Source organism: Rutidosis leptorrhynchoides, chromosome 9 (assembly GCF_046630445.1).
Source record: "Rutidosis leptorrhynchoides isolate AG116_Rl617_1_P2 chromosome 9, CSIRO_AGI_Rlap_v1, whole genome shotgun sequence".
NCBI lineage: Eukaryota > Viridiplantae > Streptophyta > Magnoliopsida > Asterales > Asteraceae > Rutidosis > Rutidosis leptorrhynchoides.
Window position 1 is genome coordinate 55,142,120 of NC_092341.1, and position 72,089 is coordinate 55,214,208.

Below are 72,089 nucleotides of genomic sequence, written 5' to 3' on the forward strand. Positions count from 1 at the left end.
GGCAAGCACGTTCAGAGATTCTTGCTCGTTCGGCCGTTTTAGGGTGATCTTATGAATTTCAGCATAATCTGAATCTGAAGGTTATGCGCCGCCAAATGGTACACCATCTGGTGGCGCATACTAATGATTTAAAAAAACGTGTTTAATGAATGACATTTGATTCAAATTTATAACCATTATACATAATTACATTGCGAGTGAAATCATAGGCCTTAAAACGATATATACCATGCTAAGTCATTCATACACAAAACTAATTATAAGATATAAATTGAAAACATTCAAAGAGAACATTAAAAATGAGTAAAATGTCTTTTTTTGGCATCCTGATGACCTCGATGTCAAGACACTATCCAGGAGTCTTGATGTTAGGCTCGTTTTAGGGTGATCTCTAGAATTTCAGTACAATCTGAAACCGATGGTTATGCGCCGCCAAATGGTACTCCATCTGGCGGCGCATCTTAATGATTTAAAAAATCGTGTTTAATGAAGTGACATTAGATTCAAATTTATATGCGTTATACGTAATTACATTGCGAGTGAAATAATAGGCCTTAAAATAATAGGTACTATGCTAAGTCATGCATGCACAAAAGGAGTAATACGAATGAAATTCAAAACGGTCAAAATCGAAAAAAGACAAATTTGAAGGCTTTCGAGGTCTCGTTTCGAAAAATATTTGGGACAAACCGCCTACGGCAGTTTGCCAATGGATAGATCCCGAAAAATACACGATTTGAAAAAAAACGGTGACTAAATTGGAGTTACGAGTCAAAAGATACGATAGATCGAACATTTTGGCCAAAGACACAAAATACCAAGCACCACGAACCGTCGGTGGTGTTAGGTGCGTGGTGCGATTCTTTGAGAAAAGATGTCTTTTTCAGAATCTAGACAACTTCGAATGGCAAGCACGTTCATAGTGTCTTGCTCGTTCGGCCGTTTTAGGGTGATCTTATGAATTTCAGCACAATTTGAAACCGAAGGTTATGCGCCGCCAAATGGTACCAAATCTGGCGGCGTATACTAATGATTTAAAAAACGTGTTTAATGAAGTGACATTAGATTCAAATTTATACCCGTTATACATAATTACATTACGAGTGAAATAATAGGTCTTAAAACGATATATACCATGCTAAGTCATGCATACACAAAACTAATTATAAGATATAAATTGAAAACGTTCAAAGAGAACATTAAAAATGAGTAAAATGTCTTTTTTCGGCATCCTGACGACCTCGATGTCAAGACACTATCCAGGAGTCTTGATGTTAGGGTCGTTTTAAGGTGATCTCGAGAATTTCAGTACAATCTGAAACCGAAGGTTATGCGCCGCCAAATGGTACTCCATCTGGCGGCGCATCTTAATGATTTAAAAAATCGTGTTTAATGAAGTGACATTAGATTCAAATTTATATACGTTATATGTAATTACATTGCGAGTGAAATAATAGGCCTTAAAACAATGTGTACTATGCTAAGTCATGCATACACAAAGGAATAATATGAATGAAATTCAAAACGGTCAAAATCAAAAAAAGACAAATTTGAAGGCTTTCGAGGTCTCGTTTCGAAAAATATTTGGGACAAACCGCCTACAGCAGTTTGCCAATGGATAGATCCCGAAAAAATACACGATTTGAAAAAAAACGGTGACTAAATTGGAGTTACGAGTCAAAAGATACGATAGATCGAACATTTTGGCCAAAGACACAAAACACCAAGCACCACGAACTGTCAGTGGTGTTAGGTGCGTGGTGCGATTCTGTGAGAAAAGATGTCTTTTTCGGAATCTAGACAATTTCGAATGGCAAGCACGTTCAGGGTGTCTTGCTCGTTCGGCCGTTTTAGGGTGATCTTATGAATTTCAGCACAATTTGAAACCGAAGGTTATGCGCCGCCAAATGGACCCAATCTGGCGGCGCATACTAATGATTTGAAAAACGTGTTTAATGAAGTGACATTAGATTCAAATTTATACCCGTTATACATAATTACATTTCGAGTGAAATAACAGGCCTTAAAACGATATATACCATGCTAAGTCATGCATACACAAAACTAATTATAAGATATAAATTGAAAACGTTCAAAGAGAACATTAAAAATGAGTAAAATGTCTTTTTTCGGCATCCTGACGACCTCGATGTCAAGACACTATCCAGGAGTCTTGATTTTAGGGTCATTTTAGGGTGATCTCTAGAATTTCATTACAATCTGAAACCGATGCTTATGCGCCGCCAAATGGTACTCCATCTGGCGGCGCATCTTAATGATTTAAAAAATCGTGTTTAATGAAGTGACATTAGATTCAAATTCATATGCGTTATACGTAATTACATTGCGAGTGAAATAATAGGCCTTAAAACAATATGTACTATGCTAAGTCATGCATGCACAAAAGGAATAATACGAATGAAATTCAAAACGGTCAAAATCGAAAAAAGACAAATTTGAAGGCTTTCGAGGTCTCGTTTCGAAAAATATTTGGGACAAACCGCCTACGGTAGTTTGTCAATGGATAGATCCCGAAAAAATACACGATTTGAAAAAAAACGGTGACTAAATTCGAGTTACGAGTCAAAAGATACGATAGATCGAACATTTTGGCCAAAGACACAAAACACCAAGCACCACGAACCGTCAGTGGTGTTAGGTGCGTGGTGTAATTCTGTGAGAAAAGATGTCTTTTTCGGAATCTAGACAATTTCGAATGGAAAGCACGTTCAGGGTGTCTTGCTCGTTCGGCCGTTTTAGGGTGATCTTATGAATTTCAGCACAATTTGAAACCGAAGGTTATGCGCCGCCAAATGGTACCCAATCTGGCGGCGCATACTAATGATTTGAAAAACGTGTTTAATGAAGTGACATTAGATTCAAATTTATACCCGTTATACATAATTACATTTCGAGTGAAATAATAGGCCTTAAAACGATATATACCATGCTAAGTCATGCATACACAAAACTAATTATAAGATATAAATTGAAAACGTTCAAAGAGAACATTAAAAATGAGTAAAATGTCTTTTTTCGGCATCCTGACAACCTCGATGTCAAGACACTATCCAGGAGTCTTGATTTTAGGGTCGTTTTAGGGTGATCTCTAGAATTTCAGTACAATCTGAAACCGATGGTTATGCGCCGCCAAATGGTACTCCATCTGGCGGCGCATCTTAATGATTTAAAAAATCGTGTTTAATGAAGTGACATTAGATTCAAATTCATATGCGTTATATGTAATTACATTGCGAGTGAAATAATAGGCCTTAAAACAATATGTACTATGCTAAGTCATGCATGCACAAAAGGAATAATACGAATGAAATTCAAAACGGTCAAAATCGAAAAAAGACAAATTTGAAGGCTTTCGAGGTCTCGTTTCGAAAAATATTTGGGACAAACCGCCTATGGCAGTTTGCCAACGGATAGATCCAGAAAAAATACACGATTTGAAAAAAAACGGTGAATAAATTGGAGTTACGAGTCAAAAGATACGATAGATCGAACATTTTGGCCAAAGACACAAAATACCAAGCACCACGAACCGTCGGTGGTGTTAGGTGCGTGGTGCGATTCTTTGAGAAAAGATGTCTTTTTCAGAATCTAGACAACTTCGAATGGCAAGCACGTTCAGAGTGTCTTGCTCGTTCGGCCGTTTTAGGGTGATCTTATGAATTTCAGCACAATTTGAAACCGAAGGTTATGCGCCGCCAAATGGTACCCAATCTGGCGGCGCATACTAATGATTTAAAAAACGTGTTTAATGAAGTGACATTAGATTCAAATTTATACCCGTTATACATAATTACATTACGAGTGAAATAATAGGTCTTAAAACGATATATACCATGCTAAGTCATGCATACACAAAACTAATTATAAGATATAAATTGAAAACGTTCAAAGAGAACATTAAAAATGAGTAAAATGTCTTTTTTCGGCATCCTGACGACCTCGATGTCAAGACACTATCCAGGAGTCTTGATGTTAGGGTCGTTTTAAGGTGATCTCGAGAATTTTAGTACAATCTGAAACCGAAAGTTATGCGCCGCCAAATGGTACTCCATCTGGCGGCGCATCTTAATGATTTAAAAAATCGTGTTTAATGAAGTGACATTAGATTCAAATTTATATACGTTATATGTAATTACATTGCGAGTGAAATAATAGGCCTTAAAACAATGTGTACTATGCTAAGTCATGCATACACAAAGGAATAATATGAATGAAATTCAAAACGGTCAAAATCGAAAAATGGTAAAATTGAAGGCTTTCGAGGTCTCATTTCAAAAGATATTTGGGACAAACCGCCTACGGTAGTTTTTCAACGGATAGATCCCGAAAAAATACACGATTTGAAAAAAAACGGTGACTAAATCGGAGCTACGAGTCAAAAGATACGATAGATCGAACATTTTGGCCAAAGACACAAAACATCAAGCACCATGAACCGTCGGTGGTGTTAGGTGCGTGGTGCGATTCTGTGGGAAAAGATGACTTTTTAGGAATCTAGAAAACTTAGAATGGCAAGCACATTTAGAAAGTCTTGCTCGTTCGTCCGTTTTATGGTGATCTTATGAATTTCAGCACAATCTGAAACCGAAGGTTATGCGCCGCCAAATGGTACACCATCTGGCGGCGCATACTAATTATTTAAAAAAATGTGTTTAATGAAGTGACATTAGATTCAAATTTATACCCGTTATACATAATTACATTGCGAGTGAAATCATAGTCCTTAAAACAATACGTATCATGCTAAGTCAATCATACACAAAAAGAATTATATGAATGAAATTCAAAATGGTCAAAATCGAAAAAAGACAAAATTGAAGGCTTCCGAGGTCTCGTTTCAAAAAATATTTGGGAAAAACCGCCTACAGCAGTTTGCCAACGGATAGATCCCGAAAAAATACACGATTTGAAAAAAAACGGTGACTAAATTGGAATTACGAGTCAAAAGATACGATAGATCGAACATTTTGGCCAAAGACACAAAACACCAAGCACCACGAACCGTCAGTGGTGTTAGGTGCGTGGTGCGATTCTGTGAGAAAAGATGTCTTTTTCGGAATCTAGACAATTTCGAATGGCAAGCACGTTCAGGGTGTCTTGCTCGTTCGGCCGTTTTAGGGTGATCTTATGAATTTCAGCACAATTTGAAACCGAAGGTTATGCGCCGCCAAATGGACCCAATCTGGCGGCGCATACTAATGATTTGAAAAACGTGTTTAATGAAGTGACATTAGATTCAAATTTATACCCGTTATACATAATTACATTTCGAGTGAAATAATAGGCCTTAAAACGATATATACCATGCTAAGTCATGCATACACAAAACTAATTATAAGATATAAATTGAAAACGTTCAAAGAGAACATTAAAAATGAGTAAAATGTCTTTTTTCGGCATCCTGACGACCTCGATGTCAAGACACTATCCAGGAGTCTTGATGTTAGGGTCGTTTTAAGGTGATCTCGAGAATTTTAGTACAATCTGAAACCGAAGGTTATGCGCCGCCAAATGGTACTCCATCTGGCGGCGCATCTTAATGATTTAAAAAATCGTGTTTAATGAAGTGACATTAGATTCAAATTTATATACGTTATATGTAATTACATTGCGAGTGAAATAATAGGCCTTAAAACAATGTGTACTATGCTAAGTCATGCATACACAAAGGAATAATATGAATGAAATTCAAAACGGTCAAAATCGAAAAATGGTAAAATTGAAGGCTTTCGAGGTCTCATTTAAAAAGATATTTGGGACAAACCGCCTACGGTAGTTTTTCAACGGATAGATCCCGAAAAAATACACGATTTAAAAAAAAACGGTGACTAAATCGGAGCTACGAGTCAAAAGATACGATAGATCGAACATTTTGGCCAAAGACACAAAACATCAAGCACCATGAACCGTCGGTGGTGTTAGGTGCGTGGTGCGATTCTGTGGGAAAAGATGACTTTTTAGGAATCTAGAAAACTTAGAATGGCAAGCACATTTAGAAAGTCTTGCTCGTTCGTCCGTTTTATGGTGATCTTATGAATTTCAGCACAATCTGAAACCGAAGGTTATGCGCCGCCAAATGGTACACCATCTGGCGGCGCATACTAATTATTTAAAAAAATGTGTTTAATGAAGTGACATTAGATTTAAATTTATACCCGTTATACATAATTACATTGCGAGTGAAATCATAGGCCTTAAAACAATACGTATCATGCTAAGTCAATCATACACAAAAAGAATTATATGAATGAAATTCAAAATGGTCAAAATCGAAAAAAGACAAAATTGAAGGCTTTCGAGGTCTCGTTTCGAAAAATATTTCGGACAACCTACGGCAGTTTGCCAACGGATAGATCCCAAAAAAATGCACGATTTGAAAAAAAATGGTGACTAAATCGGAGCTACGAGTCAAAAGATACGATATATCGAACATTTTGGCCAAAGAGACAAAACACCAAGCACCACGAACCGTCGGTGATATTAGGTGCGTGGTGCGATTCTGTGAGAAAAGATGTCATTTTCGGAATCTAGACAACTTCGAATGGCAAGCACGTTAAGAGATTCTTGCTCGTTCAGCCGGTTTAGGGTGATCTTATGAATTTTAGCATAATCTGAAACCGAAGGTTATGCGCCGCCAAATGGTACACCATCTGGCGGCGCATATTAATGATTTAAAAAAACGTGTTTAATGAAGTGACATTAGATTCAAATTTATACCCGTTATACATAATTACATTGCGAGTGAAATCATAGGCCTTAAAACAATACGTATCATGCTAAGTCAATCATACACAAAAAGAATTATATGAATGAAATTCAAAATGGTCAAAACCGAAAAAAGACAAAATTGAAGGCTTTCGAGGTCTCGTTTCGAAAAATATTTCGGACAACCTACGGCAGTTTGCCAACGGATAGATCCCAAAAAATACACGATTTGAAAAAAAATGGTGACTAAATCGGAGCTACGAGTCAAAAGATACGATATATCGAACATTTTGGCCAAAGAGACAAAACACCAAGCACCACGAACCGTCGGTGATATTAGGTGCGTGGTGCGATTCTGTGAGAAAAGATGTCATTTTCGGAATCTAGACAACTTCGAATGGCAAGCACGTTCAGAGATTCTTGCTCGTTCAGCCGGTTTAGGGTGATCTTATGAATTTTAGCATAATCTGAAACCGAAGGTTATGCGCCGCCAAATGGTACACCATCTGGCGGCGCATATTAATGATTTAAAAAAACGTGTTTAATGAAGTGACATTAGATTCAAATTTATACCCGTTATACATAATTTCATTGCGAGTGAAATCATAGGCCTTAAAACAATACGTATCATGCTAAGTCAATCATACACAAAAAAATAATATGAATGAAATTCAAAACGGTCAAAATCGAAAAAAGATAAAATTGAAGGCTTTAGAGGTCTCGTTTCGAAAAATATTTCGGAAACACTGCCTACGGCGGTTTACCTACGGATAGATTCCAAAAAAATACACGATTTGAAAAAAAAAATGGTGACTAAATCGGAGCTACGAGTCAAAAGATACGATAAATCGAACATTTTAGCCAAAGAGACAAAACACCAAGCACCACGAACCGTCGGTGGTATTAGGTGCATGGTGAGATTCTATGAGAAAAGATGTCTTTTTCGGAATCTAGATAACTTCGAATGGCAAGCACGTTCAGAGATTCTTGCTCGTTCGGCCATTTTAGGGTGATCTTATGAATTTCAGCATAATCTGAATCTGAAGGTTATGCGCCGCCAAATGGTACACCATCTGGTGGCGCATACTAATGATTTAAAAAAACGTGTTTAATAAATGACATTTGATTCAAATTTATAACCATTATACATAATTACATTACGAGTGAAATAATAGGTCTTAAAACGATATATACCATGCTAAGTCATGCATACACAAAACTAATTATAAGATATAAATTGAAAACGTTCAAAGAGAACATTAAAAATGAGTAAAATGTCTTTTTTCGGCATCCTGACGACCTCGATGTCAAGACACTATCCAGGAGTCTTGATGTTAGGGTCGTTTTAAGGTGATCTCGAGAATTTCAGTACAATCTGAAACCGAAGGTTATGCGCCGCCAAATGGTACTCCATCTGGCGGCGCATCTTAATGATTTAAAAAATCGTGTTTAATGAAGTGACATTAGATTCAAATTTATATACGTTATATGTAATTACATTGCGAGTGAAATAATAGGCCTTAAAACAATGTGTACTATGCTAAGTCATGCATACACAAAGGAATAATATGAATGAAATTCAAAACGGTCAAAATCGAAAAATGGTAAAATTGAAGGCTTTCGAGGTCTCATTTCGAAAGATATTTAGGACAAATCGCCTACGGTAGTTTTTCAACGAATAGATCCCAAAAATATACACGATTTGAAAAAAAACAGTGACTAAATCGGAGCTACGAGTCAAAAGATACGATAGATCGAACATTTTGGCCAAACACACAAAACATCAAGCACCACGAACCGTCGGTGGTGTTAGGTGCGTGGTGCGATTCTGTGGGAAAAGATGACTTTTTAGAAATCTAGAAAACTTCGAATGGCAAGCACGTTTAGAAAGTCTTGCTCGTTCGTCCGTTTTATGGTGATCTTATGAATTTCAGCACAATCTGAAACCGAAGGTTATGCGCCGCCAAATGGTACACCATCTGGCGGCACATACTAATTATTTAAAAAAATGTGTTTAATGAAGTGACATTAGATTCAAATTTATACCCGTTATACATAATTACATTGCGAGTGAAATCATAGGCCTTAAAACAATACGTATCATGCTAAGTCAATCATACACAAAAAGAATTATATGAATGAAATTCAAAATGGTCAAAATCGAAAAAAGACAAAATTGAAGGCTTTCGAGGTCTCGTTTCGAAAAATATTTCGGACAACCTACGGCAGTTTTCCAACGGATAGATCCCAAAAAAATACACGATTTGAAAAAAAATGGTGACTAAATCGGAGCTACGAGTCAAAAGATACGATATATCGAACATTTTGGCCAAAGAGACAAAACACCAAGCACCACGAACCGTCGGTGATATTAGGTGCATGGTGCGATTCTGTGAGAAAAGATGTCATTTTCGGAATCTAGACAACTTCGAATGGCAAGCACGTTCAGAGATTCTTGCTCGTTCAGCCGGTTTAGGGTGATCTTATGAATTTCAGCATAATCTGAAACCGAAGGTTATGCGCCGCCAAATGGTACACCATCTGGCGGCGCATATTAATGATTTAAAAAAACGTGTTTAATGAAGTGACATTAGATTCAAATTTATACCCGTTATACGTAATTACATTGCGAGTGAAATCATAGGCCTTAAAACGACATATACCATGCTAAGTCATGCATACATACACTAATTATAAGATATAAATTGAAAACGTTCAAAGAGAACATTAAAAATGAGTTAAATGTCTTTTTTCGGCATCCTGACGACCTCGATGTCAACACACTATCCAGGAGTCTTGATGTTAGGGTCATTTTAGGGTGATCTCGAGAATTTCACTACAATCTGAAACCGAAGGTTATGCGCCGCCAAATGGTACTCCATCTGGCGATGCATATTAATGATTTAAAAAACCGTGTTTAATAAAGTGACATTAGATTCAAATTTATATGCGTTATACGTAATTACATTGCGAGTGAAATAATAGGCCTTAAAACAATATGTTCTATGCTAAGTCATGCATACACAAAGGAATAATATGAATGAAATTCAAAACGGTCAAAATCGAAAAATGGTAAAATTGAAGGCTTTTGAGGTCTCGTTTTGAAAGATATTTGGGACAAACTGCCTACAGTAGTTTTTCAACGGATAGATCCCGAAAAAATACACGATTTGAAAAAAAACGGTGACTAAATCGGAGCTACGAGTCAAAAGATACGATAGATCGAACATTTTGGCCAAAAACACAAAACATCAAGCACCACGAACCGTCGGTGGTGTTAGGTGCGTGGTGCGATTCTGTGGGAAAAGATGACTTTTTAGGAATCTAGAAAACTTCAAATGGCAAGCACGTTTAGAGAGTCTTGCTCGTTCGTCCGTTTTATGGTGATCTTATGAATTTCAGCACAATCTGAAACCGAAGGTTATGCGCCGCCAAATGGTCCACCATCTGGCGGCGCATACTAATTATTTAAAAAAATGTGTTTAATGAAGTGACATTAGATACAAATTTATACCGGTTATACATAATTTCATTGCGAGTGAAATCATAGGCCTTAAAACAATACGTATCATGCTAAGTCAATCATACACAAAAAAATAATATGAATGAAATTCAAAACGGTCAAAATCGAAAAAAGATAAAATTGAAGGCTTTCGAGGTCTTGTTTCGAAAAATATTTCGGACAAACTGCCTACGGCGGTTTACCTACGGATAGATTCCAAAAAAATACACGATTTGAAAAAAAAATGGTGACTAAATCGGAGCTACGAGTCAAAAGATACGATAAATCGAACATTTTGGCCAAAGAGATAAAACACCAAGCACCACGAACCGTTGGTGGTATTAGGTGCGTGGTGAGATTCTATGAGAAAAGATGTCTTTTTCGGAATCTAGATAACTTCGAATGGCAAGCACGTTCAGAGATTCTTGCTCGTTCGGCCGTTTTAGGGTGATCTTATGAATTTCAGCATAATCTGAATCTGAAGGTTATGCGCCGCCAAATGGTACACCATCTGGTGGCGCATACTAATGATTTAAAAAAACGTGTTTAATGAATGACATTTGATTCAAATTTATAACCATTATACATAATTACATTGCGAGTGAAATCATAGGCCTTAAAACGATATATACCATGCTAAGTCATTCATACACAAAACTAATTATAAGATATAAATTGAAAACATTCAAAGAGAACATTAAAAATGAGTAAAATGTCTTTTTTTGGCATCCTGATGACCTCGATGTCAAGACACTATCCAGGAGTCTTGATGTTAGGCTCGTTTTAGGGTGATCTCTAGAATTTCAGTACAATCTGAAACCGATGGTTTTGCGCCGCCAAATGGTACTCCATTTGGCGGCGCATCTTAATGATTTAAAAAATCGTGTTTAATGAAGTGACATTAGATTCAAATTTATATGCGTTATACGTAATTACATTGCGAGTGAAATAATAGGCCTTAAAACAATAGGTACTATGCTAAGTCATGCATGCACAAAAGGAGTAATACGAATGAAATTCAAAACGGTCAAAATCGAAAAAAGACAAATTTGAAGGCTTTCGAGGTCTCGTTTCGAAAAATATTTGGGACAAACCGCCTACGGCAGTTTGCCAATGGATAGATCCCGAAAAAATACACGATTTGAAAAAAAACGGTGACTAAATTGGAGTTACGAGTCAAAAGATACGATAGATCGAACATTTTGGCCAAAGACACAAAATACCAAGCACCACGAACCGTCGGTGGTGTTAGGTGCGTGGTGCGATTCTTTGAGAAAAGATGTCTTTTTCAGAATCTAGACAACTTCGAATGGCAAGCACGTTCATAGTGTCTTGCTCGTTCGGCCGTTTTAGGGTGATCTTATGAATTTCAGCACAATTTGAAACCGAAGGTTATGCGCCGCCAAATGGTACCAAATCTGGCGGCGCATACTAATGATTTAAAAAACGTGTTTAATGAAGTGACATTAGATTCAAATTTATACCCGTTATACATAATTACATTACGAGTGAAATAATAGGTCTTAAAACGATATATACCATGCTAAGTCATGCATACACAAAACTAATTATAAGATATAAATTGAAAACGTTCAAAGAGAACATTAAAAATGAGTAAAATGTCTTTTTTCGGCATCCTGACGACCTCGATGTCAAGACACTATCCAGGAGTCTTGATGTTAGGGTCGTTTTAAGGTGATCTCGAGAATTTCAGTACAATATGAAACCGAAGGTTATGCGCCGCCAAATGGTACTCCATCTGGCGGCGCATCTTAATGATTTAAAAAATCGTGTTTAATGAAGTGACATTAGATTCAAATTTATATACGTTATATGTAATTACATTGCGAGTGAAATAATAGGCCTTAAAACAATGTGTACTATGCTAAGTCATGCATACACAAAGTAATAATATGAATGAAATTCAAAACGGTCAAAATCAAAAAAAGACAAATTTGAAGGCTTTCGAGGTCTCGTTTCGAAAAATATTTGGGACAAACCGCCTACAGCAGTTTGCCAATGGATAGATCCCGAAAAAATACACGATTTAAAAAAAAAACGGTGACTAAATTGGAGTTACGAGTCAAAAGATACGATAGATCGAACATTTTGGCCAAAGACACAAAACACCAAGCACCACGAACCGTCAGTGGTGTTAGGTGCGTGGTGCGATTCTGTGAGAAAAGATGTCTTTTTCGGAATCTAGACAATTTCGAATGGCAAGCACGTTCAGGGTGTCTTGCTCGTTCGGCCGTTTTAGGGTGATCTTATGAATTTCAGCACAATTTGAAACCGAAGGTTATGCGCCGCCAAATGGACCCAATCTGGCGGCGCATACTAATGATTTGAAAAACGTGTTTAATGAAGTGACATTAGATTCAAATTTATACCCGTTATACATAATTACATTTCGAGTGAAATAACAGGCCTTAAAACGATATATACCATGCTAAGTCATGCATACACAAAACTAATTATAAGATATAAATTGAAAACGTTCAAAGAGAACATTAAAAATGAGTAAAATGTCTTTTTTCGGCATCCTGACGACCTCGATGTCAAGACACTATCCAGGAGTCTTGATTTTAGGGTCGTTTTAGGGTGATCTCTAGAATTTCATTACAATCTGAAACCGATGCTTATGCGCCGCCAAATGGTACTCCATCTGGCGGCGCATCTTAAAGATTTAAAAAATCGTGTTTAATGAAGTGACATTAGATTCAAATTCATATGCGTTATACGTAATTACATTGTGAGTGAAATAATAGGCCTTAAAACAATATGTACTATGCTAAGTCATGCATGCACAAAAGGAATAATACGAATGAAATTCAAAACGGTCAAAATCGAAAAAAGACAAATTTGAAGGCTTTCGAGGTCTCGTTTCGAAAAATATTTGGGACAAACCGCCTACGGCAGTTTGTCAATGGATAGATCCCGAAAAAATACACGATTTGAAAAAAAACGGTGACTAAATTCGAGTTACGAGTCAAAAGATACGCTAGATCGAATATTTTGGCCAAAGACAAAAAACACCAAGCACCACGAACCGTCGGTGGTGTTAGGTGCGTGGTGCGATTCTGTGAGAAAAGATGTCTTTTTCGGAATCTAGAGAACTTCGAATGGCAAGCACGTTCAGAGAGTCTTGCTCGTTTGGCCATTTAGGGTGATCTTATGAATTTCAGCACAATTTTAAACCGAATGTTATGCGCCGCCAAATGGTACACTATCTGGCGACGCATACTAATGATTTAAAAAAACGTGTTTAATGAAGTGACATTAGATTCAAATTTATACCCGTTATATATAATCACATTGCGAGTGAAATAATAGGCCTTAAAACGATATATACCATGCTAAGTGATGCATACACAAAACTAATTATACGATATAAATTGAAAACGTTCAAAGAGAACATTAAAAATGAGTAAAATGTGTTTTTTCGGCATCCTGACGACCTCGATGTCAAGACACTATCCAGGAGTCTTGATGTTAGGGTCATTTTAGGGTGATCTCGAGAATTTCTGTACAATCTGAAACAGAAGGTTATGCGCCGCCAAATGGTACTCCATCTGGCGGCGCATCTTAATGATTTAAAAAATTGTGTATGATGAAGTGACATTAGATTCAAATTTATATGCGTTATATGTAATTACATTGCGAGTGAAATAATAGGCCTTAAAACAATATGTACTATGCTAAGTCATGCATGCACAAAAGGAATAATACGAATGAAAATTAAAACGGTCAAAATCGAAAAAAGACAAAATTGAAGGTTTTGAAGGTCTCGTTTCGAGAAATATTTGGGACAAACAGCCTACAGTAGTTTGCCAACGGATAGATCCCAAAAAAATACACGATTTGAAAAAAAACGGTGACTAAATCGAAGCTACGAGTCAAATGATACGATAGATCGAACATTTTGGCCAAAGATACAAAACATCAAGCACCACGAACCGTCGGTGGTGTTAGGTGCGTGGTACGATTCTGTGAGAATAGATGACTTTTTCGGAATCTAGTCAACTTCGAATGGCAAGCACGTTTAGAGAGGCTTGCTCGTTCGGCCGTTTTATGGTGCTCTTATGAATTTCAGCACAATCTGAAACCGAAGGTTATGCGCCGCCAAATGGTATACCATCTGGCGGCGCATACTAATAATTTAAAAAAACGTGTTTAATGAAGTGACATTAGATTTAAATTTATACCCGTTATACGTAATTACATTGCGAGTGAAATAATAGGCCTTAAAACGATATATACCATGCTAAGTCATGCATACACAAAACTAATTATAAAATATAAATTGAAAACGTTCCAAGAGAACATTAAAAATGTGTAAAATGTCTTTTTTATGCATCCTGACGACCTCGATGTCAAGACACTATCCAGGAGTCTTGATGTTAGGGTCATTTGAGGGTGATCTCGAGAATTTCTGTACAATCTGAAACCGAAGGTTATGCGCCGCCAAATGGTACTCCATCTGGCGGCGCATCTTAATGATTTAAAAAATGTGTTTAATAAAGTGACATTAGATTCAAATTTATATGTGTTATACATAATTACATTGCGAGTGAAATCATAGGCCTTAAAACAATACGTATCATGCTAAGTCAATCATACACAAAAAGAATAATACGAATGAAATTCAAAACGGTCAAAATCGAAAAAAGCAAAATTGAATGCTTTCGAGGTCTTGTTTCAAAAAATATTTGGGACAAACCGCCTATGGCAGTTTGCCAACGGATAGATCCCAAAAAAATACACGATTTGAAAAAAAACGGTGACTAAATCGGAGCTACGAGTCAAAAGATACGATAGATCGAACATTTTGGCCAAAGACACAAAACACCAAGCACCACGAACCGTCGGTGTTATTAGGTATGTGGTGCGATTCTGTGAGAAAAGATGTCTTTTTTGGAATCTAGACAACTTCGAATGGCAAGCACTTTCAGAGATTCTTGCTCGTTCGGCCGTTTTAGGGTGATCTTATGAATTTCAGCATAATCTGAAACCGAAGGTTATGCGCCGCCAAATGGTACACCATTTGGCGGCGCATACATGATTTAAAAAAATATATTTAATGAAGTGACATTAGATTCAAATTTATACCCGTTATACATAATTACATTGCGAGTGAAATCATAGGCCTTAAAACGATATATACCATGCTAATTCATGCATACACAAAACTAATTATAAGATATAAATTGAAAACGTTCAAAGAGAACATTAAAAATGAGTAAAATGTCTTTTTCGGCATCCTGACGACCTCGATGTCAAGACACTATCCAGGAGTCTTGATGTTAGGGTCGTTTTACGGTGATCTCGAGAATTTCAGTACAATCTGAAACCGGAGGTTATGCGCCGCCAAATGGTACTCCATCTGGCGGTGCATATTAATGATTTAAAAAAATGTGTTTAATAAAGTGACATTAGATTCAAATTTATATGCGTTATATGTAATTACATTGCCAGTGAAATAATAGACCTTAAAATAATATGTACTATGCTAAGTCATGCATTCACAAAGGAATAATATGAATGAAATTCAAAACGGTCAAAATCGAAAAATGGTAAAATTGAAGGCTTTCGAGGTCTCGTTTCAAAAAATATTTGAGACAAACCGCCTACGGTAGTTTTCCAACGGATAGATCCCGAAAAAATACACGATTTGAAAAAAAACGATGACTAAATCGGAGCTACGAGTGAAAAGATACGATAGATCGAACATTTTGGCCAAAGACACAAAACATCAAGCATCACGAACCGTCGGTGGTGTTAGGTGCGTGGTGCGATTCTGTGGGAAAAGATGACTTTTTAGGAATCTAGACAACCTCGAATGGCAAGCACGTTTAGAGAGTCTTGCTCGTTCGGCCGTTTTATGGTGATCTTATGAATTTCAGCACAATCTGAAACCAAAGGTTATGCTCCGCCAAATGGTACACCATCTGGCGGCGCTTACTAATGATTTAAAAAAATGTATTTAATGAAGTGATGTTAGATTCAAATTTATACCCGTTATACATAATTACATTGCGAGTGAAATCATAGGCCTTAAAACAATACGTATCATGCTAAGTCAATCATACACAAAAAGAATAATACGAATGAAATTCAAAATGGTCAAAATCGAAAAAAAGCAAAATTGAATGCTTTCGAGGTCTCGTTTCAAAAAATATTTGGTACAAACCGCCTACGGCCGTTTGCCAACAGATAGATCCCAAAAAAATACATGATTTGAAAAAAACGGTGACTAAATCGGAGCTACAAGTCAAAAGATATGATAGATCGAACATTTTGGCCAAAGACACAAAACACCAAGCACCACGAACCGTCGGTGGTATTAGGTGTGTGGTGCGATTCTGTGAGAAAAGATGTCTTTTTCGGAATCTATACAACTTCGAATGGCAAGCACGTTCAGAGATTCTTGCTCGTTCGGCCGTTTTAGGGTGATCTTATGAATTTCAGCATAATCTGAAACCGAAGGTTATGCGCCTCCAAATGGTACACCATTTGGCGGCGCATACTAATGATTTAAAAAAATGTGTTTAATGAAGTGACATTAGATTCAAATTTATACCCGTTATACATAATTACATTGCGAGTGAAATCATAGGCCTTAAAACGATATATACCATGCTAAGTCATGCATACACAAAACTAATTATAAGATATAAATTGAAAAACGTTCAAAGAGAACATTAAAAATGAGTAAAATGTCTTTTTTCGGCATTCTGACGACCTCGATGTCAAGACACTATCCAGGAGTCTTGATGTTAGAGTCGTTTTAGGGTGATCTCGAGAATTTCAGTACAATCTGAAACCGAAAGTTATGCGCCGCCAAATGGTACTCCATTTGGCGGTGCATATTAATGATTTAAAAAACCGTGTTTAATAAAGTGACATTAGATTCAAATTTATATGCGTTATATGTAATTACATTTCGAGGGAAATAATAGGCCTTAAAATAATATGTACTATGCTAAGTCATGCATACACAAAGGAATAATATGAATGAAATTCAAAATGGTCAAAATCGAAAAATGGTAAAATTGAAGCTTTCGAGGTCTCGTTTCGAAAAATATTTGAGACAAACCGCCGACAGTAGTTTTCCAATGGATAGATCCCGAAAAATACACAATTTGAAAAAAAACGATGACTAAATCTGAGCTACGAGTCAAAAGATACAATAGATCGAACATTTTGGCCAAAGACACAAAACATCAAGCACCACGAACCGTCGGTGGTGTTAGGTGCGTGGTGCGATTCTGTGGGAAAATATGACTTTTTAGGAATCTAGACAACTTCGAATGGCAAGCACGTTTAGAGAGTCTTGCTCATTCGTTCGTTTTATGATGATCTTATGAATTTCAGCACAATCTGAAACCGTAGGTTATGCGCCGCCAAATGGTACACCATCTGGCGGCGCATACTAATGATTTAAAAAAATGTGTTTAATGAAGAGACATTAGATTCAAATTTATACCCGTTATATATAATTACATTGCGAGTGAAATCATAGGCCTTAAAACAATACGTATCATGCTAAGTCAATCATACACAAAAAGAATAATACGAATGAAATTCAAAACGGTCAAAATCGAAAAAAACCAAAATTGAATGCTTGCGAGGTCTCGTTTCGAAACATATTTTGGACAAATCGCCTACGGCAGTTTGCCAACGGATAGATCCCGAAAAAAATACACGATTTGAAAAAAACGGTGACTAAATCTGAGCTACGAGTCAAAAGATACGATAGATCGAACATTTTGGCCAAAGAGACAAAACACCAAGCACCACGAACCGTCGGTGGTATTAGGTGCGTGGTGAGATTCTGTGAGAAAAGATGTCTTTTTCGGAATCTAGATAACTTCGAATGGCAAGCACGTTCAGAGATTCTTGCTCGTTCGGCCGTTTTAGGGTGATCTTATGAATTTCAGCATAATCTGAATCTGAAGGTTATGCGCCGCCAAATGGTACACCATCTGGTGGCGCATACTAATGATTTAAAAAAACGTGTTTAATGAATGACATTTGATTCAAATTTATACCCATTATACATAATTACATTGCGAGTGAAATCATAGGCCTTAAAATGATATATACCATGCTAAGTCATTCATACACAAAACTAATTATAAGATATAAATTGAAAACGTTCAAAGAGAACATTAAAAATGAGTAAAATGTATTTTTTCGGCATCCTGATGACCTCGATGCCAAGGACTGCAAGTGGTTTTGATACTATTTGGGTAATAGTTGATCGTCTCACCAAATCAGCACATTTCCTGCCAATAAGAGAAGATGACAAGATGGAGAAGTTAGCATGACTGTATTTGAAGGAAGTCGTCTCCAGACATGGAATACCAATCTCTATTATCTCTGATAGGGATGGCAGATTTATTTCAAGATTCTGGCAGACATTACAGCAAGCATTAGGAACTCGTCTAGACATGAGTACTGCCTATCATCCACAAACTGATGGGCAGAGCGAAAGGACGATACAAACGCTTGAAGACATGCTACGAGCATGTGTTATTGATTTCGGAAACAGTTGGGATCGACATCTACCATTAGCAGAATTTTCCTACAACAACAGCTACCATTCAAGCATTGAGATGGCACCGTTTGAAGCACTTTATGGTAGAAAGTGCAGGTCTCCGATTTGTTGGAGTGAAGTGGGGGATAGACAGATTACGGGTCCAGAGATTATACAAGAAACTACCGAGAAGATCATCCAAATTCAACAACGGTTGAAAACCGCCCAAAGTCGACAAAAGAGCTACGCTGACATTAAAAGAAAAGATATAGAATTTGAAATTGGAGAGATGGTCATGCTTAAAGTTGCACCTTGGAAAGGCGTTGTTCGATTTGGTAAACGAGGGAAATTAAATCCAAGGTATATTGGACCATTCAAGATTATTGATCGTGTCGGACCAGTAGCTTACCGACTTGAGTTACCTCAACAACTCGCGGCTGTACATAACACTTTCCACGTCTCGAATTTGAAGAAATGTTTTGCTAAAGAAGATCTCACTATTCCGTTAGAAGAAATCCAAATCAACGAAAAACTTCAATTCATCGAAGAACCCGTCTAAATAATGGATCGTGAGGTTAAAAGACTTAAGCAAAACAAGATACCAATTGTTAAGGTTCGATGGAATGCTTGTAGAGGACCCGAGTTCACCTGGGAGCGTGAAGATCAGATAAAGAAGAAATACCCGCATCTATTTCCAGAAGATTCGTCAACACCTTCAACAGCTTAAAATTTCGGGACGAAATTTATTTAACGGGTAGGTACTGTAGTGACCCGAACTTTTTCATGTTTATATATATTAATTGAGATTGATATTTACATGAGTAAATGTTTCCAACATGTAAGCAATCAAACTTGTTAAGACTTGATTAATTGAAATATGTTTCATATAGACAATTGACCACCCAAGTTGACCGGCGATTCACGAACGTTAAAACTTGTAAAAACGACATGATGATATATATATGGATATACATATGGTTAACATGAGATTATGATAAGTAAGTATCTCCATAAATATATTAACAATGAGTTATATACATATAAACAAGACTACTAACTTAAGGATTTCGAAACGAGACATATATGTAACGATTATCGTTGTAACGACATTTAAATGTATATATATCATATTAAGATATATTAATATATCATAATATCATGATAATATAATAATTTAACATCTCATTAGATATAATAAACAAAGGGTTAACAACATTAATTGAGATCGTTAACTTAAAGGTTTCAAAACAACACTTACATGTAACGACTAACGATGACTTAACGACTTAGTTAAAATGTGTATACATGTAGTGTATTTAGATGTATTAAAATACTTTTGGAAGACTTCAAGACATATATCAAAACACTCATACTTAACGAAAATGGTTACAGTTACTTTTCCATTCTTTTCTTTCATCAAGAATTCTAGTCGTATTCTTACCCGTATTATACACAGCTTCAAAACGTACTTACTATGAGTATATACCAATAGGAACTAGCATGGGATTCCACTCTTGATTATGTCATGTATGACTAATCAATTTTAACTTCTACCATGAGCTAGTCAACTAACTAGAACTCCTTTTAACCCCACTCACCAATTACCACTCATCATTCACTCCATTTCACTTCCAATTCTCTTTCTAATTCTCTCTCAACACACACACACTATTATGAACGTATTTTTCCAGTAGTTAATCATCATCTTCATCAAAAATCACTTCAAGAATCAAGCTATAATCATCATAGGAAGAACACTTCAAGAACACTTCAAAAATCCCTTCAAGTTTACTAATTTACTTCCAAGCTTTCTAATCCATTCCAAGTAATCATATAAGATCAAGAAACCTTTGTTATATACAGTAGGTTATCTTTCTTATTCAAGGTAATATTCATATTCAAACTTTGATTCAATTTCTATAACTATAAACTATCTTAATTCGAGTAAAAATCTTACTTGAACTTGTTTTTGTGTCATGATCCTACTTCAAGAACTTTCAAGCCATCCAAGATCCTTTGAAGGTAGATCATTTCTTGTCACTTCCAGTAGGTTTACCTACTAAACTTGAGGTAGTAATGATGTTCGTAACATCATTCGATTCATATATATAAAACTATCTTATTCGAAGGTTTAAACTCGTAATCACTAGAACATAGTTTAGTTAATTCTAAACTTGTTCGCAAACAAAAGTTAATCCTTCTAACTTGACTTTTAAAATTAACTAAACACATATTCTATATCTATATGATATGCTAACTTAATGATTTAAAACCTGGAAACACGAAAAACACCGTAAAACCGGATTTACGCCGTCGTAGTAACACCGCGGGCTGTTTTGGGTTTGTTAATTAAAAACTATGATAAACTTTGATTTAAAAGTTGTTATTCTGAGAAAATGATTTTTATTATGAACATGAAACTATATCCAAAAATTATGGTTAAACTCAAAGTGGAAGTATGTTTTCTAAAATGGTCATCTAGACGTCGTTCTTTCGACTGAAATGACTACCTTTACAAAAACGACTTATAACTTATTTTTCCGACTATAAACCTATACTTTTCTGTTTAGATTCATAAAATAGAGTTCAATATGAAACCATAGCAATTTGATTCACTCAAAACGGATTTAAAATGAAGAAGTTATGGGTAAAACAAGATTGGATAATTTTTCTCATTTTAGCTACGTGAAAATTGGTAACAAATCTATTCCATCCATAACTTAATCAACTTGTATTGTATATTATGTAATCTTGAGATACCATAGACACGTATACAATGTTTCGGCCTATCATGTCGACACATCTATATATATTTCGGAACAACCATAGACACTCTATATGTGAATGTTGGAGTTAGCTATACAGGGTTGAGGTTGATTCCAAAATATATATAGCTTGAGTTGTGATCAATAATGAGATACATATACACTGGGTCGTGGATTGATTCAAGATAATATTTATCGATTTATTTCTGTACATCTAACTGTGGACAACTAGTTGTAGGTTACTAACGAGGACAGCTGACGTAATAAACTTAAAACATCAAAATATATTAAAAGTGTTGTAAATATATTTTAAACATACTTTGATATATATGTATATATTGTTATAGGTTCGTGAATCAGCCAGAGGCCAAGTCTTACTTCCCGACGAAGTAAAAATCTGTGAAAGTGAGTTATAGTCCCACTTTTAAAATCTAATATTTTTGGGATGAGAATACATGAAGGTTTTATAAATAATTTATAAAATAGACACAAGTACGTGAAACTATATTCTATGGTTGAATTATCGAAATATAATATGCCCCTTTTTATTAAGTCTGGTAATCTAAGAATTAGGGAACAGACACCCTAATTGACGCGAATCCTAAAGATAGATCTATTGGGCCTAACAAACCCCATCCAAAGTACCGGATGCTTTAGTACTTCGAAATTTATATCATATCCGAAGGGTGTCCTGGAATGATGGGGATATTCTTATATATATGCATCTTGTTAATGTCGGTTACCAGGTGTTCACCATATGAATGATTTTTATCTCTATGTATGGGATGTGTATTGAAATATGAAATCTTGTGGTCTATTGTTACGATTTGATATATATAGGTTAAACCTATAACTCACCAACATTTTTGTTGACGTTTAAAGCATGTTTATTCTCAGGTGAATATTAAGAGCTTCCGCTGTTGCATACTAAAATAAGGACAAGATTTGGAGTCCATGTTTGTATGATATTGTGTAAAAACTGCATTCAAGAAACTGATTTCGATGTAACATATTTGTATTGTAAACCATTATGTAATGGTCGTGTGTAAACAGGATATTTTAGATTATCATTATTTGATAATCTACGTAAAGCTTTTTAAACCTTTATTTATGAAATAAAGGTTATGGTTTGTTTTAAAAATGAATGCAGTCTTTGAAAAACATCTCATATAGAGGTCAAAACCTCGCAACGAAATCAATTAATATGGAACGTTTTTAATCAATAAGAACGGGACATTTCAGTTGGTATCCGAGCGTTGGTCTTAGAGAACCAGAATTTTGCATTAGTGTGTCTTATCGAGTTTGTTAGGATGCATTAGTGAGTCTGGACTTCGACCGTGTTTACTTGAAAAATGATTGCTTAACAAATTTTGTTGGAAACTATATATTTTTAACATGTGAATATTATGTGATATATTAATCTCTTAACGCGTTTGATATTATGTGATAGATGTCTACCTCTAGAACAAGTCCCATTGACTCACATAATAATAATGAAGAGTCAAATGTAAATTGGAATGATTCGTGGACTGATTCACAAGTTCCCGAAGAGGAACCGAAAGAAGAGTCGGAACCGGAAGAAGAATCGGAACCGGAAGAAGAAATAGAACCGGTGGGGGAAATAATAAAACGGTTAAGTAAAAGAGAATCCTCAACCAACCGACCAAGGTTAATTATGGTCAATGGTGTTTCCGCCAAGGAAGCAAAATATTGGGAGGATTACCAATTCTCCGATGAATCGGATTCCGACGAGAATTCCGATGATGTTATAGAAATTACCCCAACTGAATTTAAAAAGGCAAAAGAAAATAATAAGGGAAAGGGCATAAAAATAGAGAAATCTAATTCCAACCCCGATGAACTTTATATGTATCGTCAACCCCCGAAGTCCTTAAGTTGTAACAATGACCCGGGAACCTCTAAACCACCAGGTTTTTCTAAACCAATGTGGACAACGACGGCTCGTATTAGGGGAACATCATATATCCCTAGAAACTTGGCAAAACGAACCAAAACTGAACAAGAAGAAACGAGCGAGTCGGAATAAGATAGTTGTATTCGTGTGGTGTAATATATGTAATATAGTGTGCTTATGCTTTATGATATATGTAAAAATTGCTTGTATTAATAAGTATTTTTTTATGAATCTAACTCTTGTCTATTTTACAGTATAAAAACACAAAATGGATAGATAACCCAATATTTTAAGAGACCTACCTGGAGACATGATTGATGAAATCTTGTCTAGAGTCGGTCAGAATTCCTCGGCACAACTATTTAAGGCGAGATCAGTTTGTAAGACATTCGAAGAACGTTCCAAGAATGCCTTGGTTTATAAAAGGCTTTCGTTCGAAAGATGGGGGATATCACATTGGGAAATCCATAAGTTACGATGTGTTTACTTTGACGCATATATTGCGGGGAACCCAAATGCTATTTTACGCAATGGGTTAAGAAATTATTTTGACTCAGTATATCCGAATATAGGACTTCGTGATTTAGAAAAAACGGCTAACATACAACATAAAGAAGCATGTTATGCTTACGGGTTAGTAATGTTCGCTTCTCACCAAAGTGAGAACAAGAACATCGGGCTACAACTATTAAACAAAACGTTCCCACAAGTGACGGAGTCGGTAATTGGGGTAAGAAATGAGGTTTTTAGGTTATTACGAGACTGTTGGTCATTACGTAACCCTCGTTCCTTTGACGACGTTACAACACGCTGTCTTATCAACGGCCATAACGGTTATGTTCCACAAGACCAAGGATGGGATGTAGTCCTAGTAAAACCAGAATGCATGACTTGTTTCTGGACGTATGAATTACGTGTCTTTATTGCCTTTGCTGAACGACTTGTGTACTAGCTAGAATTATCTTCACAACTATCTTGTATCAAAGTTATTGTGTGCTATATTTCATGCTTTATGTAAAATAAGCGGTATTGTAAGTTTGTAAAATATTGTATAAAAGTTTGAACGCGAAATATTATTACAATCAGTTTTTCATATAGAATTGTAGTAGTTGAATTGTATATTAGCTACTAACTATGAACTTAACGGGTAGGTACTACCCGAATTTAAACTTATAAAACGCTAATATGAAGAAAAAGCTTTTATAAATGAGTTCATATTATGCTACGAAATACTATTAACTACTCTTAATATTCTGTATGATTAACTTGTTCCATTTGACTATTTTGAAGGAAATGGCACCGACTACTCGACACACCGTGAATATGGAGGAATTCAGTACTTTTCTAGCTTCAAACATAGCTGCAGTACAGGCTGCGCTACATACCAACAATAACCTTTGATCTGGCAGTACAGGAAATCGTATAGGATGCACCTACAAAGAATTCACTGCCTGCAAACCTTTAGAATTTGATGGAACCGAAGGACCGATCGGATTGAAACGGTGGACCGAGAAGGTCGAATCGGTGTTTGCCATAAGTAAGTGTACTGAAGAGGACAAAGTGAAGTACGCTACGCATACCTTCACAGGTTCTGCGTTAACATGGTGGAATACCTATCTAGAGCAAGTGGGACAAGATGATGCGTACGCACTACCGTGGTCAGCATTCAAGCACTTGATGAACGAGAAGTACCGTCCCAGAACCGAGGTCAATAAGCTCAAGACAGAACTTAGAGGGTTACGAACCCAAGGATTTGATATTACCACATACGAAAGACGATTCATAGAATTGTGCCTATTGTGTCCGGGAGCATTCGAAGATGAGGAAGAGAAGATCGACGCGTTTGTGAAAGGATTACCGGAAAGAATCCAAGAAGATATAAGTTCACACGAGCCCGCCTCCATACAACAGGCATGTAGAATGGCTCACAAACTAGTGAACCAGATTGAAGAAAGAATTAAAGAACAGACTGCTGAAGAGGCTAATGTGAAGCAAGTCAAAAGAAAGTGGGAGGAAAATGGTGATAAGAATCACCAATACAACAACAACAGCAATTACAACAATAATCGCAACAATTATCCCAACAATCGCAACATCAATCGCAACTACAACAAACGGCCCAACAACAACAACAACAACAACAACAACTACAACAATCATCCCAACAACAATAATAACCGCAACAACAACAACAATTAGAAGCAGCTATGCTAAAGGTGTGAAAAGTATCACTCGGGGTTCTGCACCAAATTTTGCAACAAGTGTAAAAGAAATGGTCATAGCGCGGCGAAGTGTGAGGTCTACGGACCAGGGGTTAATAGAACGAAAGGAACAAATGGTGTCAGAACGAGTAATGGCGGAGCAAGTAGTGTCGGAGCAAGTTATGCCAATGTAGTTTGTTATAAATGTGGAAAACCGGGCCACATTATTAGAAATTGCCCGAACCAGGAGAACACGAATGGACAAGGCCGCGGAAGAGTTTTCAATATTAATGCGGCAGAGGCACAGGAAGACCCGGAGCTTGTTACGGGTACGTTTCTTATTGACAATAAATCTGCTTACGTTTTATTTGATTCGGGTGCGGATAGAAGCTATATGAGTAGAGATTTTTGTGCTAAATTAAGTTGTCCATTGACGCCTTTGGATAGTAAATATTTACTCGAATTAGCAAATGGTAAATTAATTTCAGCAGATAATATATGTCGGAATCGAGAAATTAAACTGGTTAGCGAAACATTTAAGATTGATTTGATACCAGTAGAGTTAGGGAGTTTTGATGTGATAATCGGTATGGACTGGTTGAAAGAAGTGAAAGCAGAGATCGTTTGTTACAAAAATGCAATTCGCATTATACGAGAAAAAGGAAAACCCTTAATGGTGTACGGAGAAAAGGGCAACACGAAGCTACATATTATTAGTAATTTGAAGGCACAAAAACTAATAAGAAAAGGTTGCTATGCTGTTCTAGCACACGTCGAGAAAGTACAAACTGAAGAAAAGAGCATCAATGATGTTCCCATTGCAAAAGAATTTCCCGATGTATTTCCTAAAGAATTACCGGGATTACCCCCACAGCGATCCGTTGAATTTCAAATAGATCTTGTACCAGGAGCTGCACCAATAGCTCGTGCTCCTTACAGACTCGCACCCAGCGAGATGAAAGAACTGCAAAGCCAATTACAAGAACTTTTAGGGCGTGGTTTCATTCGACCAAGCACATCACCGTGGGGAGTTCCTGTTTTGTTTGTCAAGAAGAAAGTTGGTACATTCAGGTTGTGTATCGACTACCGAGAGTTGAACAAACTTACCATCAAGAACCGCTACCCACTACCGAGAATCGACGACTTATTTGATCAACTACAAGGCTCGTCTGTTTATTCAAAGATTGACTTACGTTTCGGGTATCATCAAATGCGGGTGAAAAAGATGATATTCCAAAGACTGCTTTCAGAACACGTTACGGTCATTACGAGTTTATGGTCATGCCGTTTGGTTTAACTAATGCACCAGCTGTGTTCATGGACCTTATGAACCGAGTGTGTGGACCATACCTTGACAAGTTTGTCATTGTTTTCATTGATGACATACTTATTTACTCAAAGAATGACCAAGAACACGGTGAACATTTAAGAAAGGTGTTAGAAGTATTGAGGAAGGAAGAATTGTACGCTAAGTTTTCAAAGTGTGCATTTTGGTTGGAAGAAGTTCAATTCCTCGGTCACATAGTGAACAAAGAAGGTATTAAGGTGGATCCGGCAAAGATAGAAACTGTTGAAAAGTGGGAAACCCCGAAAACTCCGAAACACATACGCCAGTTTTTAGGACTAGCTGGTTACTACAGAAGGTTCATCCAAAACTTTTCCAGAATAGCAAAACCCTTGATTGCATTAACGCATAAAGGGAAGAAATTTGAATGGAATGATGAACAAGAGAAAGCGTTTCAGTTATTGAAGAAAAAGCTAACTACGGCACCTATATTGTCATTGCCTGAAGGGAATGATGATTTTGTGATTTATTGTGACGCATCAAAGCAAGGTCTCGGTTGTGTATTAATGCAACGAACGAAGGTGATTGCTTATGCGTCTAGACAATTGAAAATTCACGAACAAAATTATACGACGCATGATTTGGAATTAGGCGCGGTTGGTTTTGCATTAAAGACTTGGAGGCACTACTTATATGGGGTCAAAAGTATTATATATACCGACCACAAAAGTCTTCAACACATATTTAATCAGAAACAACTGAATATGAGGCAGCGTAGGTGGATTGAATTATTGAATGATTACGACTTTGAGATTCGTTACCATCCGGGGAAGGCAAATGTGGTAGCCGATGCCTTGAGCAGGAAGGACAGAGAACCCATTCGAGTAAAATCTATGAATATAATGATTCATAATAACCTTACTACTCAAATAAAGGAGGCGCAACAAGGAGTTTTAAAAGAGAGAAATTTAAAGGATGAAATACCCAAAGGATCGGAGAAACATCTTAATATTCTGGAAGACGGAACCAGGTATAGGGCTGAAAGGATTTGGGTACCAAAATTTGGAGATATGAGAGAAATGGTACTTAGAGAAGCTCATAAAACCAGATACTCAATACATCCTGGAACGGGGAAGATGTACAAGGATCTCAGGAAATATTTTTGGTGGCCGGGTATGAAAGCCGATGTTGCTAAATACGTAGGAGAATGTTTGACGTGTTCTAAGGTCAAAGCTGAGCATCAGAAACCATCAGGTCTACTTCAACAACCCGAAATCCCGGAATGGAAATGGGAAAACATTACCATGGATTTCATCACTAAATTGCCAAGGACTGCAAGTGGTTTTGATACTATTTGGGTAATAGTTGATCGTCTCACCAAATCAGCACATTTCCTGCCAATAAGAGAAGATGACAAGATGGAGAAGTTAGCACGACTGTATTTGAAGGAAGTAGTCTCCAGACATGGAATACCAATCTCTATTATCTCTGATAGGGATGGCAGATTTATTTCAAGATTTTGGCAGACATTACAGCAAGCATTAGGAACTTGTCTAGACATGAGTACTGCCTATCATCCACAAACTGATGGATAGAGCGAAAGGACGATACAAATGCTTGAAGACATGCTACGAGCATGTGTTATTGATTTCGGAAACAGTTGGGATCGACATCTACCATTAGCAGAATTTTCCTACAACAACAGCTACCATTCAAGCATTGAGATGGCACCGTTTGAAGCACTTTATGGTAGAAAGTGCAGGTCTCCGATTTGTTGGAGTGAAGTGGGGGATAGACAGATTACGGGTCCGGAGATTATACAAGAAACTACCGAGAAGATCATCCAAATTCAACAACGGTTGAAAACCGCCCAAAGTCGACAAAAGAGCTACGCTGACATTAAAAGAAAAGATATAGAATTTGAAATTGGAGAGGTGGTCATGCTTAAAGTTGCACCTTGGAAAGGCGTTGTTCGATTTGGTAAACGAGGGAAATTAAATCCAAGGTATATTGGACCATTCAAGATTATTGATCGTGTCGGACCAGTAGCTTACCGACTTGAGTTACCTCAACAACTCGCGGCTGTACATAACACTTTCCACGTCTCGAATTTGAAGAAATGTTTTGCTAAAGAAGATCTCACTATTCCGTTAGATGAAATCCAAATCAACGAAAAACTTCAATTCATCGAAGAACCCGTCGAAATAATGGATCGTGAGGTTAAAAGACTTAAGCAAAACAAGATACCAATTGTTAAGGTTCGATGAAATGCTCGTAGAGGACCCGAGTTCACCTGGGAGCGTGAAGATCAGATGAAGAAGAAATACCCGCATATATTTCCAGAAGATTCGTCAACACCTTCAACAGCTTAAAATTTCGGGACGAAATTTATTTAACGGGTAGGTACTGTAGTGACCCGAACTTTTCCATGTTTATATATATTAATTGAGATTGATATTTACATGAGTAAATGTTTCCAACATGTTAAGCAATCAAACTTGTTAAGACTTGATTAATTGAAATATGTTTCATATAGACAATTGACCACCCAAGTTGACCGGCGATTCACGAACGTTAAAACTTGTAAAAATGACATGACAATATATATATGGATATGCATATGGTTAACATGAGATTATGATAAGTAAGTATCTCCATAAATATATTAACAATGAGTTATATACATATAAACAAGACTACTAACTTAAGGATTTCGAAACGAGACATATATGTAACGATTATCGTTGTAACGACATTTAAATATATATATATATCATATTAATATATATTAATATATCATAATATCATGATAATATAATAATTTAACATCTCATTAGATATAATAAACAATGGGTTAACAACATTAATTGAGATCGTTAACTTAAAGGTTTCAAAACAACACTTACATGTAACGACTAACGATGACTTAACGACTCAGTTAAAATGTATATACATGTAGTGTATTTAGATGTATTAAAATACTTTTGGAAGACTTCAAGACATATATCAAAACACTCATACTTAATGAAAATGGTTACAGTTACTTTTCCATTCTTTTCTTTCATCAAGAATTCTAGTCGTATTCTTACCCGTATTATACACAGCTTCAAAACGTACTTACTATGAGTATATACCAATAGGAACTAGCATGGGATTCCACTCTTGATTATGTCATGTATGACTAATCAATTTTAACTTCTACCATGAGCTAGTCAACTAACTAGAACTCCTTTTAACCCCACTCACCACTCACCAATTACCACTCATCATTCACTCCATTTCACTTCCAATTCTCTTTCTAATTCTCTCTCAATACACACACACTATTATGAACGTATTTTTCCAGTAGTTAATCATCATCTTCATCAAAAATCACTTCAAGAATCAAGCTATAATCATCATAGGAAGAACACTTCAAGAACACTTCAAAAATCCCTTCAAGTTTACTAATTTACTTCCAAGCTTTCTAATCCATTCCAAGTAATCATCTAAGATCAAGAAACCTTTGTTATATACAGTAGGTTATCTTTCTTATTCAAGGTAATATTCATATTCAAACTTTGATTCAATTTCTATAACTATAAACTATCTTAATTCGAGTAAAAATCTTACTTGAACTTGTTTTTGTGTCATGATCCTACTTCAAGAACTTTCAAGCCATCCAAGATCCTTTGAAGCTAGATCATTTCTTGTCACTTCTAGTAGGTTTACCTACTAAACTTGAGGTAGTAATGATGTTCGTAACATCATTCGATTCATATATATAAAACTATCTTATTCAAAGGTTTAAACTCGTAATCACTAGAACATAGTTTAGTTAATTCTAAACTTGTTCGCAAACAAAAGTTAATCCTTCTAACTTGACTTTTAAAATTAACTAAAAACATGTTCTATATCTATATGATATGCTAACTTAATGATTTAAAACCTGGAAACACGAAAAACACCGTAAAACCGGATTTACGCCGTCGTAGTAACACCGCGGGCTGTTTTGGGTTAGTTAATTAAAAACTATGATAAACTTTGATTTAAAAGTTGTTATTCTGAGAAAATTATTTTTATTATGACCATGAAACTATATCCAAAAATTATGGTTAAACTCAAAGTGGAAGTATGTTTTCTAAAATGGTCATCTAGACATCGTTCTTTCGACTGAAATGACTACCTTTACAAAAACGACTTGTAACTTATTTTTCCGACTATAAACCTATACTTTTCTATTTAGATTCATAAAATAGAGTTCAATATGAAACCATAGCAATTTGATTCACTCAAAACGGATTTAAAATGAAGAAGTTATGGGTAAAACAAGATTGGATAATTTTTCTCATTTTAGCTACGTGAAAATTGGTAACAAATCTATTCCAACCATAACTTAATCAACTTGTATTGTATATTATGTAATCTTGAGATACCATAGACACGTATACAATGTTTCGACCTATCATGTCGACACATCTATATATATTTCGGAACAACCATAGACACTCTATATGTGAATGTTGGAGTTAGCTATACAGGGTTGAGGTTGATTCAAAAATATATATAGTTTGAGTTGTGATCAATACTGAGATACGTATACACTGGGTCGTGGATTGATTCAAGATAATATTTATCGATTTATTTCTGTACATCTAACTGTGGACAACTAGTTATAGGTTACTAACGAGGACAGCTGACTTAATAAACTTAAAACATCAAAATATATTAAAAGTGTTGTAAATATATTTTAAACATACTTTGATATATATGTAAATATTGTTATAGGTTCGTGAATCAGCTAGTGGTCAAGTCTTACTTCCCGACGAAGTAAAAATCTGTGAAAGTGAGTTATAGTCCCACTTTTAAAATCTAATATTTTTGGGATGAGAATACATGAAGGTTTTATAAATGATTTACAAAATAGACACAAGTACGTGAAACTACATTCTATGGTTGAATTATCGAAATCGAATATGCCCCTTTTTATTAAGTCTGGTAATCTAAGAATTAGGGAACAGACACCCTAATTGACGTGAATCCTAAAGATAGATCTATTGGGCCTAACAAACCCCATCCAAAGTACCGGATGCTTTAGTACTTCGAAATTTATATCATATCCGAAGGGTGTCCCGGAATGATGGGGATATTCTTATATATATGCATCTTGTTAATGTCGGTTACCAGGTGTTCACCATATGAATGATTTTTATCTCTATGTATGGGATGTGTATTGAAATATGAAATCTTGTGGTCTATTGTTACGATTTGATATATATAGGTTAAACCTATAACTCACCAACATTTTTGTTGACGTTTAAAGCATGTTTATTCTCAGGTGAATATTAAGAGCTTTCGCTGTTGCATACTAAAATAAGGATAAGATTTGGAGTCCATGTTTGTATGATATTGTGTAAAAAGTGCATTCAAGAAACTGATTTCGATGTAACATATTTGTATTGTAAACCATTATGTAATGGTCGTGTGTAAACAGGATATTTTAGATTATCATTATTTGATAATCTACGTAAAACTTTTTAAACCTTTATTTATGAAATAAAGGTTATGGTTTGTTTTAAAAATGAATGCAGTCTTTGAAAAACGTCTCATATAGAGGTCAAAACCTCGCAACGAAATCAATTAATATGGAACGTTTTTAATCAATAAGAACGGGACATTTCACAAGCTGCCTACGGTAGTTTGCCAACGGATAGATCCCAAAAAATACATGATTTGAAAAAAAACGGTGACTAAATAGGAGCTACGAGTCAAAAGATACGCTAGATAGAATATTTTGGCCAAAGACAAAAAACACCAAGCACCACGAACCGTCGGTGATGTTAGGTGCGTGGTGCGATTCTGTTAGAAAAGATGTCTTTTTTGGAATCTAGAGAACTTCGAATGGCAAGCACGTTCAGAGAGTCTTGCTCGTTTGGCCATTTAGGGTGATCTTATGAATTTCAGCACAATTTTAAACCGAATGTTATGCGTCGCCAAATGGTACACTATCTGGCGACGCATACTAATGATTTAAAAAAACGTGTTTAATGAAGTGACATTAGATTCAAATTTATACCCGTTATACATAATCACATTGCGAGTGAAATAATAGGCCTTAAAACGATATATACCATGCTAAGTGATGCATACACAAAACTAATTATAAGATATAAATTGAAAACGTTCAAAGAGAACATTAAAAATGAGTAAAATGTGTTTTTTCGGCATCCTGACAACCTCGATGTCAAGACACTATCCAGGAGTCTTGATGTTAGGGTCATTTTAGGGTGATCTCGAGAATTTCTGTACAATCTGAAACCGAAGGTTATGCGCCGCCAAATGGTATGATGAAGTGACATTAGATTCAAATTTATATGCGTTATACGTAATTACATTGCGAATGAAATAATAGGCCTTAAAACAATATGTACTATGCTAAGTCATGCATGCACAAAAGGAATAATACGAATGAAAATTAAAACGGTCAAAATCGAAAAAAGACAAAATTGAAGGCTTTCGAGGTCTCGTTTCGAGAAATTTTTGGGACAAACCGCCTACAGTAGTTTGCCAACGGATAGATCCCAAAAAAATACACGATTTGAAAAAAAACGGTGACTAAATCGGAGCTACGAGTCAAATGATACGATAGATCGAACATTTTGGCCAAAGACACAAAACATCAAGCACCACGAACCGTCGGTGGTTTTACGTGCGTGGTACGATTCTGTGATAACAGATGACTTTTTCGGAATCTAGACAACTTCGAATGGCAAGCACGTTTAGAGAGGCTTGCTCGTTCGGCCGTTTTATGGTGCTCTTATGAATTTCAGCACAATCTGAAACCGAAGGTTATGCGCTGCCAAATGGTATACCATCTGGCGGCGCATACTAATAATTTAAAAAAACGTGTTTAATGAAGTGACATTAGATTTAAATTTATACCCGTTATACGTAATTACATTGCGAGTGAAATAATAGGCCTTAAAACGATATATACCATGCTAAGTCATGCATACACAAAACTAATTATAAAATATAAATTGAAAACGTTCCAAGAGAACATTAAAAATGAGTAAAATGTCTTTTTTATGCATCCTGACGACCTCGATGTCAAGACACTATCCAGGAGTCTTGATGTTAGGGTCATTTGAGGGTGATCTCGAGAATTTCTGTACAATCTGAAACCGAAGGTTATGCGCCGCCAAATGGTACTCCATCTGGCGGCGCATCTTAATGATTTAAAAAATGTGTTTAATAAAGTGACATTAGATTCAAATATATATGTGTTATACATAATTACATTGCAAGTGAAATCATAGGCCTTAAAACAATACGTATCATGCTAAGTCAATCATACACAAAAAGAATAATACGGATGAAATTCAAAACGGTCAAAATCGAAAAAAGCAAAATTGAATGCTTTTGAGGTCTCGTTTTGAAAAATATTTGGGACAAATCGCCTACAGCAGTTTGCCAATGGATAGATCCCAAAAAAATAAACGATTTGAAAAAAAAACGGTGACTAAATCGGAGCTACGAGTCAAAAGATACGATAGATCGAACATTTTGGCCAAAGACACAAAACACCAAGCACCACGAACCGTCGATGTTATTAGGTATGTGGTGCGATTCTGTGAGAAAAGATGTCTTTTTCGGAATCTAGACAACTTCGAATGGCAAGCACTTTCAGAGATTCTTGCTCGTTCGGCCGTTTTAGGGTGATCTTATGAATTTCAGCATAATCTGAAACCGAAGGTTATGCGCCGCCAAATGGTACACCATTTGGCGGCGCATACTAATGATTTAAAAAAATGTGTTTAATGAAGTGACATTAGATTCAAATTTATACCCGTTATACATAATTACATTGCGAGTGAAATCATAGGCCTTAAAACGATATATACCATGCTAATTCATGCATACACAAAACTAATTATAAGATATAAATTGAAAACGTTCAAAGAGAACATTAAAAATGAGTAAAATGTCTTTTTCGGCATCCTGACAACCTCGATGTCAAGACACTATCCAGGAGTCTTGATGTTAGGGTCGTTTTAGGGTGATCTCGAGAATTTCAGTACAATTTGAAACCGGAGGTTATGCGCCGCCAAATGGTACTCCATCTGGCGGTGCATATTAATGATTTAAAAAAATGTGTTTAATAAAGTGACATTAGATTCAAATTTATATGCGTTATATGTAATTACATTGCGAGTGAAATAATAGGCCTTAAAATAATATGTACTATGCTAAGTCATGCATTCACAAAGGAATAATATGAATGAAATTCAAAAAGGTCAAAATCGAAAAATGGTAAAATTGAAGGCTTTCGAGGTCTCATTTCGAAAAATATTTGGGACAAACTGCCTACGGTAGTTTTCCAACGGATAGATCCCGAAAAAATACACGATTTGAAAAAAAAACGATGACTAAATCGGAGCTACGAGTGAAAGATACGATAGATCGAACATTTTGGCCAAAGACACAAAACATCAAGCATCACGAACCGTCGGTGGTGTTAGGTGCGTGGTGCGATTCTGTGGGAAAAGATGACTTTTTAGGAATCTAGACAACTTCGAATGGCAAGCATGTTTAGAGAGTCTTGCTCGTTCGGCCGTTTTATGGTGATCTTATGAATTTCAGCACAATCTGAAACCAAAGGTTATGCGCCGCCAAATGGTACACCATCTGGCGGCGCATACTAATGATTTAAAAAAATGTATTTAATGAAGTGACGTTAGATTCAAATTTATACCTGTTATACATAATTACATTGCGAGTGAAATCATAGGCCTTAAAACAATACGTATCATGCTAAGTCAATCATACACAAAAAGAATAATACGAATGAAATTCAAAATGGTCAAAATCGAAAAAAAGCAAAATTGAATGCTTTCGAGGTCTCGTTTCAAAAAATATTTGGGACAAACCGCCTACGGCCGTTTGCCAACGGATAGATCCCAAAAAAATACACGATTTGAAAAAAACGGTGACTAAATCGGAGCTACAAGTCAAAAGATACGATAGATCGAACATTTTGGCCAAAGACACAAAACACCAAGCACCACGAACCGTCGGTGGTATTAGGTGTGTGGTGCGATTCTGTGAGAAAAGATGTCTTTTTCGGAATCTAGACAACTCGAATGGCAAGCACGTTCAGAGATTCTTGCTCGTTCGGCCGTTTTAGGGTGATCTTATGAATTTCAGCATAATCTGAAACCGAAGGTTATGCGCCTCCAAATGGTACACCATTTGGCGGTGCATACTAATGATTTAAAAAAATGTGTTTAATGAAGTGACATTAGATTCAACTTTATACCCGTTATACATAATTACATTGCTAGTGAAATCATAGGCCTTAAAACGATATATACCATGCTAAGTCATGCATACACAAAACTAATTATAAGATATAAATTGAAAAACGTTCAAAGAGAACATTAAAAATGAGTAAAATGTCTTTTTTCGGCATCCTGACGACCTCGATGTCAAGACACTATCCAAGATTCTTGATGTTAGGGTCGTTTTAGGGTGATCTCGAGAATTTCAGTACAATCTAAAACCGAAGGTTATGCGCCGCCAAATGGTACTCCATCTGGCGGTGCATATTAATGATTTAAAAAACCGTGTTTAATAAAGTGACATTAGATTCAAATTTATATGCGTTATATGTAATTACATTTCGAGTGAAATAATAGGCCTTAAAATAATATGTACTATGCTAAGTCATGCATACACAAAGGAATAATATGAATGAAATTCAAATTGGTCAAAATCGAAAAATGGTAAAATTGAAGGCTTTCGAGGTCTCGTTTCGAAAAATATTTGAGACAAACCGCCTACGGTAGTTTTCCAATGGATAGATCCCGAAAAATACACGATTTGAAAAAAAACGATGACTAAATCGGAGCTACGAGTCAAAAGATACGATAGATCGAACATTTTGGCCAAAGACACAAAACATCAAGCACCACGAACCGTCGGTGGTGTTAGGTGCGTGGTGCGATTCTGTGGGAAAAGATGACTTTTTAGGAATCTAGACAAATTCGAATGGCAAGCACGTTTAGAGAGTCTTGCTCGTTCGTTCGTTTTATGGTGATCTTATGAATTTCAGCACAATCTGAAACCGAAGGTTATGCGCCGCCAAATGGTACACCATCTGGCGGCGCATACTAATGATTTAAAAAAATGTGTTTAATGAAGTGACATTAGATTCAAATTTATACCCGTTATATATAATTACATCGCGAGTGAAATCATAGGCCTTAAAACAATACGTATCATGCTAAGTCAATCATACACAAAAAGAATAATACGAATGAAATTCAAAACGGTCAAAATCGAAAAAAGCAAAATTGAATGCTTGCGAGGTCTCGTTTCGAAACATATTTTGGACAAACCGCCTACAGCAGTTTGCCAATGGATAGATCCCGAAAAAAATACACGATTTGAAAAAAAACGGTGACTAAATCGGAGCTACGAGTCAAAAGATACGATAGATCGAACATTTTGGCCAAAGACACAAAACACCAAGCACCACGAACCGTCGGTGGTATTAGGTGCGTGGTGCGATTCTGTGAGAAAAGATGTCTTTTTCGGAATCTAGACAACTTCGAATGGCAAGCACGTTCAGAGATTCTTGCTCGTTCGGCAGTTTCAGGGTGATCTTATGAATTTCAGCATAATCTGAAACCGAAGGTTATGCGCCGCCAAATGGTACACCATTTGACGGCGCATACTAATGATTTAAAAAAATGTGTTTAATGAAGTGACATTAGATTCAAATTTATACGCATTATACATAATTATATTGCGAGTGAAATCATAGGCCTTAAAACGATATATACCATGCTAAGTCATGCATACACAAAACTAATTATAAGATATAAATTGAAAAACGTTCAAAGAGAACATTAAAAATGAGTAAAATGCCTTTTTTCGGCATCCTGACGACCTCGATGTCAAGACACTATCCAGGAGTCTTGATGTTAGGGTCGTTTTAGGGTGATCTCGAGAATTTCAGTACAATCTGAAACCGAAGGTTATGCGCCGCCAAATGGTACTCCATCTGGCGGTGCATATTAATGATTTAAAAAACCGTGTTTAATAAAGTGACATTAGATTCAAATTTATATGCGTTATATGTAATTACATTTCGAGTGAAATAATAGGCCTTAAAATAATATGTACTATGCTAAGTCATGCATACACAAAGGAATAATATGAATGAAATTCAAAATGGTCAAAATTGAAAAATGGTAAAATTGAAGGCTTTCGAGGTCTCGTTTCGAAAAATATTTGAGACAAACCGCCTACGGTAGTTTTTCAACGAATAGATCCCAAAAAAATACACGATTTGAAAAAAAAAACGATGACTAAATCGGAGCTACGAGTCAAAAGATACGATAGATCGAACATTTTGGCCAAAGACACAAAACACCAAGCACCACGAACCGTCGATGTTATTAGGTATGTGGTGCGATTCTGTGAGAAAAGATGTCTTTTTCGGAATCTAGACAACTTCGAATGGCAAGCACTTTCAGAGATTCTTGCTCGTTCGGCCGTTTTAGGGTGATCTTATGAATTTCAGCATAATCTGAAACCGAAGGTTATGCGCCGCCAAATGGTACACCATTTGGCGGCGCATACTAATGATTTAAAAAAATGTGTTTAATGAAGTGACATTAGATTCAAATTTATACCCGTTATACATAATTACATTGCGAGTGAAATCATAGGCCTTAAAACGATATATACCATGCTAATTCATGCATACACAAAACTAATTATAAGATATAAATTGAAAACGTTCAAAGAGAACATTAAAAATGAGTAAAATGTCTTTTTCGGCATCCTGACGACCTCGATGTCAAGACACTATCCAGGAGTCTTGATGTTAGGGTCGTTTTAGGGTGATCTCGAGAATTTAAGTACAATTTGAAACCGGAGGTTATGCGCCGCCAAATGGTACTCCATCTGGCGGTGCATATTAATGATTTAAAAAAATGTGTTTAATAAAGTGACATTAGATTCAAATTTATATGCGTTATATGTAATTACATTGCGAGTGAAATAATAGGCCTTAAAATAATATGTACTATGCTAAGTCATGCATTCACAAAGGAATAATATGAATGAAATTCAAAACGGTCAAAATCGAAAAATGGTAAAATTGAAGGCTTTCGAGGTCTCGTTTCGAAAAATATTTGGGACAAACTGCCTATGGTAGTTTTCCAAAGGATAGATCCCGAAAAAATACACGATTTGAAAAAAAAACGATGACTAAATCGGAGCTACGAGTGAAAAGATACGATAGATCGAACATTTTGGCCAAAGACACAAAACATCAAGCATCACGAACCGTCGGTGGTGTTAGGTGCGTGGTGCGATTCTGTGGGAAAAGATGACTTTTTAGGAATCTAGACAACTTCGAATGGCAAGCACGTTTAGAGAGTCTTGCTCGTTCGGCCGTTTTATGGTGATCTTATGAATTTCAGCACAATCTGAAACCAAAGGTTATGCTCCGCCAAATGGTACACCATCTGGCGGCGCATACTAATGATTTAAAAAAATGTATTTAATGAAGTGACGTTAGATTCAAATTTATACCCATTATACATAATTACATTGCGAGTGAAATCATAGGCCTTAAAACAATACGTATCATGCTAAGTCAATCATACACAAAAAGAATAATACGAATGAAATTCAAAACGGTCAAAATCGAAAAAAGCAAAATTGAATGCTTTCGAGGTCTCGTTTCAAAAAATATTTGGGACAAACCGCCTACGGCCGTTTGCCAACGGATAGATCCCAAAAATATACACGATTTGAAAAAAACGGTGACTAAATCGGAGCTACAAGTCAAAAGATACGATAGATCGAACATTTTGGCCAAAGACACAAAACACCAAGCACCATGAACCGTCGGTGGTATTAGGTGTGTGGTGCGATTCTGTGAGAAAAGATGTCTTTTTCGGAATCTAGACAACTTCGAATGGCAAGCACGTTCAGAGATTCTTGCTCGTTCGACCGTTTTAGGGTGATCTTATGAATTTCAGCATAATCTGAAACCAAAGGTTATGCGCCTCCAAATGGTACACCATTTGGCGGTGCATACTAATGATTTAAAAAAATGTGTTTAATGAAGTGACATTAGATTCAACTTTATACCCGTTATACATAATTACATTGCGAGTGAAATCATAGGCCTTAAAACGATATATACCATGCTAAGTCATGCATACACAAAACTAATTATAAGATATAAATTGAAAAACGTTCAAAGAGAACATTAAAAATGAGTAAAATGTCTTTTTTCGGCATCATGACGACCTCGATGTCAAGACACTATCCAGGAGTCTTGATGATAGGGTCGTTTTAGGGTGATCTCGATAATTTCAGTACAATCTGAAACCGAAGGTTATGCGCCGCCAAATGGTACTCCATCTGGCGGTGCATATTAATGATTTAAAAAACCGTGTCTAATAAAGTGACATTAGATTCAAATTTATATGCATTATATGTAATTACATTTCGAGTGAAATAATAGGCCTTAAAATAATATGTACTATGCTAAGTCATGCATACACAAAGGAATAATATGAATGAAATTCAAATTGGTCAAAATCGAAAAATGGTAAAATTGAAGGCTTTCGAGGTCTCGTTTCAAAAAATATTTGAGACAAACCGCCTACGGTAGTTTTCCAATGGATAGATCCCGAAAAATACACGATTTGAAAAAAAACGATGACTAAATCGGAGCTACGAGTCAAAAGATACGATAGATCGAACATTTTGGCCAAAGACACAAAACATCAAGCACCACGAACCGTCGGTGGTGTTAGGTGCGTGGTGCGATTCTGTGGGAAAAGATGACTTTTTAGGAATCTAGACAACTTCGAATGGCAAGCACGTTTAGAGAGTCTTGCTCGTTCGTTCGTTTTATGGTGATCTTATGAATTTTTGCACAATCTGAAACCGAAGGTTATGCGCCGCTAAATGGTACACCATCTGGCGGCACATACTAATGATTTAAAAAAATGTGTTTAATGAAGTGACATTAGATTCAAATTTATACCCGTTATATATAATTACATTGCGAGTGAAATCATAGGCCTTAAAACAATACGTATCATGCTAAGTCAATCATACACAAAAAGAATAATACGAATGAAATTCAAAACCGTCAAAATCGGAAAAAAACAAAATTGAATGCTTGCGAGGTCTCGTTTCGAAACATATTTTGGACAAACCGCCTACAGCAGTTTGCCAATGGATAGATCCCGAAAAAATACACGATTTGAAAAAAAACGGTGACTAAATCGGAGCTACGAGTCAAAAGATACGATAGATCGAACATTTTGGCCAAAGACACAAAACACCAAGCACCACGAACCGTCGGTGGTATTAGGTGCGTGGTGCGATTCTGTGAGAAAAGATGTCTTTTTCGGAATCTAGACAACTTCGAATGGCAAGCACGTTCAGAGATTCTTGCTCGTTCGGCAGTTTTAGGGTGATCTTATGAATTTCAGCATAATCTGAAACCGAAGGTTATGCGCCGCCAAATGGTACAGCATTTGGCGGCGCATACTAATGATTTTAAAAAATGTGTTTAATGAAGTGACATTAGATTCAAATTTATACGCATTATACATAATTATATTGCGAGTGAAATCATAGGCCTTAAAACGATATATACCATGCTAAGTCATGCATACACAAATCTAATTATAAGATATAAATTGAAAAACGTTCAAAGAGAACATTAAAAATGAGTAAAATGCCTTTTTTCGGCATCCTGACGACCTCGATGTCAAGACACTATCCAGGAGTCTTGATGTTAGGGTCGTTTTAGGGTGATCTCGAGAATTTCAGTACAATCTGAAACCGAAGGTTATGCGCCGCCAAATGGTACTCCATCTGGCGGTGCATATTAATGATTTAAAAAACCGTGTTTAATAAAGTGACATTAGATTCAAATTTATATGCGTTATATGTAATTACATTTCGAGTGAAATAATAGGCCTTAAAATAATATGTACTATGCTAAGTCATGCATACACAAAGGAATAATATGAATGAAATTCAAAATGGTCAAAATCGAAAAATGGTAAAATTAAAGGCTTTCGAGGTCTCGTTTCGAAAAATATTTGAGACAAACCGCCTACGGTAGTTTTTCAACGGATAGATCGCAAAAAAATACACGATTTGAAAAAAAAACGATGACTAAATCGGAGCTACGAGTCAAAAGATACGATAGATCGAACATTTTGGCCAAAGACACAAAACATCAAGCATCACGAACCGTCGGTGGTGTTAGATGCGTGGTGCGATTCTGTGGGAAAAGATGACTTTTTAGGAATCTTGACAACTTCGAATGGCAAGCACGTTTAGAGAGTCTTGCTTGTTCGTCCGTTTTATGGTGATCTTATGAATTTCAACACAATCTGAAACCGAAGTTTATGCGCCGCCAAATGGTACACCATCTGGCGGCGCATACTAATGATTTTAAAAAATGTATTTAATGAAGTGACGTTAGATTCAAATTTATACTCGTTATACATAATTACATTGCGAGTGAAATCATAGGCCTTAAAACAATACGTATCATGCTAAGTCAATCATACACAAAAAGAATAATACGAATGAAATTCAAAACGGTCAAAATCGAAAAAAGCAAAATTGAATGCTTTCGAGGTCTCGTTTCGAAACATATTTTGGACAAACTGCCTACGGCAGTTTGCCAACGGATAGATCCCGAAAAAATACACGATTTGAAAAAAAACGGTGACTAAATCGGAGCTACGAGTCAAAAGATACGATAGATCGAACATTTTGGCCAAAGACACAAAACACCAAGCACCACGAACCGTCGGTGGTATTAGGTGCGTGATGCGATTCTGTGAGAAAAGATGTCTTTTTCGGAATCTAGACAACTTCTAATGGCAAGCACGTTCAGTGATTCTTGCTCATTCGGCCGTTTTAGGGTGATCTTATGAATTTCAGCATAATCTAAAACCGAAGGTTATGCGCCGCCAAATGGTACACCATTTGGCGGCGCATACTAATGATTTAAAAAAATATGTTTAATAAAGTGACATTAGATTCAAATTTATACACGTTATACATAATTATATTGCGAGTGAAATCATAGGCCTTAAAACGATATATACCATGCTAAGTCATGCATACACAAAACTAATTATAAGATATAAATTGAAAAACGTTCAAAGAGAACATTAAAATTGAGTAAAATGTCTTTTTTCGGCATCCTGATGACCTCCATGTCAAGACACTATCCAGGAGTCTTGATGTTAGGGTAGTTTTAGGGTGATCTCGAGAATTTCAATACAATCTGAAACCGAAGGTTATGCGCCGCCAAATGGTACTCCATCTGGCGGAGCATATTAATGATTTAAAAAACCGTGTTTAATAAAGTGATATTAGATTCAAATTTATATGCGTTATATGTAATTACATTTCGAGTGAAATAATAGGCCTTAAAATAATATGTACTATGCTAAGTCATGCATACACAAAGGAATAATATGAATGAAATTCAAAATGGTCAAAATCGAAAAATAGTAAAATTGAAGGCTTTCGAGGTCTCGTTTCAAAAAATATTTGGGACAAACCGCCTACGGTAGTTTTCCAATGTATAGATCCCGAAGAAATACACGATTTGAAAAAAAACGATGACTAAATCGGAGCTACGAGTCAAAAGATACGATAGATCGAACATTTTGGCCAAAGACACAAAACATCAAGCACCACGAACCGTCGGTGGTGTTAGGTGCGTGGTGCGATTCTGTGGGAAAAGATGACTTTTTAGGAATCTAGACAACTTCAAATGGCAAGCACGTTTAGAGAGTCTTGCTTGTTCATTCGTTTTATGGTGATCTTATGAATTTCAGCACAATCTGAAACCGAAGGTTATGCGCCGCCAAATGGTACACCATCTGGCGGCGCATACTAATGATTTAAAAAAATGTGTTTAATGAAGTGACATTAGATTCAAATTTATACCCGTTATACATAATTACATTGCGAGTGAAATCATAGGCCTTAAAACAATAAGTATCATGCTAAGTCAATCATACACAAAAAGAATAATACGAATGAAATTCAAAACGGTCAAAATCGAAAAAAAGCAAAATTGAATGCTTTCGAGGTCTCGTTTCGAAACATATTTTGGACAAACCGCCTACGGCAGTTTGCCAACAGATAGATCCCGAAAAAATACACGATTTGAAAAAAAACAGTGACTAAATCGGAGCTACGAGTCAAAAGATACGATAGATCGAACATTTTGGCCAAAGACACAAAACACCAAGCACCACAAACCGTCGGTGGTATTAGGTGTGTGGTGCGATTCTGTGATAAAAGATGGCTTTTTCGGAATCTAAACAACTTCGAATGGCAAGCACGTTCAGAGATTCTTGCTCGTTCGGCCGTTTTAGGGTGATCTTATGAATTTCAACTTAATCTGAAACCGAAGGTTATGCGCCGCCAAATGGTACACCATTTGGCGGCGCATACTAATGATTTAAAAAATGTGTTTAATGAAGTGACATTAGATTCAAATTTATACCCGTTATACATAATTATATTGCGAGTGAAATCATTGGCCTTAAAACGATATATACCATGCTAAGTCATGCATACACAAAACTAATTATAAGATATAAATTGAAAACGTTCAAAGAGAACATTAAAAATGTGTAAAATGTCTTTTTTCGGCATCCTGACGACCTCGATGTCAAGACACTATCCAGGAGTCTTGATGTTAGGGTCGTTTTAGGGTGATCTCGAGAATTTCAGTACAATCTGAAACCGAAGGTTATGCGCTGCCAAATGGTACTCCATCTGGCGGTGCATATTAATAATTTAAAAAACCGTGTTTAATAAAGTGACAGTAGATTCAAATTTATATGCGTTATATGTAATTACATTTCGAGTGAAATAATAGGCCTTAAAATAATATGTACTATGCTAAGTCATGCATACACAAAGGAATAATATGAATGAAATTCAAAACGGTCAAAATCGAAAAATGGTAAAATTGAAGGCTTTCGAGGTCTCGTTTCGAAAAATATTTGGGACAAACCGCCTACGTTAGTTTTCCAACGGATAGATCCCGAAAAAATACACGATTTAAAAAAAACGATGACTAAATCGGAGCTGCGAGTCAAAAGATATGATAGATCGAACATTTTGGCCAAAGACACAAAACCTCAAGCACCACGAACCGTCGGTGGTGTTAGGTGTGTGGTGCGATTCTGTGGGAAAAGATGACTTTTTAGGAATCTAGACAACTTCGAATGGCAAGCACATTTAGAGAGTCTTGCTCGTTCGTCCGTTTTATGGTGATCTTATGAATTTCAGCACAATCTGAAACCGAAGGTTATGCGCCGCCAAATGGTACACCATCTGGCGGCGCATACTAATTATTTAAAAAAATGTGTTTAATGAAGTGACATTAGATTCAAATTTATACATGTTATACATAATTACATTGCGAGTGAAATCATAGGCCTTAAAACAATACGTATCATGCTAAGTCAATCATACACAAAAAGAATAATATGAATGAAATTCAAAACGGTCAAAATCGAAAAAAGACAAAATTGAAGGCTTTCGAAGTCTCGTTTCGAAAAATATTTCGGACAAACTGCCTACGGCAGTTTGCCAATGGATAGATCCCAAAAAAATACACGATTTGAAAAAAACGGTGACTAAATCGGAGCTACGAGTCAAAAGATACGATAGATCGAACATTTTGGCCAAAGACACAAAACACCAAGCACCACGAACCGTCGGTGGTATTAGGTGCGTGGTGCGATTCTGTGAGAAAAGATGTCTTTTTCGGAATCTAGACAACTTCGAATGGCAAGCACGTTCAGAGAGTCTTGCTCGTTTGGCCATTTAGGGAGATCTTATGAATTTCAGTACAATCTGAAACCGAAGGTTATGAGCCGCCAAATGGTACTCCATCTGGCGGCGCATCTTAATGATTTAAAAAATCATGTTTAATAAAGTGACATTAGATTCAAATTTATATGTGTTATACGTAATTAAATTGCGAGTGAAATAATAGGCCTTAAAACAATATGTACTATGCTAAGTCATGCATGCACAAAGGGAATAATACGAATAAAATTCAAAACGGTCAAAATCAAAAAAGACAAAATTGAAGGCTGTCGAGGTCTCGTTTCGAAAATATTTTGGGACAAACCGCCAATGGCATTTTTCCAATGGATAGATCCCAAAAAAATACATGATTTGAAAAAAAAACGACGACTAAATCGGAGCTACGAGTCAAAAGATACGATAGATCGAACATTTTGGCCAAAGACACAAAACACCAAGCACCATGAACTGTCGGTGGTATTAGGTGCATGGTGCGATTCTGTGAGAAAAGATGTCTTTTTCGGAATCTAGACAACTTTGAATGGCAAGCACGTTCAGAGAGTCTTGCTCGTTCGGCCGTTTTAGGGTGATCTTATGAATTTCAGCATAATCTGAAATCGAAGGTTATGCGCCGCCAAATGGTACACCATCTGGCGGCGCATACTAATGATTTAAAAAAACGTGTTTAATGAAGTGACATTAGATTCAAATTTATACCCTTTATACATAATTACATTGCGAGTGAAATCATAGGCCTTAAAACGATTTATATAACAATGCTAATCATGCATACACAAAACTAATTATAAGATAATTTGAAAACGTTCAAATAGAACATTAAAAATTAGTAAAATGTCTTTTTTCAGCATCCTGATGACCTCGATGTCAAGACACTATCCAGGAGTCTTGATGTTAGGGTCGTTTTAGGGTGATCTCGAGAATTTCGGTACAATCTGAAACCGAATGTTATGCGCCGCCAAATGGTACTCCATCTGACGGCGCATATTAATAAGTGACATTAAATTCAAATTTATATGCGTTATACGTAATTACATTGCGAGTGAAATAATAGGCCTTAAAACAATATGTACTATGCTAAGTCATGCATAAACAAAGGAATAATATGAATGAAATTCAAAACGGTCAAAATCAAAAAATGGTAAAATTGAAGGCTTTCGAGGTCTCGTTTCGAAAAATATTTGGGACAAGCTGCCTACGGTAGTTTGCCAACGGATAGATCCCGAAAAAATACGCGATTTGAAAAAAACAGTGACTAAATCGGAGCTACGAGTCAAATGATACGATAGATCGAACATTTTGGCCAAAGACACAAAACATCAAGCACCACGAACCGTCGGTGGTGTTAGGTGTGTGGTTCGATTCTGTGAGAAAAGATGACTTTTTCAGAATCTAGACAACTTCGAATGGCAAGAACGTTTAGAGAGTATTGCTCGTTCGGCCATTTCTGGTGCTCTTTTAAATTTCAGCACAATCTGAAACCGAAGGTTATGCGCCGCCAAATTGTATACCATCTGGTGGCGCATACTAATAATTTTAAAAAACGTGTTTAATGAAGTGACATTAGATTTAAATTTATACCCGTTATACATAATTACATTGCGAGTGAAATAATAGGCCTTAAAACGATATAAACCATGCTAAGTCATGCATACACAAAACTAATTATAAAATATAAATTGAAAACGTTCAAAGAGAACATTAAAAATGAGTAAAATGTCTTTTTTATGCATCCTGACGACCTCGATGTTAAGACACTATCCAGGAGTCTTAATGTTAGGGTCATTTGAGGGTGATCTCGAGAATTTCAGTACAATCTGAAACCGAAGGTTATGAGCCGCCAAATGGTACTCCATCTGGCGGTGCATCTTAATGATTTAAAAAATCGTGTTTAATAAAGTGACATTAGATTCAAATTTATATGTGTTATATGTAATTAAATTGCGAGTGAAATAATAGGCCTTAAAACAATATGTACTATGCTAAGTCATGCATGCACAAATGGAATAATACGAATAAAATTCAAAACGGTCAAAATCAAAAAAGACAAAATTGAAGGCTGTCGAGGTCTCGTTTCGAAAAATATTTGGGACAAACCGCCTACGGTAGTCTGCCAATGGATAGATCCCAAAAAAATACACGATTTGAAAAAAAACGGTGACTAAATCGGAGCTACAAGTCAAAAGATACGATAGATCGAACATTTTAGCCAAAGACACAAAACACCAAGCTCCACGAACCGTAGGTGGTATTAGGTGCTTGGTGCGATTCTGTGAGAAAAGATGTCTTTTTCGGAATCTAGACAACTTCGAATGGCAAGCACGTTCAGAGATTATTGCTCGTTCGGCCGTTTTAGGGTGATCTTATGAATTTCATCATAATCTGAAACCGAAGGTTATGCGCCGCCAAATGGTACACCATCTGGCGGCGCATACTAATGATTTAAAAAAACGTGTTTAATGAAGTGACATTAGATTCAAAATTATACGCGTTATACATAATTACATTGCGAGTGAAATCATAGGCCTTAAAACGATATATACCATGCTAAGTCATGCATACACAAAACTAATTAAAAAATATAAATTGAAAACGTTCAAAGAGAACATTAAAAATGAGTAAAATGTCATTTTTATGCATCCTGACGACCTCGATGTCAAGACACTATCCAGGAGTCTTGATGTTAGGGTCATTTGAGGGTGATCTCGAGAGTTTCAGTACAATCTGAAACAAAAGGTTATGAGCCGCCAAATGGTACTCCATCTGGCGGCGCATCTTAATGATTTAAAAAATCGTGTTTAATAAAGTGACATTAGATTCAAATTTATATGTGTTATACGTAATTAAATTGCGAGTGAAATAATAGGCCTTAAAACAATATGTACTATGCTAAGTCATGCATGCACAAAGGGAATAATACGAATAAAATTCAAAACGGTCAAAATCGAAAAAGACAAAATTGAAGGCTGTCGAGGTCTCGTTTCGAAAAATATTTGGGACAAACTGCCTACGGCAGTTTGCCAACGGATAGATCCCGAAAAGATACACAATTTAAAAAAAAACGGTGACTAAATCGGAGCTACGAGTCAAAAGATACGATAGATCGAACATTTTAGCCAAAGACACAAAACACCAAGCACCACGAACCGTCGGTGGTATTAGGTGCTTGGTGCGATTCTGTGAGAAAAGATGTCTTTTTCGGAATCTAGACAACTTTGAATGGCAAGCACGTTCAGAGATTCTTGCTCGTTCGGCCATTTTAGAGTGATCTTATGAATTTCAGCATAATCTGAAACCGAAGGTTATGCGCCGCCAAATGGTACACCATCTGGCGGCGCATACTAATAATTTAAAAAAACGTGTTTAATGAAGTAACATTAGATTCAAATTTATATGCGTTATACATAATTACATTGCGAGTGAAATCATAGGCCTTAAAACAATATATACCATGCTAAGTCATGCATACACAAAACTAATTATAAGATATAAATTGAAAACGTTCAAAGAGAACATTAAAAATGAGTAAAATGTCTTTTTTCGGCATCCTGATGACCTCGATGTCAAGACACTATCCAGGAGTCTTGATGTTAGGGTCGTTTTAGGGTGATCTCAAGAATTTTAGTATAATCTGAAACCGGAGGTTATGCGCCGCCAAATGGTACTCCATCTGGCGGTGCATATTAATGATTTAAAAAACCGTGTTTAATAAAGTGACATTAGATTCAAATTTATATGCGTTATATGTAATTACATTGCGAGTGAAATAATAGGCCTTAAAATAATATGTACTATGCTAAGTCATGCATACACAAAGGAATAATATGAATGAAATTCAAAACGGTCAAAATCAAAAAATGCTAAAATTGAAGGCTTTCGAGGTCTCGTTTCGAAAAATATTTGGAACAAACCGCCTACGGTAGTTTTCCAACGGATAGATCCCGAAAAATACACGATTTGAAAAAAATCCGATGACTAAATCGGAGCTACGAGTCAGAAGATACGATAGATCGAACATTTTGGCCAAAGACACAAAACATCAAGCACCACGAACCGTCGGTGGTGTTAGGTGCGTGGTGCGATTCTGTGGGAAAAAGATGACTTTTTAGGAATCTAGACAACTTCGAATGGCAAGCACGTTCAGAGAGTCTTGCTCGTTCGGACGTTTTATGGTGATCTTATGAATTTCAGCACAATCTGAAACCGAAGGTTATGCGCCGCCAAATGGTACACCATCTGGCGGCGCATATTAATGATTTAAAAAAAACATGTTTAATGAAGTAACATTAGATTTAAATTTATACCCGTTATACATAATTACATTGCGAGTGAAATCATAGGCCTTAAAACGATATATACCATGCTAAGTCATGCATACACAAAACTAATTATAAGATATAAATTGAAAACGTTCAAAGAGAACATTAAAAATGAGTTAAATGTCTTTTTTCGGAATCCTGACGACCTCGATGTCAAGACACTATCCAGGAGTCTTGATGTTAGGGTCGTTTTAGGGTGATCTCGAGAATTTCAGTACAATCTGAAACCGAAGGTTATGCGCCGCCAAATGGTACTCCATCTGGCGGTGCATATTAATGATTTAAAAAAATGTGTTTAATAAAGTGACATTAGATTCAAATTTATATGCGTTATATGTAATTACATTGCGAGTGAAATAATAGGCCTTAAAACAATATGTACTATGCTAAGTCATGCATACACAAAGGAATAATATGAATGAAATTCAAAAAGGTCAAAATCGAAAAATGGTAAAATTGAAGGCTTTCGAGGTCTCGTTTCGAAAGATATTTGGGACAAACCGCCTACGGTAGTTTTTCAACGGATAGATCCCGAAAAAATACACGATTTGAAAAAAAAACGGTGACTAAATCGGAGCTACGAGTCAAAAGATACGATAGATCGAACATTTTTGGCCAAAGACACAAAACATCAAGCACCACGAACCGTCGGTGGTATTAGGTGCGTGGTGCGATTCTGTGGGAAAAGATGACTTTTTAGGAATCAAGAAAACTTCGAATGGCAAGCACGTTTAGAGAGTCTTGCTCGTTCATCCGTTTTATGGTGATCTTATGAATTTCAGCACAATCGGAAACCGAAGGTTATGCGCCGCCAAATGGTACACCATCTGGCGGCTCATACTAATTATTTAAAAAATGTGTTTAATGAAGTGACATTAGATTCAAATTTATACCCGTTATACATAATTACATTGTGAGTGAAATCATAGGCCTTAAAACAATACGTATCATGCTAAGTCAATCATACACAAAAAGAATTATATGAATGAAATTCAAAACGGTCAAAATCGAAAAAAGACAAAATTGAAGGCTTTCGAGGTCTCGTTTCGAAAGATATTTGGGACAAACCGCCTACGGTAGTTTTCCAACGGATAGATCCCAAAAAATACACGATTTGAAAAAAAAACGGTGACTAAATCGGAGCTACGAGTCAAAAGATACGATAGATCGAACATTTTTGGCCAAAGACACAAAACATCAAGCACCACGAACCGTCGGTGGTGTTAGGTGCGTGGTGCGATTCTGTGGGAAAAGATGACTTTTTAGGAATCTAGACAACTTCGAATGGCAAGCACGTTCAGAGAGTCTTGCTCGTTCGGCCGTTTTAAGGTGATCTTAAGAATTTCAGCACAATCTGAAACCGAAGGTTATGCGCCGCCAAATGGTACACCATCTGGCGGCGCATATTAATGATTTAAAAAAACGTGTTTAATGAAGTAACATTAGATTTAAATTTATACCCGTTATACATAATTACATTGCGAGTGAAATCATAGGCCTTAAAACGATATATACCATGCTAAGTCATGCATACACAAAACTAATTATAAGATATAAATTGAAAACGTTCAAAGAGAACATTAAAAATGAGTTAAATGTGTTTTTTCGGAATCCTGACGACCTCGATGTCAAGACACTATCCAGGAGTCTTGATGTTAGGGTCATTTTAGGGTGATCTCGAGAATTTCAGTACAATCTGAAACCGAAGGTTATGCGCCGCCAAATGGTACTCCATCTGGCGGTGCATATTAATGATTTAAAAAACCGTGTTTAATAAAGTGACATTAGATTCAAATTTATATGCGTTATACGTAATTACATTGCGAGTGAAATAATAGGCCTTAAAACAATATGTACTATGCTAAGTCATGCATACACAAAGGAATAATATGAATGAAATTCAAAACGGTCAAAATCGAAAAATGGTAAAATTGAAGGCTTTCGAGGTCTCGTTTCGAAAGATATTTGGGACAAACCGCCTACGGTAGATTTTCAACGGATAGATCCCGAAATAATACACGATTTGAAAAAAACGGTGACTAAATCGGAGCTACGAGTCAAAAGATACGATAGATCGAACATTTTGGCCAAAGACACAAAACATCAAGCACCACGAACCGTCGGTGGTATTAGGTGCGTGGTACGATTCTTTGGGAAAAGATGACTTTTTAGGAATCTAGAAAACTTCGAATGGCAAGCAGGTTTAGACAGTCTTGCTCGTTCGTCCGTTTTATGGTGATCTTATGAATTTCCGCACAATCGGAAACCGAAGGTTATGCGCCGCCAAATGGTACACCATCTGGCGGCGCATACTAATTATTTAAAAAAATGTGTTTAATGAAGTGACATTAGATTCAAATTTATACCCGTTATACATGATTACATTGCGAGTGAAATCATACGCCTTAAAACAATACGTATCATGCTAAGTCAATCATACACAAAAAGAATTATATGAATGAAATTCAAAACGGTCAAAATCGAAAAAAGACAAAATTGAAGGCTTTCGAGGTCTCTTTTCGAAAAATATTTCGGACAACCTACGACAGTTTGCTAACGGATAGATCCCAAAAAAATACACGATTTGAAAAAAAAAATGGTGATTAAATCGGAGCTACGAGTCAAAAGATACGATAGATCGAACATTTTGGCCAAAGTGACAAAACACCAAGCACCACGAACCGTTGGTGGTAATAGGTGCGTGGTGTGATTCTGTGAGAAAAGATGTCTCTTTCGGAATCTAGACAACTTCGAATGGCAAGCACGTTCAGAGATTCTTGCTCGTTCGGCCGGTTTAGGGTGATCTTATGAATTTCAACATAATCTGAAACCGAAGGTTATGCGCCGCCAAATTGTACACCATCTGGCGGCGCATATTAATGATTTAAAAAAATGTGTTTAATGAAGTGACATTAGATTCATATTTATACCCGTTATACATAATTACATTGCAAGTGAAATCATAGGCCTTAAAACGATATATACCATGCTAAGTCATGCATACACAAAACTAATTATAAGATATAAATTGAAAACGTTCAAAGAGAACATTAAAAATGAGTTAAATGTCTTTTTTCGGCATCCTGAAGACCTCGATGTCAAGACACTATCGAGGAGTCTTGATGTTAGGGTCGTTTTAGGGTGATCTCGAGAATTTCAGTACAATCTGAAACCGAAGGTTATGCGCCGCCAAATGGTACTCCATCTGGCGGTGCATATTAATGATTTAAAAAACCGTGTTTAATAAAGTGACATTAGATTCAAATTTATATGCGTTATACGTAATTACATTGCGAGTGAAATAATAGGCCTTAAAACAATATGTACTATGCTAAGTCATGCATACACAAAGGAATAATATGAATGAAATTCAAAACGGTCAAAATCGAAAAATGGTAAAATTGAAGGCTTTCGAGGTCTCGTTTCGAAAGATATTTGGAACAAACCGCCTACGGTAGTTTTTCAAGGGATAGATCCCGAAAAAATACACGATTTGAAAAAAAAACGGTGACTAAATCGGAGCTACGAGTCAAAAGATACGATAGATCGAACATTTTTGGCCAAAGACACAAAACATCAAGCACCACGAACCGTCGGTGGTATTAGGTGCGTGGTGCGATTCTGTGGGAAAAGATGACTTTTTAGGAATCTAGAAAACTTCGAATGGCAAGCACGTTTAGAGAGTCTTGCTCGTTCGTCCGTTTTATGGTGATCTTATGAATTTCAGCACAATCGGAAACCGAAGGTTATGCGCCGCCAAATGGTACACCATCTGGCGGCTCATACTAATTATTTAAAAAAATGTGTTTAATGAAGTGACATTAGATTCAAATTTATACCGTTATACATAATTACATTGTGAGTGAAATCATAGGCCTTAAAACAATACGTATCATGCTAAGTCAATCATACACAAAAAGAATTATATGAATGAAATTCAAAACGGTCAAAATCGAAAAAAGACAAAATTGAAGGCTTTCGAGGTCTCGTTTCGAAAAATATTTCAGACAACCTATTACAGTTTTCCAACGGATAGATCCCAAAAAAATACACGATTTGAAAAAAATGGTGACTAAATCGGAGCTACGAGTCAAAAGATACGATAGATCGAACATTTTTGCCAAAGAGACAAAACACCAAGCACCACGAACCATCGGTGGTATTAGGTGCGTGGTGCGATTCTGTGAGAAAAGATGTCTTTTTCGGAATCTAGACAACTTCGAATGGCAAGCACGTTCAGAGATTCTTGCTCGTTCGGCCGGTTTAGGGTGATCTTATGAATTTCAGCATAATCTAAAACCGAAGATTATGCGCCGCCAAATGGTACACCATCTGGCGGCGCATATTAATGATTTAAAAAAACGTGTTTAATGAAGTGACATTAGATTCAAATTTATACCCGTTATACATAATTACATTGCGAGTGAAATCATAGGCCTTAAAATGATATATACCATGCTAAGTCATGCATACACAAAACTAATTATAAGATATAAATTGAAAACGTTCAAAGAGAACATTAAAAATGAGTTAAATGTCTTTTTTCGGCATCCTGAAGACCTCGATGTCAAGACACTATCGAGGAGTCTTGATGTTAGGGTCGTTTTAGGGTGATCTCGAGAATTTCAGTACAATCTGAAACCGAAGGTTATGCGCCGCCAAATCGTACTCCATCTGGCGGTGCATATTAATGATTTAAAAAACCGTGTTTAATAAAGTGACATTAGATTCAAATTTATATGCGTTATACGTAATTACATTGCGAGTAAAATAATAGGCCTTAAAACAATATGTACTATGCTAAGTCATGCATACACAAAGGAATAATATGAATGAAATTCAAAACGGTCAAAATCGAAAAATGGTAAAATTGAAGGCTTTCGAGGTCTCGTTTCGAAAGATATTTGGGACAAACCGCCTACGGTAGTTTTTCAATGGATAGATCCCGAAATAATACACGATTTAAAAAAACGGTGACTAAATTGGAGCTACGAGTCAAAAGATACGATAGATCGAACATTTTGGCCAAAGACACAAAACATCAAGCACCACGAACCGTCGGTGGTATTAGGTGCGTGGTGCGATTCTGTGGGAAAAGATGACTTTTTAGGAATCTAGAAAACTTCGAATGGCAAGCACGTTTAGAGAGTCTTGGTCGTTCATCGGTTTTATGGTGATCTTATGAATGTCAGCACAATCGGAAACCGAAGGTTATGCGCCGCCAAATGGTACACCATCTGGCGGCGCATACTAATTATTTAAAAAAATGTGTTTAATGAAGTGACATTAGATTCAAATTTATACCCGTTATACATAATTACATTGCGAGTGAAATCATACGCCTTAAAACAATACGTATCATGCTAAGTCAATCATACACAAAAAGAATTATATGAATGAAATTCAAAACGGTCAAAATCGAAAAAAGACAAAATTGAAGGCTTTCGAGGTCTCGTTTCGAAAAATATTTCGGACAACCTACGGCAGTTTGCTAACGGATAGATCCCAAAAAAATACACGATTTGAAAAAAAATGGTGACTAAATCGGAGCTACGAGTCAAAAGATACGATATATCGAACATTTTGGCCAAAGAGATAAAACACCAAGAACCACGAACCGTCGGTGGTATTAGGTGCGTGGTGCGATTCTGTGAGAAAAGATGTCTCTTTCGGAATCTAGACAACTTCGAATGGCAAGCACGTTCAGAGATTCTTGCTCGTTCGGCCGGTTTTGGGTGATCTTATGAATTTCAACATAATCTGAAACCGAAGGTTATGCGCCGCCAAATGGTACACCATCTGGCGGCGCAAATTAATGATTTAAAAACGTGTTTAATGAAGTGACATTAGATTCATATTTATACCCGTTTTACATAATTACATTGCGAGTGAAATCATAGGCCTTAAAACGATATATACCATGCTAAGTCATGCATACACAAAACTAATTATAAGATATAAATTGAAAACGTTCAAAGAGAACATTAAAAATGAGTTAAATGTCTTTTTTCGGCATCCTGAAGACCTCGATGTCAAGACACTATCGAGGAGTCTTGATGTTAGGGTCGTTTTAGGGTGATCTCGAGAATTTCAGTACAATCTGAAACCGAAGGTTATGCGCCGCCAAATGGTACTCCATCTGGCGGTGCATATTAATGATTTAAAAAACCGTGTTTAATAAATTGACATTAGATTCAAATTTATATGCGTTATACGTAATTACATTGCGAGTGAAATAATAGGCCTTAAAACAATATGTACTATGCTAAGTCATGCATACACAAAGGAATAATATGAATGAAATTCAAAACGGTCAAAATCGAAAAATGGTAAAATTGAAGGCTTTCGAGGTCTCGTTTCGAAAGATATTTGAGACAAACTGCCTATGGTAGTTTTTCAACGGATAGATCCCGAAAAAATACACGATTTGAAAAAAAAAACGGTGACTAAATCGGAGATACGAGTCAAAAGATACGATAGATCGAACATTTTTGGCCAAAGACACAAAACATCAAGCACCACGAACCGTCGGTGGTATTAGGTGCGTGGTGCGATTCTGTGGGAAAAGATGACTTTTTAGGAATCCAGAAAACTTCGAATGGCAAGCACGTTTAGAGAGTCTTTCTCGTTCGTCCGTTTTATGGTGATCTTATGAATTTCAGCACAATCGGAAACCGAAGGTTATGCGCCGCCAAATGGTACACCATCTGGCGGCTCATACTAATTATTTAAAAAAATGTGTTTAATGAAGTGACATTAGATTCAAATTTATACCCGTTATACATAATTACATTGTGAGTGAAATCATAGGCCTTAAAACAATACGTATCATGCTAAGTCAATCATACACAAAAAGAATTATATGAATGAAATTCAAAACGGTCAAAATCGAAAAAAGACAAAATTGAAGGCTTTCGAGGTCTCGTTTCGAAAAATATTTCAGACAACCTACGACAGTTTTCCAATGGATATATCCCAAAAAAATACACGATTTGAAAAAAAATGGTGACTAAATCGGAACTACGAGTCAAAAGATACGATAGATCGAACATTTTGGCCAAAGAGACAAAACACCAAGCACCACGAACCGTCGGTGGTATTAGGTGCGTGGTGCGATTCTGTGAGAAAAGATGTCTTTTTCGGAATCTAGACAACTTCGAATAACAAGCACGTTCAGAGATTCTTGCTCGTTCGGCCGGTTTAGGGTGATCTTATGAATTTCAGCATAATCTGAAACCGAAGGTTATGCGCCGCCAAATGGTACACCATCTGGCGGCGCATATTAATGATTTAAAAAAACGTGTTTAATGAAGTGACATTAGATTCAAATTTATACCCGTTATACATAATTACATTGCGAGTGAAATCATAGGCCTTAAAACGATATATACCATGCTAAGTCATGCATACACAAAACTAATTATAAGATATAAATTGAAAACGTTCAAAGAGAATATTAAAAATGAGTTAAATGTCTTTTTTCGGCATCCTGAAGACCTCGATGTCAAGACACTATCCAGGAGTCTTGATTTTAGGGTCATTTTAGGGTGATCTCGAGAATTTCAGTACAATCTGAAACCGAAGGTTATGCGCCGCCAAATGGTACTCCATCTGGCGGTGCATAATAATGATTTAAAAAACCGTGTTTAATAAAGTGACATTAGATTCAAATTTATATGCGTTATACGTAATTACATTGCGAGTGAAATAATAGGCCTTAAAACAATATGTACTATGCTAAGTCATGCATACACAAAGGAATAATATGAATGAAATTCAAAACGGTCAAAATCGAAAAATGGTAAAATTGAAGGCTTTCGAGGTCTCGTTTCGAAAGATATTTGGGACAAACCGCCTACGGTAGTTTTTCAACGGATAGATCCCGAAAAAATACACGATTTAAAAAAAACGGTGACTAAATTGGAGCTACGAGTCAAAAGATACGATAGATCGAACATTTTGGCCAAAGACACAAAACATCAAGCACCACGAACCGTCGGTGGTATTAGGTGCGTGGTGCGATTCTGTGGGAAAAGATGACTTTTTAGGAATCTAGAAAACTTCGAATGGCAAGCACGTTTAGAGAGTCTTGGTCGTTCATCCATTTTATGGTGATCTTATGAATTTCAGCACAATCGGAAACCGAAGGTTATGCGCCGCCAAATGGTACACCATCTGGCGGCGCATACTAATTATTTAAAAAAATGTGTTTAATGAAGTGACATTAGATTCAAATTTATACCCGTTATACATAATTACATTGCGAGTGAAATCATACGCCTTAAAATAATACGTATCATGCTAAGTCAATCATACACAAAAAGAATTATATGAATGAAATTCAAAACGGTCAAAATCGAAAAAAGTCAAAATTGAAGGCTTTCGAGGTCTCGTTTCGAAAAATATTTCGGACAACCTACGGCAGTTTGCTAACGGATAGATCCCAAAAAAATACACGATTTGAAAAAAAATGGTGACTAAATCGGAGCTACGAGTCAAAAGATACGATAGATCGAACATTTTGGCCAAAGAGACAAAACACCAAGCACCACAAACCGTCGGTGGTATTAGGTGCGTGGTGCGATTCTGTGAGAAAAGATGTCTTTTTCGGAATCTAGGAAACTTCGAATGGCAAGCACGTTTAGATATTCTTGCTCGTTCGGCCGGTTTAGGGTGATCTTATGAATTTCAGCATAATCTGAAACCGAAGGTTATGCGCCGCCAAATGGTACACCATCTGGCGGTGCATATTAATGATTTAAAAAAACGTGTTTAATGAAGTGACATTAGATTCATATTTATACCCGTTATACATAGGCCTTAAAACGATATATACCATGCTAAGTCATACATACACAAAACTAATTATAAGATATAAATTGAAAACGTTCAAAGAGAACATTAAAAATGAGTTAAATGTCTTTTTTCGGTATCCTGAAGACCTCGATGTCAAGACACTATCGAGGAGTCTTGATGTTAGGGTCGTTTTAGGGTGATCTCGAGAATTTCAGTACAATCTGAAACCGAAGGTTATGCGCCGCCAAATGGTACTCCATCTGGCGGTGCATATTAATGATTTAACAAACCGTGTTTAATAAAGTGATATTAGATTCAAATTTATATGCGTTATACGTAATTACATTGCGAGTGAAATAATAGGCCTTAAAACAATATCTACTATGCTAAGTCATGCATACACAAAGGAATAATATGAATGAAATTTAAAACGGTCAAAATCGAAAAATGGTAAAATTGAAGGCTTTCGAGGTCTCGTTTCGAAAGATATTTGGGACAAACCACCTACGGTAGTTTTTCAACGGATAGATCCCGAAAAAATACACGATTTAAAAAAAACGGTGACTAAATCGGAGCTACGAGTCAAAAGATACGATAGATCGAACATTTTGGCCAAAGACACAAAACATCAAGCACCACGAACCGTCGGTGGTATTAGGTGCGTGGTGCTATTCTATGGGAAAAGATGACTTTTTAAGAATCTTGAAAACTTCGAATGGCAAGCACGTTTAGAGAGTCTTGCTCGTTCGTCCGTTTTATGGTGATCTTATGAATTTCAGCACAATCGGAAACCGAAGGTTATGCGCCGCCAAATGGTACACCATCTGGCGGCGCATACTAATTATTTAAAAAAAATGTGTTTAATGAAGTGACATTAGATTCAAATTTATACCCGTTATACATAATTACATTGCAAGTGAAATCATAGGCCTTAAAACAATACGTATCATGCTAAGTCAATCATACACAAAAAGAATTATATGAATGAAATTCAAAACGGTCAAAATCGAAAAAAGACAAAATTGAAGGCTTTCGAGGTCTCGTTTCGAAAAATATTTCGAACAACCTACGGCAGTTTGCCAATGGATAGATCCCAAAAAAAATACACAATTTGAAAAAAAATGGTGACTAAATCGGAGCTACGAGTCAAAAGATACGATAGATCGAACATTTTGGCCAAAGAGACAAAACACCAAGCACCACGAACCGTCGGTGGTATTAGGTGCGTGGTGTGATTCTGTGAGAAAAGATGTCTTTTTCGGAATCTAGACAACTTCGAATGGAAAGCACGTTCAGAGATACTTGCTCGTTCGGCCGGTTTAGGGTGATCTTATAAATTTCAGCATAATCTGAAACCGAAGGTTATGCGCCGCCAAATGGTACACCATCTGGCGGCGCATATTAATGATTTAAAAAAACGTGTTTAATGAAGTGACATTAGATTCAAATTTATACCCGTTATACATAATTACATTGCGAGTGAAATCATAGGCCTTAAAACGATATATACCATGCTAAGTCATGCATACACAAAACTAATTATAAGATATAAATTGAAAACGTTCAAAGAGAACATTAAAAATGAGTTAAATGTCTTTTTTTGGCATCCTGAAGACCTCGATGTCAAGACACTATCCTGGAGTCTTGATGTTAGGGTCGTTTTAGGGTGATCTCGAGAATTTCAGTACAATCTGAAACCGAAGGTTATGAGCCGCCAAATGGTACTCCATCTGGCGGTGCATATTAATGATTTAAAAAACCGTGTTTAATAAAGTGACATTAGATTCAAATTTATATGCGTTATACGTAATTACATTGCGAGTGAAATAATAGGCCTTAAAACAATATGTACTATGCTAAGTCATGCATACACAAAGGAATAATATGAATGAAATTCAAAACGGTCAAAATCGAAAAATGGTAAAATTGAAGGCTTTCGAGGTCTCGTTTCGAAAGATATTTGGGACAAACCGCCTACGGTAGTTTTTCAACAGATAGATCCTGAAAAAATACACGATTTGAAAAAAAAACGGTGACTAAATCGGAGCTACGAGTCAAAAGATACAATAGATCGAACATTTTGGCCAAAGACACAAAACATCAAGCACCATGAACCGTCAGTGGTATTAGGTGCGTAGTGCGATTCTGTGGGAAAAGATGACTTTTTAGGAATCTTGAAAACTTCGAATGGCAAGCACGTTTAGAGAGTCTTGCTCGTTCGTCCGTTTTATGGTGATCTTATGAATTTCAGCACAATCGGAAACCGAAGGTTATGCGCCGCCAAATGGTACACCATCTGGCGGCTCATACTAATTATTTAAAAAAATGTGTTTAATGAAGTGACATTAGATTCAAATTTATATCCGTTATACATAATTACATTGTGAGTGAAATCATAGGCCTTAAAACAATACGTATCATGCTAAGTCAATCATACACAAAAAAAATTATATGAATGAAATTCAAAACGGTCAAAATCGAAAAAAGACAAAATTGAAGGCTTTCGAGGTCTCGTTTCGAAAAATATTTCAGAAAACCTACGGCAGTTTGCCAACGGATAGATCCCAAAAAAATACACGATTTGAAAAAAAATGGTGACTAAATCGGAGCTACAAGTCAAAAGATACGATAGATCGAACATTTTGGCCAAAGAGACAAAACACCAAGCACCACAAACCGTCGCTGGTATTAGGTGCGTGGTGCAATTCTGTGAGAAAAGATGTCTTTTTCGGAATCTAGACAACTTCGAATGGCAAGCACGTTCAGAGATTCTTGCTCGTTCGGCCGGTTTAGGGTGATCTTATGAATTTCAGCATAATCTAAAACCGAAGGTTATGCGCCGCCAAATGGTACACCATCTGGCGGCGCATATTAATGATTTAAAAAAACGTGTTTAATGAAGTGACATTAGATTCAAATTTATACCCGTTATACATAATTACATTGCGAGTGAAATCATAGGCCTTAAAATGATATATACCATGCTAAGTCATGCATACACAAAACTAATTATAAGATATAAATTGAAAACGTTCAAAGAGAACATTAAAAATGAGTTAAATGTCTTTTTTTGGCATCCTGAAGACCTCGATGTCAAGACACTATCCAGGAGTCTTGATGTTAGGGTCATTTTAGGGTGATCTCGAGAATTTCAGTACAATCTGAAACCGAAGGTTATGCGCCGCCAAATGGTACTCCATCTGGCGGTGCATATTAATGATTTAAAAAACCGTGTTTAATAAAGTGACATTAGATTCAAATTTATATGCGTTATACGTAATTACATTTCGAGTGAAATAATAGGCCTTAAAACAATATGTACTATGCTAAGTCATGCATACACAAAGGAATAATATGAATGAAATTCAAAACGGTCAAAATCGAAAAATGGTAAAATTGAAGGCTTTCGAGGTCTCGTTTCAAAAGATATTTGGGACAAACCGCCTACAGTAGTTTTTCAACGGATAGATCCCGAAAAGATACACGATTTAAAAAAAAACGGTGACTAAATCGGAGCTACGAGTCAAAAGATACGATAGATCGAACATTTTGGCCAAAGACACAAAACATCAAGCACCACGAACCGTCGGTGGTGTTAGGTGCGTGGTGCGATTCTGTGGGAAAAGATGACTTTTTAGGAATCTAGAAAACTTCGAATGGCAAGCACGTTTAGAGAGTCTTGCTCGTTCATCCGTTTTATGGTGATCTTATGAATTTCAGCACAATCGGAAACCGAAGGTTATGCGCCGCCAAATGGTACACCATCTGGCGGCGCATACTAATTATTTAAAAAAATGTGTTTAATGAAGTGACATTAGATTCAAATTTATACCCGTTATACATAATTACATTGCAAGTGAAATCATAGGCCTTAAAACAATACGTATCATGCTAAGTCAATCATACACAAAAGGAATAATACGAATGAAATTCAAAACGGTCAAAATCGAAAAATGGTAAAATTGAAGGCTTTCGAGGTCTCGTTTCGAAAAATATTTGGGACAAGCCACCTACAATAGTCTGCCAAAGGATAGATCCCGAAAAATACACTATTTGAAAAAAAAACGGTTACTAAATCGGAGCTACGAGTCAAAAGATACGATAGATCGAACATTTTGGCCAAAGACACAAAACACCAAGCACCACGAACCGTCGGTGGTATTAGGTGCGTGGTGCGATTCTGTGAGAAAAGATGTCTTTTTCGGAATCTAGACAACTTCGAATGGCAAGCACGTTCAGATATTCTTGCTCGTTCGGCCGGTTTAGGGTGATCTTATAAATTTCAGCATAATCTGAAACCGAAGGTTATGCGCCGCCAAATGGTACACCATCTGGCAGCGCATATTAATGATTTAAAAAAACGTGTTTAATGAAGTGACATTAGATTCAAATTTATACCCGTTATACATAATTACATTGCGAGTGAAATCATAGGCCTTAAAACGATATATACCATGCTAAGTCATGCATACACAAAACTAATTATAAGATATAAATTGAAAACGTTCAAAGAGAACATTAAAAATGAGTTAAATGTCTTTTTTCGGCATCCTGAAGACCTCGATGTCAAGACACTATCCATGAGTCTTGATGTTAGGGTCGTTTTAGGGTGATCTCGAGAATTTCAGTACAATCTGAAACCGAAGGTTATGAGACGCCAAATGGTACTCCATCTGGCGGTGCATATTAATGATTTAAAAAACCGTGTTTAATAAAGTGACATTAGATTCAAATTTATATGCGTTATACATAATTACATTGCGAGTGAAATAATAGGCCTTAAAACAATATGTACTATGCTAAGTCATGCATACACAAAGGAATAATATGAATGAAATTCAAAACGGTCAAAATCGAAAAATGGTAAAATTGAAGGCTTTCGAGGTCTCGTTTCGAAAGATATTTGGGACAAACTGCCTACGGTAGTTTATCAACGGATAGATCCCGAAATAATACACGATTTGAAAAAAAACGGTGACTAAATTGGAGCTACGAGTCAAAAGATACGATAGATCGAACATTTTGGCCAAAGACACAAAACATCAAGCACCACGAACCGTCGGTGGTATTAGGTGCGTGGTGCGATTCTGTGGGAAAAGATGACTTTTTAGGAATCTAGAAAACTTCGAATGGCAAGCACGTTTAGAGAGTCTTGCTCATTCATCCGTTTTATGGTGATCTTATGAATTTCAGCACAATCGGAAACCGAAGGTTATGCGCAGCCAAATGGTACACCATCTGGCGGCTCATACTAATTATTTAAAAAAATGTGTTTAATGAAGTGACATTAGATTCAAATTTATACCCGTTATACATAATTACATTGTGAGTGAAATCATAGGCCTTAAAACAATACGTATCATGCTAAGTCAATCATACACAAAAAGAATTATATGAATGAAATTCAAAATGGTCAAAATCGAAAAAAGACAAAATTGAAGGCTTTCGAGGTCTCATTTCGAAAAATATTTCAGACAACCTACGGCAGTTTTCCAACGGATAGATCCCCAAAAAATACACGATTTGAAAAAAAATGGTGACTAAATCGGAGCTACGAGTCAAAAGATACGATAGATCGAACATTTTGGCCAAAGAGACAAAACACCAAGCACCACGAACCGTCGGTGGTATTAGGTGCGTGGTGCGATTCTGTGAGAAAAGATGTCTTTTTCGGAATCTAGACAACTTCGAATGGCAAGCACGTTCAGAGATTCTTGCTCGTTCGGCCGGTTTAGGGTGATCTTATGAATTTCAGCATAATCTAAAACCGAAGGTTATACGCCGCCAAATGGTACACCATCTGGCGGCGCATATTAATGATTTAAAAAAACGTGTTTATTGAAGTGACATTAGATTCAAATTTATACCCATTATACATAATTACATTGCGAGTGAAATCATAGGCCTTAAAACGATATATACCATGCTAAGTCATGCATACACAAAACTAATTATAAGATATAAATTGAAAACGTTCAAAGAGAACATTAAAAATGAGTTAAATGTCTTTTTTCGGCGTCCTGAAGACCTCGATGTCAAGACACTATCCAGGAGTCTTGATGTTAGGGTCGTTTTAGGGTGATCTCGAGAATTTCAGTACAATCTGAAACCGAAGGTTATGCGCCGCCAAATGGTACTCCATCTGGCGGTGCATATTAATGATTTAAAAAACCGTGTTTAATAAATTGACATTAGATTCAAATTTATATGCGTTATACGTAATTACATTTCGAGTGAAATAATAGGCCTTAAAACAATATGTACTATACTAAGTCATGCATACACAAAGGAATAATATGAATGAAATTCAAAACGGTCAAAATCGAAAAATGGTAAAATTGAAGGCTTTCGAGGTCTCGTTTCGAAAGATATTTGGGACAAACTGCCTACGGTAGTTTTTCAAAGGATAGATCCCGAAAAAATACACGATTTAAAAAAAAGGTGACTAAATCGGAGCTACGAGTCAAAAGATACGATAGATCGAACATTTTGGCCAAAGACACAAAACATCAAGCACCACGAACCGTCGGTGGTATTAGGTGCGTGGTGCGATTCTGTGGGAAAAGATGACTTTTTAGGAATCTAGAAAACTTCGAATGGCAAGCACGTTTAGAGAGTCTTGCTCGTTAATCCGTTTTAAGGTGATCATATGAATTTCAGCACAATCGGAAACCGAAGGTTATGCGCCGCCAAATGGTACACCATCTGGCGGCGCATACTAATTATTTAAAAAAATGTGTTTAATGAAGTGACATTAGATTCAAATTTATACCCGTTATACATAATTACATTGCGAGTGAAATCATAGGCCTTAAAACAATACGTATCATGCTAAGTCAATCATACACAAAAAGAATTATATGAATGAAATTCAAAATGGTGAAAATCGAAAAAAGACAAAATTGAAGGCTTTCGAGGTCTCGTTTCGAAAAATATTTCAGACAACCTACGGCAGTTTGCAAATGGATAGATCCCAAAAAAATGGTGACTAAATCGGATCTACGAGTCAAAAGATACGATAGATCGAACATTTTGGCCAAAGAGACAAAACACCAAGCACCACGAACCGTCGGTGGTATTAGGTGTGTGGTGCGATTCTTTGAGAAAAGATGTCTTTTTCGGAATCTAGACAACTTCGAATGGCAAGCACGTTCAGAGATTCTTGCTCGTTCGGCCGGTTTAGGGTGATCTTATAAATTTCAGCATAATCCGAAATTGAAGGTTATGCGCCGCCAAATGGCACACCATCTGGCGGCGCATATTAATGATTTAAAAAAACGTGTTTAATGAAGTGACATTAGATTCAAATTTATACCCGTTATACATAATTACATTGCGAGTGAAATTATAGGCCTTAAAACGATATATACCATGCTAAGTCATGCATACACAAAACTAATTATAAGATATAAATTGAAAACGTTCAAAGAGAACATTAAAAATGAGTTAAATGTCTTTTTTCGGCATCCTGAAGACCTCGATGTCAAGACACTATCCAGGAGTCTTGATGTTAGGGTCGTTTTAGGGTGATCTCGAGAATTTCAGTACAATCTGAAACTGAAGGTTATGCGCCACCAAATGGTACTCCATCTGGCGGTTCATATTAATGATTTAAAAAACCGTGTTTAATAAAGTGACATTAGATTCAAATTTATATGCGTTATACGTAATTACATTGCGAGTGAAATAATAGGACTTAAAACAATATGTACTATGCTAAGTCATGCATACACAAAGGAATAATATGAATGAAATTCAAAACGGTCAAAATCGAAAAATGGTAAAATTGAAGGCTTTCGAGGTCTCGTTTTGAAAGATATTTGGGACAAACCACCTACGGTAGTTTTTCAACGGATAGATCCCGAAAAAATACACGATTTGAAAAAAAACGGTGACTAAATCGGAGCTACGAGTCAAAAGATACGATAGATCGAACATTTTGGCCAAAGACACAAAACATCAAGCACCACGAACCGTCGGTGGTGTTAGGTGCGTGGTGCGATTCTGTGGGAAAAGATGACTTTTTAGGAATCTAGAAAACTTCGAATGGCAAGCACGTTTAGAGAGTCTTGCTTGTTCGTCCGTTTTATGGTGATCTTATGAATTTCAGCACAATCGGAAACCGAAGGTTATGCGCCGCCAAATGGTACACCATCTGGCGGCGCATACTAATTATTTAAAAAAATGTGTTTAATGAAGTGACATTAGATTCAAATTTATACCCGTTATACATAATTACATTACGAGTGAAATCATAGGCCTTAAAACAATACGTATCATGCTAAGTCAATCATACACAAAAAGAATTATATGAATGAAATTCAAAACGGTCAAAATCGAAAAAAGACAAAATTGAAGGCTTCCGAGGTCTCGTTTCGAAAAATATTTCGGATAACCTACGGCAGTTTTCCAACGGATAGATCCCAAAAAAATACATGATTTGAAAAAAAATGGTGACTAAATCGGAGCTACGAGTCAAAAGATACGATAGATCGAACATTTTGGCCAAAGAGACAAAACACCAAGCACCACGAACCGTCGGTGGTATTAGGTGCGTGGTGCGATTCTGTGGGAAAAGATGACTTTTTAGGAATCTAGATAACTTCGAATGGCAAGCACGTTTAGAGAGTCTTGCTCGTTCGTCTGTTTTATGGTGATCTTATGAATTTCAGCACAATCGGAAACCGAAGGTTATGCGCCGCCAAATGGTACACCATCTGGCGGCGCATACTAATTATTTAAAAAAATGTGTTTAATGAAGTGACATTAGATTCAAATTTATACCCGTTATACATAATTACATTGCGAGTGAAATCATAGGCCTTAAAACAATACGTATCATGCTAAGTCAATCATACACAAAAAGAATTATATGAATGAAATTCAAAACGGTCAAAATCGAAAAAAGACAAAATTGAAGGCTTCCGAGGTCTCGTTTCGAAAAATATTTCGGACAACCTACGGCAGTTTGCCAACGGATAGATCCCAAAAAAATACATGATTTGAAAAAAAATGGTGACTAAATCGGAGCTACGAGTCAAAAGATACGATAGATCGAACATTTTGGCTAAAGAGACAAAACACCAAGCACCACGAACCGTCGGTGGTATTAGGTGCGTGGTGCGATTCTGTGAGAAAAGATGTCTTTTTCGGAATCTAGACAACTTCGAATGGCAAGCACGTTCAGAGATTCTTGCTCGTTCGGCCGGTTTAGGGTGATCTTATGAATTTCAGCATAATCTGAAACCGAAGGTTATGCGCCGCCAAATGGTACACCATCTGGCGGCGCATATTAATGATTTAAAAAAACGTGTTTAATGAAGTGACATTAGATACAAATTTATACCCGTTATACATAATTACATTGCGAGTGAAATCATAGGCCTTAAAATGATATATACCATGATAATTCATGCATACACAAAACTAATTATAAGATATAAATTGAAAACGTTCAAAGAGAACATTAAAAATGAGTCAAATGTCTTTTTCGGCATCCAGACGACCTCAATGTCGAGACACTATCCAGGAGTCTTGATTTTAGGGTCGTTTTAGGGTGATCTCGAGAATTTCAGTACAATCTGAAACCGAAGGTTATGCGCCACCAAATGGTACTCCATCTAGCGGTGCATATTAATGATTTAAAAAACCGTGTTTAATAAAGTGACATTAGATTCAAATTTATATGCGTTATATGTAATTACATTGCGAGTGAAATAATAGGCCTTAAAACATTATGTACTATGCTAAGTCATGCATACACAAAGGAATAATATGAATGAAATTCAAAACGGTCAAAATCGAAAAATGGTAAAATTGAAGGCTTTCGAGGTCTCGTTTCGAAAGATATTTGGGAAAAATCGCCTATGGTAGTTTTTCAAAGGATAGATCCTGTAAAAATACACGATTTGAAAAAAAACGGGGACTAAATCGGAGCTACGAGTCAAAAGATACGATAGATCGAACATTTTGGCCAAAGACACAAAACATCAAGCACCACAAACCGTCGGTGGTGTTAGGTGTGTGTTGCGATTCTGTGGGAAAAGATGACTTTTTAGGAATCTAGAAAACTTTGAATCGCAAGCACGTTTAGAGAGTCTTGCTCGTTCGTCCGTTTTATGGTTATCTTATGAATTTCAGAACAATCTGAAACCGAAGGTTATGCGCCGCCAAATGGAACACCATCTGGCGGCGCATACTAATTATTTAAAAAAATGTGTTTAATGAAGTGACATTAGATTCAAATTTATACCCGTTATACATAATTACATTGCAAGTGAAATCATAGGCCTTAAAACAATACGTATCATGCTAAGTCATGCATACACAAAGGAATAATATGAATGAAATTCAAAACGGTCAAAATCAAAAAATGGTAAAATTGAAGGCCTTCGAGGTCTCGTATCGAAAAATATTTGGGACAAGCTGCCTACGGTAGTTTGCCAACGGATAGATCCCGAAAAATACATGATTTGAAAAAAAAAGGTGACTAAATAGGAGCTACGAGTCAAAAGATACGCTAGATTGAATCTTTTGGCCAAAGACAAAAAACACCAAGCACCACGAACCGTCGGTGGTGTTAGGTGCGTGGTGCGATTCTGTGAGAAAAGATGTCTTTTTCGGAATCTAGACAACTTCGAATGGCAAGCACGTTCAGAGAGTCTTGCTCGTTTGGCCATTTAGGGTGATCTTATGAATTTCAGCACAATTTTAAACCGAAAGTTATGCGCCGCCAAATGGTACACTATCTGGCGGCGCATACTAATGATTTAAAAAAACGTGTTTAATGAAGTGACATTAGATTCAAATTTATACCCCTTATACATAATCACATTGCGAGTGAAATAATAGGCCTTAAAATGATATATACCATGCTAAGTGATGCATACACAAAACTAATTATAAGAAATAAATTGAAAACGTTCAAAGAGAACATTAAAAATGAGTAAAATGTCTTTTTTCGGCATCCTGATGACCTCGATGTCAAGATACTATCCAGGAGTCTTGATGTTAGGGTCATTTTAGGGTGATCTCGAGAATTTCTGTACAATCTGAAACCGAAGGTTATGCGCCGCCAAATGGTACTCCATCTGGCGGCGCATCTTAATGATTTAAAAAATCGTGTTTAATAAAGTGACATTAGATTCAAATTTGTATGCGTTATACGTAATTACATTGCGAGTGAAATAATAGGCCTTAAAACAATATGTACTATGCTAAGTCATGCATGCACAAAAGGAATAATATGAATGAAAATCAAAACGGTCAAAATCGAAAAAAGACAAAATTGAAGACTTTCGAGGTCTCGTTTCTAGAAATATTTGGGACAAACCGCCTATAGGAGTTTGCCAACGGATAGATCCCGAAAAAATACACGATTTGAAAAAAAAGGTGACTAAATCGGAGCTACGAGTCAAAAGATACGATAGATCGAACATTTTGGCCAAAGACACAAAACACCAAGCACCACGAACTGTCGGTGGTATTAGGTGCGTGGTGCGAGTCTGTGAGAAAAGATGTCTTTTTCGGAATCTAGAAAACTTCGAATGGCAAGCACGTTCAGAGAGTCTTGCTCGTTCGGCCGTTTTAGGGTGATCTTATGAAGTTTAGCATAATCTGAAACCGAAGGTTATGCGCCGCCAAATGGTACACCATCTGGCGGCGCATACTAATGATTTAAAAAAACGTGTTTAATGAAGTGACATTAGATTCAAATTTATACCCGTTATACATAATTACATTCCGAGTGAAATCATAGGCCTTAAAACGATATATATAACAATGCTAAGTCATGCATACACAAAACTAATTATAAGATATAAATTGAAAACGTTCAAAGAGAACATTAAAAATGAGTAAAATGCCTTTTTTCGGCATCCTGATGACCTCGATGTCAAGACACTATCCAGAAGTCTTGATTTTAGGGTCGTTTTAGGGTTATCTCGAGAATTTCTGTACAATCTGAAACCGAAGGTTATATCCGCCAAATGGTACTCCATCTGGCGGCGCATCTTAATGATTTAAAAAATTGTGTTTAATAAAGTGACATTAGATTCAAATTTATATGTGTTATACGTAATTACATTGCGAGTGGAATCATAGGCCTTAAAACAATATGTACTATGCTAAGTCAATCATACACAAAAGGAATAATACGAATGAAATTCAAAACGGTCAAAATCGAAAAATGGTAAAATTGAAGGCTTTCGAGGTCTCGTTTCGAAAAATATTTGGGACAAGCCACCTACAATAGTCTGCCAAAGGATAGATCCCGAAAAATACACTATTTGAAAAAAAAACGGTTACTAAATCGGAGCTACGAGTCAAAAGATACGATAGATCGAACATTTTGGCCAAAGACACAAAACACCAAGCACCACGAACCGTCGGTGGTATTAGGTACGTGGTGTGATTCTGTGAGAAAAGATGTCTTTTTCAGAATCTAGACAACTTCGAATGGCAAGCACATTAAGAGATTCTTGCTCGTTCGGCCGTTTTAGGGTGATCTTATGAATTTCAGCATAATCTGAAACCGAAGGTTATGCGCCGCCAAATGGTACACCATTTGGCGGCGCATACTAATGATTTAAAAAAATGTGTTTAATGAAGTGACATTAGATTCAAATTTATACCCGTTATACATAATTACATTGTGAGTGAAATCATATGCCTTAAAACGATATATACCATGCTAAGTCATGCATACACAAAACTAATTATAAGATATAAATTGAAAACGTTCAAAGAGAACATTAAAAATGAGTAAAATGTCTTTTTTCGGCATCCTGACGACCTCGATGTCAAGACACTATCCAGGAGTCTTGATGTTAGGGTCATTTTAGGGTGATCTCGAGAATTTCAGTACAATCTGAAACCGAAGGTTATGCGCCGCCAAATGGTACTCCATCTGGCGGTGCATATTAATGATTTAAAAAACCGTGTTTAATAAAGTGACATTAGATTCAAATTTATATGCGTTATATGTAATTACATTACGAGTGAAATAATAGGCCTTAAAACAATATGAACTATGCTAAGTCATGCATACACAAAGGAATAATATGAATGAAATTCAAAACGGTCAAAATCGAAAAATGGTAAAATTGAAGGCTTTCGAGGTCTCGTTTCGAAA